Here is a 60948-nt window from a genome sequence, read left to right as displayed (position 1 = left end):
TTATTTTATATACATCTAAAAAAATTACTTTTCTCAAAATTTATTAGTTCTAAGAAGTTTTGGGATTATTTCAATGAAACCGATTGAAATGGAATCTTTAAATAAAAGATCTTTATTCTTTTCTCTAAAGGAAAATTCCTTATAAAAGCTAAATATAGGAATAAGCATGATCTTGATTGATTTAATTTTTTTTCAGTTGTAACCGCCAAGAAAAATTAAAGGAAATATTTTTAATACATTTTCGATTTACCTGACTTACCTCTGATCCAATTAGCGACATTTCTGTTGATTTCCTTAAATGAGAATGAATTAAATACTTCAGGTGTAGCGTCAAAAATTCTCCAGATAAATCCCACGTGCTGTCCATCATTTGAAACATCGTGCGAATGGGAATATTTGGCAAAAATATTCATCGAGAATATGTCTCTGCGGACCAAGTAAATCACGAAGGAATGAAAAATCGTGGTTTTCTCACAGTAAATTTATACAATTTATTGTCTGTCTTTTTTTCTATTTATCTTCAACTACAAAAATACACATTTTTTCAATTTTATTCATTTTTTTTTACAAACCACACAGGAAGATTTCTCCTGAATTTCTCAAAACTAACTAGGAAAAAATAATAATTCGTATATTCATTTTGCTTCTTGTACTGGCCATGAATGTCCGTCAACTAAATTCTTTTTTCTTTTTCTTAACCTCCATTACCAATGGGACATTCTGTGTGACTTAATTAAAAAAATATCTCACAATTTCTTTAACAATTTATACACTATTTTTTTTAATTTCTTTTTATGCCCTAAAACTGCAACATTATCACTATTTTTAAGAACAATATTTTTGCTTTCTACTCACTATAATTTTTTTCAGTGTCTTTTTTTTCATTTCTTTTTTTTAATACAACTATCTACAGAATATTTTGTGTCTCTGACTTTCTTTTTGTGTACCTGAAAGGGTTAGATTTTGGAGGGAATTTTTGATTGCAAAATATCACTGAAAAGGTTATTTTTAAAAGAAATTTAAGAAGGAATTAAGAAATTATGGAAAATTCTATTGAATTTTATTTTTCTTTTTTCATTCAAAATAGAATTTTTCATAAGTTCTATTCTCTTAAAAAGTGTCTTATATTAATCCAAATTTGTCCCGGATTTTTGTAAATTTTATTGACTTCAAAATTACCTAGAAAAATAAATTTCTCAACAAAAAATCTTAAAAGTTCTCGTAAGAAATTTAAAAATTATTCACTTAAACGAATTCATTGAATTTTTCGAGAGCAAATCTGGATTAAAAAATTCAAAAATATTTTTAACGACAAAAAATCCCTTCACAATCGTATCCTTAATGAAACAAAAAAATAGTCAGAGGTTCAATTAACACCTAAAGAGCTATTCACATTTTTTTTACCTACATTTTGACCTCATGATGCGTATAAGAAATCATTTAAAATTTATATAATCCACCCCCACAAAGGGTGGCTCAATTGAACTGTACACACACATTGAATAAATAGAATATTAGCTCAAGCTCCATTTTACATCTTGAGTTGGTTGTGATCCCTCATGCGGTCATGTCTTTGAGAAACTGGCCATTTTAGTGACAACACGACAAATTGTACAGAACATTGGGGTCATGGTAAAGTGAATTCGTTAATCGGTAATTTCCTTAAATTTACTATACTGGCTTCCATCGAGTTCACTGAGTGTCGGAAAGGTTTTTTCTTTCTTTTGCAATTCTTTGATAAAATTTCTTAAAGAATCTTTTTGTTCTTTTAATTCTTATTCAAGGAGAGAAACAAAATTTTCATGCATTTCACTTTGAACACAACTATTTTCCCACAGAAAGCATCTTGTGCGGAGAATAAGATGAAGAGCCTTTCTCTCGACAATTCCAACTGGTTTTCTCCACCTTCGCACCACAAATCTTCTAATCCACTTTAATTGATTTGCACAGCGCGCGCATTTTGTTCTTCTGTGTGCAACCACATCAGGTGAAGAATCCAACCTTCGTTAGACAGCTCTTGTGGATACATCTACGGATACCCCCGTGGGGTGAACTTGTCTGTCCAGATAGCATAATTCAATTTTATACGCCAAAAATGTGACGGTCTGACAATTGATTGCACATCATACATTTACATAGAAGCAACATCCACCCCCTTTTCACGCACAGCAAGACATCGTCAATTTTTTGTACACAAACACATTCTTCTTTTCTATCTAAAGCAATTTTCACCTGACTGCGAGAGCTTTTGCCTGATAAAAAAGAAAGTTTTACACTCACCCGGTGATTTATTTGCACTCAAAAGACCCCATTGATGTCTCTCTTGTCGCCCGGAATGGCAAAATAAAATTGTTAATTGGTAGATAAAAGAGAGTTTTTTTTGGCTATAAAAGTGATTATTGATTTGGTCGCGAGACAAGTTTCTTTATCTTTTATTTTTTTTTAATTTTATTTATTTGTTTGCCAATATTTCTCTTTTTAGTTGTAAATAAAATTGCAAGCTTTCATTTTCAAATCAATTGATTTTTTTTTAGCTTTAAATTAATTGAGTGGCGTTGTAAGTTAGGATTTAGTCGGAAAGTGAATTAATAAAGAGTACAAGGGGTGCCAATTGAACTGTAGAAACTTACATTGTTGGAAAAATTGATTTATATTGAATCGAGCAGTTTTAATTGCTTTTGAAAAGTCAAAAAGTGTTTTAAAAAAATATGTTATAAATTAAAATAATTCATAAAAATTATAGCGACAATAGAAAAACTATTCGCGACTATTTGAAAACTATTGATAATTTTCTATTCTTTTGTATATAATTCAAAACTGTCTCGATCAATTCAGTTTAGTCTTTTTTTTAAATCATCAAGATGAGTTACTTAACATATCGTTGAAAGGAGTCTATTCAGAATCCTGTAGGGAATCGAAAAAGGTTTAAAAAAAATCTCAAAAAACTCAATTTTTTTTCTGAAATTACATGAAAAAAAAGTCAGCAAAGATTTCATACAAAATGTCCCAAAATTGGCAGCCATTACCAATTTTGTCCTTTTAAATGCTTCAAAATATTCACAGAAATATTTCATAGCGACAAATTCATCGAAGAAACATTAATGCGAATGTTTTAAAACATTTAAAGGGAAAAATTGGTAATGGCTGGTGATTTTTGGGCATTTTGTTTGAAATCTTTGCTGACTTTTTTTTCTATGTGATTTAAATGGAAAATTGTAAGTTTTTTGTCCAATTTATTATCCTTTTTTTTTAATTATCTACAAGATCTTTCAGATTAAAATTGTTTTCTCTGTCAGAGGTAACTCTCATATATGACTGAATAGACTCCTTTACAAATGATCAACTTTCCCGCGCGCAACTTCTCTTTCAAAATTTCAAAGTAAACCGCATTTCAGCAGCAACAGCTAACCACTTGATTCATATAAGTACTCATTAGCGTCCCGAAGGAGAGCACGGCCGTCAATGGGCGAGGACTTACAATGACAGAGTGTCTGTGATATATGCAAATGAATGGGTGGTGGATACTTGAGGAGAGAAATAGAAGAAAAAAAAAGAATTCTTCTATAAAATAAAAAGAAATTGAGAACAGCTGCAATGAGGAGTGAGAAAGTCACCAAATTGCAATGCTCGTAGGGTTCGCGCATCTGACGATGCCTCCCACAGGAGTGGCACAATGAAATTCGCTCCGGTGCATTCATCCCACGATTCATCAGCAATCATCTTTTCACTCAATTTGACGAGTGATGTTCGCGCAGTTTCCACCATTCTAAGTCAGACGTGATATAATTAGATGACTCATATTTTTGATCGTGGAGTGTGTGCGCCCAAAAGGGAAGGAAGAGAGCAAAGTTGGAGGAATGATGCGTTGGTGTTGCACACGTCAATCATTCAACTAACTTTTTTTTCTTGGCTCTCTGCATGGCTCTTCATCTGCACCACTTGAGATCTATATGTGAGAGCATTTGGTGCACGCGGAGTGCCTTCGTTTTTTTTTCTTTCTTTTTTACCTCCTCAAAGAAGCGCGTCATCCACTCAAAGAGGTGCCCTTTTTGGGTGTTTGAGTACGCGCATCCAACGCATTTTGGGTCCAATCAATGACACAGAGTCACTCTGTCATTATCCACCACGTCTTCCTGCAATTAGAGCGTCTCGCGATCGGAAATGGGCGTGAGATGACTTGAGACAGATTTGCCTCATGCACCAGTCTATGCTGATGATCAATCTATACCGAGACATAGATTGCCCTAAATGGCGACCGTGAGAGACTTTTGAGGGTTGATTTTCAAAACTAATACCCGGAACTTTCTTAGAAATTTAAATTATGTTCTGCTTTACTTGTATAACAGTTTTGAATTTCTGTATAACAGTATTAAAATTGACTTTAATTTTTAAATCTTATACTTTTTTGAATTAGTAACTGTCGAAGTTTTTGTTATAAATGTGTTATACACACTTTTGATAAAGAATCTGCAGTTTCTAGTTATACTGTCAAAATATTGCTTTAACTGTTATAACTGATGTTAAGTTTGACAGCAATCTTTTAGTCCCTTTTTAATAGCCATTGATATAATCAATAACTTTGCAAATTCGTGTTATACAAAACTGTTATACTGACAAAGTTTTTCGTGTTTTTATAAATTTTCCATTTGAGATTTAAAATGGAAAAATGTTTTATAATTGACTTTATTTTTTTATTATTTTATATTCGAATTAGTTACTATCGAAGTTTTTGTTCTAAATGTGTTATAAACTCTTTTGATAAAGAATCTGCAGTTTGTTTCGTTATACTGTCAAAATATGGCTTTCACTGTTATAATGGATGTTCAGTTTGACAGCATTCTTTTAGTGCATTTTTAAATATTCACTGATATAATCAAAAATTTTGCAAAATTCATGTTATAAAAAACTGTTATATTGACAAAGTTTTCCGCGTTTTTATAAATTTATCATTTCTTCAATTGGAATTGTTCAAGACAATGGTTATACGATTGAATTCGGCATGTAAAAAAAAAACAAGTTATAACTTTTATAAAAAGATACAACCGATATAATATAAAAAAAAACATTATAACAAAATTCAAAACCTCAACCGTCGACACTCAGTGGATTTTCTTTGAAGGTGACAGATTCGTTGTACTGATTATTAGTCAGTTCTTGGCCCTGGCTAGACTTTTGTAGTGAGATCGAGTGGTGTGGTTCCTTGTGTTTTCATTCGCTTCACTTCACGTTCGTATTCTGTCTCCTCATCGAGATCACTCCCATTTGCAAGCCGCTTTTCATGCCCACCATCTTCGTGCTCTGATCCAACGTCACTAATTTCACTCGAGGCTCTTCTGTCGGCAGCTGATGTTGTACTGCTACCTGTTTTCATGCTAAGATCGATGGGATTCTCCTGCACGGTGGCTTCAGTGGCGGCTGAGGGAGATCTTGGGGGTGTGAGTGCCACAACATCTTCAGCATCAACGTCTTCGTCGTCACCGTCACTCTTTGTGGCACCATTGCTGGGTGATAGTTGGGATTTGAGCACAGCATCGAGGTAGAAGCGCTTCGTGAGCTCTTCGGCTGTTTTACTGTTGTGGTTTGGTGTGAAGCGGCTGTTGTTGTTGGCAGCTGCTGCAGCTGCGGCTGCCTGCTGACTCAGCAAATGCTGATGCTCGGCGGGCTTGAGGAGACCCTGATGGGGTGGATACAGAGCCGGATGGTAACCAGGGAAGAGGAGTGGTGACTGCGGCAGGAATCCCGGTGGTGGCATCATGGGCAGAGATGTGAGCCCGGCAAAGGGAAGAGGCAGGAAGAGTTGCTCTTTACTCAATGGTGGCGGATGATCGGGTACTTTGCGCAGTAGGGAATTTCGTCGATCACCAACTTCGACACTACTGTCGGAATTGTGGCTGTCTGGGGAGCTGACAGATGGCGAGGCGGATGGGTGTTTGCTGTAGTCCTCAATACCGAGCAGCATTAGCTCTTCCTTTGTACACGGTGGCCGCTGCAGTGGGTAGCCTGGTGGGTAGGGATGACCAAGCATTGCCAAACCCGGCGGTGGAGTCTTCCGATTCCCATGTGCCGCTGCTGCTGCCTGCTGTTGCTCCTGCAGCAAACAGTGAATTTTGAACCAATTCGATCGACGACCATACCGTGAGCCACTCTTTGACATCCCCACGAGTAGGCACTTCCGCAGTCGACATGCTTTGCAGGCTGTTCGATTCTTCTTGTTGATCACGCACTCTCCGTTGTTCTTGCACTCCGAAATGGATCCCAGGTTGTTGTATGAGCGCCCAAAGAAGGACTGCAAGAGACACCAACCCCCCGTACCGCGGATTAGTCACAATATTTTGCCGCCATGGGAACGTGCGGCTCCCCCAACACTCCTACTGATTTGTACCCTTCAAGATGCTCTCCGGAGTGAAATACAAGTTAATTAACACCGCGATCGCGTCACGCGAATGATTTATTGCATTCTTTGTCGTCGCAAGAGATGCTCAATTTTCTGCCTGTTCCACGATTTCTCTGTGCACACGTATGCGCACAGGGGGAAAAAAAGTGAAACTGATCCCGAAAATGAAAAGGCAGGTGAAAATCGACGACACAGCGTGATCAGTGGACCGTTTGAGACAAGATTGAAATTCATTTGGGTTTGGTTGCTGTATGAGACATGAATTTCCGTTTAGCCTATGCGACATTATGATGCACACACGGGGATCCCCTCGTGAGTGGGATGCAATTAAAGGTAGAGAGAGAGATTGAAGAAGTTTACTGGGCTACAGGGGATTGATATCTACATGTGAAGGGGCGTCTAAGTAATATGTTTAATGTAAAAAAAGAAGTAATTTGATCTTTTTTCACTCAATTTTCTTTGATTAAATAATTCCATTAATAAAATTTTTATAGAGTTATTTAAGAATAAAATTTAAATTGAAGAATAAAATTTAAAAAATTAAAGAGGATGCAAAAAAACGCCTTAAGGAAAATTTGAAAAATAAAAATGTCTTGTCAAACGTTAGGAATTTTCTAAAAACATCAAACGTTAAAACTGAGACTTCAAAGGAATTTGAAAATGAATGTTAAACGTTAAAGAAAGAAAGAACTAACTTCTGGAAATGTGATTTCCACGCGAAAAGAGTTAGTCCATCGCTTTTATTTTATTTTTAATTCTCAACCGTCATTGTATTTTATTAATGATCCACCTCTTTAGTACAAATTTCTGCAATCTCCGGTGCAACGGAAGGTAGCAAAAAAAAAATTATGGAGTGCAGTAGGTCGGAAATTGATGATTGCCCTTTCACAATGCCCTCCCCCCACCCATCCAGTTAAAAAAATGTTCTCAGCATGTGCTTTAATGTGAGGGTGGATTATATTTGAAATTTTGGCGGGTAGAGAAGGAACAAAAAAAAACTAATGCTGATGGAAAATTGTGTCTAAGAGTTGTTGCGAGACACACTGGTGTATTACTTAGCCGGCAATTTCCACCGAAAGCGTTCATTTTCCGCTACCTTGCGTTTGTGATTGAGTATATGTATGTACGAAAAGGTATTGCGCAACGACGGACAATTGTTCACTCCGGAGCTGCTCTTGGGGGCATATTATGCACACAGTATTTGGGTTTCTGTGTCAATTGACTCACCTTGCATCCTTCGCACGTGAAGGCCCCAAAGTGGAATCCTGCTGCGGGTTCCCCACACACCTTACACGTCTGATTCATCTGCAAGTACAAGAAGGAAAGAAAAAAACTTAAGAAAAATCTTAGAGAAGTGTGAGAAAATTCTCTTTGCAATTGCAAGAGCATAAGTTGTTGGGGCAATGCGAAAAATGAGAAATTATTATTTTTTCCCTCCAACACATTGACCTCTTTGTTGCCTGGGATGGATGTATATAGCGCAACATAGGCATGTGGACGTTTTATGACGCGCTCAGAGTTGATTTAAGATCAAAAACAACACCATATTGACGAGGAGGACGAAAAAGCAGAAGAATTGATTGTTGCCAGACAAAAGTGAACCGCATTTGTTCGTCAACGGTGTGCGCGTCCCTCCTGTGAACACCTCATTGTTGCAACATCAGGGGGGAGGCTGATGGGAAGATCCCATCGCTTTTGCATGCGGGGAATATAATTATCCTCGCGCGGACTCATCAAATTAATGCAGTGCATTCACATGGGGCATTTCGGGATGCAAAAGTGTTAAAGAATAGCAATATTTGTGGTGTTGGGGTGTAAAAGAAGAATTTTTCATAATAAACCCATAGGAACAATTCGTTTAGGCAAACGCAATATAACTCAGCAGTAATCGACATTTATTAGTTGTAATTCATTCCCTTTAGTCTCTCACATGGGATTCTTCGCGTCTTTTCTGCACTTTGGGAAGATTTCTTCTTACCTCTTTTTTTCCTTCTTTTCTTCTTATCCTATCTTCTCTCAAGACCAATTGCGGAGGTTTAAGGAGTTTTCAAGGAAAGAGTCCGGTTATGAAGAATTAATACGCTAATTTCTACTGGAACATTTTTTTTGTGAAGCATTTCTTGCATTTTGAAAGTGAATAAGAATTGTGGTTTGTGGTTACGCGAGGAAATTCTTCGAGTAATTGATGATTTAAAGTAAATCATTTTCATTTGAGAAATAATAAAATTTGAAGTTTAAAAGGTTAACAAAAATAGGGGAGAATCGTTTAAATGTGACCCCCAATAGGATTTTCATTTTCTGAAAATTGAGGAATAGTTTTGTTTCATCCAAATGATTTTTTAAAAATAATTTTAAATGATAAGAGAGAAAAGGGTATTCTGAAAAATTCTTTATCGTTAATATCGATGTATAATCGTTAAGAGAAAATTGTATTTTCTTTTAGTTTTTCATTTTTCTCTTTTATTTTTATTTTCCTTTTCTTATATTTTTGTTATTCTTTTTTTCGTACCTAATCAATTTAAAAAAAATTGCATAACTCACTTTATAATTGATTTAAATAAATTATATAAGAAAAAAACATTAAAAATCATAATATTTTAGGTATGTGTAAGTGACAAATTTTCCCCGTTTCGAGTACCGCGGAAAAGTCTCAATAGGATTTTACGAAGAATCACTGAATCAATTCTAAAAAAAATTGTCTTCACCAAAATGTTTAACGAAGATATTGAAAGAAGGAAAAATCTTTTACTTTCATTTTCAACATTTCAAGAAGTTCTTTTTTAAATATCTTTATACAAATTAATTAATTATCCAATAGGCAAACTTAACGAAATAATCCTTCACATTTCCATATAAATATATATCTCAATCTATTTAAAAAAAAATGTTATGCAAAAACCAATTTGTTAACTTGTCAAATGGACCTCAATCCCATAGCAATTTCTTACAACAAATTGGGAATAAACAGTGTGAGACAAGCTTGAGGATTCCTTTAGAAAGCAATTTTCATTTGAAAAATTTATATTAGTATTGTCTAATGCAGTCTATTGAAATTCAAATAAACGTCCATTTAAATGGTCATCGCGCGACAGTTGCTGAAATATATTTTTTTTTTCATTTTGTGTAAAAGGAGCGAAGAATCATTTTGAAAATATATAGATATGTATTTACCTCGGCACTATCAAACAGAATTGACCAATAATATGTATCGCGCATTGGATGGTTTTCAGAGTGCCCATAAAGCTCATCCGTATTTCATAATAATCTCCAAGATTATAATGTGCTATAATGATAGAGTCTAAATATTTAATAGCCTCTTATATACATAAATACAACTTGCCCATTTGCATATTCATTAATGAATTCTCAGCTTCATTTGCATAATAATATTTAACTGTGTTTCCGACTGCATAAAATCACACTTCACGCCATCTTCTGGCTGCCTTTTCTTTCCAAAACAACTCTGGGCCCAAGACGAATGATCCTCTCTTTGCTGCTACGATCATGTTGGAGGTACCTAACCACTAAATTCCTCCCAATGTTAGCCGCGAGGCGATAATCTATTGGGAGCGGGAGGTGTCACAGCTTGATTGTTGGTGGAATGATGTGAAGTGTTGAGTGGGAAAATAAAAAGAGTCACGATGGTGAGCAATGAGAAAAACGCGATCATGCAAGATTAGTATAATTTGCTACTTTATTTCGATTTACAATTTTTCCCTCCCATTTCATTATACCGGATATATTAGGAGTGATGTCACACACTGTCCTTGTATTTCCTAATACCCCACCGTCTAAGTCAGCGTGTGCACGCTTCACAGATTACTGAATCAAGAAAACCTGTGAGAGTTTCTTTTGCACGGGGAGGGCATCGCGCGCGATATTTCATACAAAACCCATCCAATTTTACATACACAACATGTGAATCATGGGCTAAGAGCAAGTGCACACAGAGGATCTGGAAAAGCTCTGAGGTGGAAAATTCTCTGAGGAAATTTGTTTTTGACTTGTTGAGCAATCTTTAGGTGGAGGGGCGCTGACAAGATCGCGAGGATCGCATGAGAAGCTATAGAATTGGGGTCAGAATTGAGAGAGAGAGAGAACTACATTTTTCATGGGTGGAAATGCACATTGCAATTGGCGACAGATCACCGCTGTGATTGCACCCGCGATCGCATGATCTTCCACCACGAAAGTGATCTTGAAGTGCGATCGTTTGCAAAGTAAAGAAAGAATGGAAAAATAAAACACATACACTACCAGATCACCGGATTGCGTGGATGTTTGGAAGAAGGAAAAATTTATTTAAAATTGCTTGATTTCCACATACGGAGGGGGGAGGCAGATCACAAACATTGGTGATCTTCATATTGCATTTGGGAAGATCACACGATCGCACAGATTGCGTGCCAATTTCATGACGATCATCTCGAATTACACGAAATTGTGCAAAACAATCCAAAAAGCGATTGAGACCCTATTTCAAAATCTCATGAAAAAAAAATCCTCCATACGATCGCTAAGACCTCGTCTATCGCGGGTGATTGTTGTTGGTGTGTACAAGATGGCACGAAAAAAAAGAGAAGAAGTGTGGCGAATGGAAGAGCCTTGAATGCAGCACAAAATATATACATAAATACTGATAAAGGCTGGTGCAGAAAATATTATCCCCAAAGAAGATCACATGCGATCACATCAATTTAATAACAACTTGGCAAAAACACTCTTAAAGAAAAACTCCCGTGGCTATAGTATGATCGAGTGCCTTTAATTTGTTCAATTCACAAAATGGCATACAAGTATGGAATAAATTTATTGTTGTGGATGCATCTTCATGTGAACTCCTATTCTTTGTGATATTCATATTAATTGGGTACTATCGTATATATCACTCATAAGAGTCACACATCACCAGCAATAGCCAATTTATTAACGAGTTCTTTCACAACCTAACACTTTGCAATACACAGGTGTGTGCAGAAAAAATAGTAGCACGTTTGCGGCAATTCTAAAATACTAAAACTATCTTGAAAATGCTTTTTTTTCTATTAAAATTTAATTTTAATTTTAATTTTATAGATAATAAATATTATTGCTTGCAAAGATCGTCATTTATTAAACATTATCTTTGAGAGAAAACTCAGGTTAAATTTCTGAGGTTAGAAACCTCGTTCCTCCAAGGGAATAATAATAGATTATTATTCTCATTACAAACAAAATGTTTTGGAATTATTTCTCTAATTAAATGAGAATATTATTCATTGCTTTGATGTTCATGAAAATTGATTTGTGAGTCACGATTTTGCATTTTTGTAATTAAAATAAAATCAATCAAAACTGCTATTTTTCTGAACACCTCTGTGAATTCAATTATTATTTTTCTTTTCCCGTAATTCACCCAATTTGCTTTTTTTCTGTTATTTCTCTTAAAATTATTTCTGATTTTGCCAAATTATTTCTCAATTTTTTTTAGTTAAAGCACAAATGGACAAATTGCACGATCATGTGATGGATCTTTAAGAGATTTTTTAAAAACATCTTAATGATTACTCACTGTGAATGTGGATATAAGTATAAGAAAAATCTCAGGTGCAATTTGCACTAAAGGTAAATGGAATGAAGAAAAGGCAAAAAGGCGATCAAGATCATGCAGCAAAGAGGCTGAAGAATAAAATTTTCGTTTAGATCGAGATGGTTTGTGAATTAAGTCGAACAATTTATAAGTAGCCTTGTTGGGGGCTCTCTCTCTCTCTCTGCCATATCCACACTTTCTATAGCATATAGCACTGAAACGATCAACAGATACTTAAACAAGTTGATCGCGCATAAATATGATATTTTAAGTATCGAATTACTAGGCGCACCGATCCTTAATTGATAATAAATAACTAATTTTGACATGAGATCACATCAAAATGCTCAGAGAATATTCAATTTAATCGAATAGGTTAGCTCTCCAGTGTTGATACCGTGACACGGTATGGATACTATGGGGCTATATATACTAAAGCACTATATAGAGGCGTCTACTCTTGTGAAAATAAGCTTCCTACAGTGCGTGTTTTATTGGGCTTTTTAGGATGCACAGCAAATCTCGTGTCTTTTCATACACCATGAGCTCTTTAGAATGTAATTAAAAGCAGTTTTATTGGCAATTTTTTTCTGCGCACAAGCACGGGGACATTTGGAGCACACGATCGCGGAATGTCTGCATGATCATATGAGTTGCGGAATCCCCCCTCAAGATCGCATGAGATCGTTAGGTCATCGTAGTTTATTCATGTGATCGTGCGGAATTACAGGGATCTTCGAAAGATCAATAAGGATCACGGGATTCTCACATGATCACATCGTAGAATCTTTACATGGTCGCTTAGGATCGTAGGATCCTCTCATGATCACACTGGATCGTAGAATTCTTAAATGATCGCACGGAATCTAAAGATCTTCAAAGAATTTTCACATTAACATAAGATCGTAGGATCTTTTCATATGATTAAATAGGATTTATGGATTTTCGTATGATCACATGAGATCGTAGAATCTTGGCAAAATCCTCACATGATCGTATACATAGAATTGTGGCATTAAATGATAGAAAATTTCTCGATTAATCTTCTCAAACTTGAGATAATTACATGAGATCGTTTGATCTTATTCTAATCGCGATCACATGCCATCGTAGAAAAATATTTAAAGAATTTTCTTCACTTTCAGCACCACAACAGTGGAAATTTGTCCAAAATAGAGCCTATACATGTGTAATCTGTGGCGCGGAAAAATTGCACCAATTTCAGGTAGTTTTGAAGTATTTTCTATGGCTCCCGCCGCCACCACGAGACTTCTTGTACAGCATAGACCCCAAGGTTGAAAAGTGAAACTGTTTTGTGTACCCAATTTCCATGTTATTTGGTTGTTTGTAGCATGAAGTTGGTGGCACGGTGGAGACATGGTATATAGAAAAAAAGCGCGCCACACAACAATAAGACGTGTGTTGGGTGTTTTATTGTGTCTCACTCGTTGTGGCGTGACAAAGTTGCCAAGAAGTTTAATGTTGTGCTGTTGTTGTGTATGTTTTGAGGCACCGCGAAGTCAAATTGTGTTGCCAAAGTTGCCAAGACGAAGGCAATACACGGAGCGTCGTAGAAAAGGGTATAATTTAGGTGCGAGACCTGCAAATCAAGTCATCCGAAGCGCGATCGCGCAGGTTGACAAATTAATGCTCCCCACACCCCCCTTCTTATGTTGCGATCAAAGAAAAATCGCATGACTTTACATCGGCGCAAGGAGCCCCATTTGAAGAAGTTTTGTGAGGAAATAGCATATTGTAAAATGTAGGATAGCGTATTGTTCACATGACCTACAAATCATCCCCAAATGGACATGAACAAATCTCCAGTTGAGGGAGTTTTTCGCAACATAATATCGACACAATTGATTGGGTATTGCGTTAATTTTTTATGTTTCCTGTTTTCTCAGCAGCAATCACTCTCAATCTCTTAGCTGGCTTTTTGTCTCATGGCCCGAGAATTAGCACAATCGGACTTTTTGCTCTACCTACCTGACTTTTTTTCTTACCTCTCCTTCAGTAAGCTGATTACTTTGAGGTGATATTTCACCAAAATACGTGTTTTCGTGCGATCTTCATTAGTTTTTTTTTTCATTCTCTTTTCATTTTCAGTATAAGTTTTTTTTGTGTCTCACAGCTCGCGATCTGTTTAGGAGTTTTGTATTCAAATGCCATTCTGGACGGGGCTTCATCATACTTTTAAAATAGATGCGTTTTCACAAGTTCAACTCTTTCTGCAAATTACTTTTCAAGTGATCTTCGGGTGATCTATGAATGATCTTTCGGTAATTGTCAGCGACATTGTTTTTTTTATTTAGTCGTTTCTTAATGAATTCCAAATGACTTTTAATATTTCCTTCAAGGTTTTGAGTAGTATTATATTGTACTTTTTTTTAAGTCTTTAAGTATTTATTTTTCTTTTCATTTTCAAAAATTAATTGATTTTTTTTTTGAAAATTTGATGCAAAATGTTGGGATTGAATGAATGTTAAAAGTTTTGAAGAATACAAAATTTTTATTTAAGAAAATTCTTGATATTTTTATGAATTAAATAATTTAAAGAAAATTTAAAGGAGTTTATTTACTCATGTATGGAAAAATTCCACATTTGAGAACAATTGGAACACGGTTCATTTTGTATGTAGATGATCATAAAAGAATAAAAAATCTACAAAATAACTTATTTTTCACATTTAAATCAGCTAAAAACTTTTTTTTATTTATATAAATGAAACATTAGCTCCCGTGTTTCATGAATTTTTTGCCTCTGATAGTGTTTCAGCACAATGATGCAGAAACATGTGTGATAATGTTTCACCTGTGAGATTTGACAAACTGAGTTTAAACCATTGCTGAAAACATTCTTATTTGGATCATTACGTTAGAAATACGTTAGAAAGTTATTTTCTGACAAGAAATTTTTTTTTCTCAAAAGAAAATTTTTTTCCTTTGCTTTCTTTCGACGATCTTGAAGTAATGGAACTTCCACAAACAAAGATAGGTATGTATAGTTCTTGGGCGGCTGGAAAAAGTCCAATTGGCCACTGTGGCCAGTAAAATCCTCTAAGGGTTTAATGTGAATTAATGATTTTTTTTTCAAATTATTTCTTTTAAGTATTTCTTCAATAAGAACACTAAAAAAGTTTCGAGATCTTCTCGAGTTTTTCTTCTTCATTGAAAGACATCCACGTAATTAATTCACCTTGTACACCTCATCAGTACAACTTTGAAGTCACTTTTACCGATGAGCATCGCATATAAGACAATCACACAGTTGCCATTCCTCTGCTTCTGGGCAGTTTTGATTTGAATCAAAAATGGTGACATGTTATTCAATTTGCTTGAATGCAGATAAAATGGGTTTACGGGGAATGAAGGAGGAAATCGTGTCTGTCCTTGCAGCGAGCAATTTGGTAAGATTGATCATATTGTGAGTGATTTATCGGAAAAATCTGTGGTAATTGCAGCCCTAAATAGATCATCTTGCAATTTATGAGCTTTACAAACCATTGGTAATTGGCAAAGATAAATTTATGCTTTTTCCATCTTGCCCATTGATTGTGCCCTAAATAACCAATTTTTGCCACGATTTTCTCACACAATTTTATTTAATTTTTTTGCCAAATAGTGGAATAAAATGATTTGGAAGGTGAGAAAAATTCATAAACGGAAGAATGAGAGTTTTGTTGCTTCCCTGGGAGGAAATAAAAAAAAATTTGTTCTCTCACAGTAGGAAATTTTTAAATATAAATAGCGACGGAGGCACGAAAATTTGACTTGTCATAACGTTTTGTCGCATGATTGATTGGAAAAAATGGTTGTGTATTTATCCTTTTAAAATCTCCTTTTGTCCTGGAAATACCCTCCTTGTCGCCATGGAATCCCATCCATCCTACTTTGCACCAATTCTCGTGCGATTGAGATTGTGCACGATCACTCGGATAATTTGCCCCGAAGACATCCATCAATCACCGCAAGATCGATCCAAAAGGCACGAATTTAATTCCTACAGAGGAGATAGGAAGCACACCCTCCGCACCCTTCCTGTGTACCCCCCAAAGGGGCCATGAGCAGTACAAGTAAAAGAAGAAAAAAAAAGGTGTCCCGAGTGGAAAAATATTGTAAAGTTGTAAATTAAATAGAGCGTGTACTTCGATAGTTACGAGATCGCACATCGTTACGCTGAAAGAATACAAAATGTCCATAAATTCTTGTGCCATTGTTAAATGTTGGCAAATATCGCCGAAGACGAAGAGGATGGAGAGAGACAAGAGAGTAACAAAAAAAAGCAACAAAGACACTTGCACTTCTTCGCGAATCACAGTGTTGTACACCAACAATTGAGAATGAAAATGAAATTGGCAACGAAAATTCAATTCAAATTCAATGAAAATCGCATTGGTGCTTTTTTGCATTTTTTATGTTGTTCCATTTGATCATATCAGTGTCAAATTGGTTTAAATAAATTGTTTCTCTTGAAACAACAATTAATGGGAATGTACGTTTAGGCTTCATTTTTTTTCTTTAATAAGGGACTTCACTCTAGAGCGTAAAAGTAAAGAGTAAGCGTAAGAAGGATACATTTTGCATAACCTCAATCTTTTCTTCCTGGTTCTGCAGCAATTCTGCAATTAAGATTTTTTTCTGACCGAAAGTATTCAATTATCGCATTTAAAATTACTTTATTTATTTTTTTCTTAAAGATGAATTAACGTCAAATTTCATAAAGGAGTTTAATCGCATTTACTTAGTCTTTTCTGATTTTTTTCTCGAATAGAGAATTTTCCCATACAACAGTGACTAAACTCCTTCACGAGAACTAGAAAGAAAATTAGCATTTTATAATATTAAATGTTGATTTTTTCTTATCCATTTAGAAACGAAAATATTTTTTAATATTCTTTGTACACTGTCATTCAAAATTTTAGTAACTGAAACGTAATGTTTTGCCTGAAATCATAACTAAATTTTTTGTTAACAGTACGAACATTTTTCATTTCGGGCAACTACTGAAATTTAATTAAATTCAAAGATCTTTCAGTGCCAATTGTAGTAGTAATTACGAAAATTTGAATGACAGTGTAGACAAAAATAAATTAAATTTTGAGAAAAAAACGTATAAAAATATATTGAGAAATATCCATAAGGTTTTGCCATTACCTTTGTGTGTACCTTTTAGCTGTGATTCTTTTACACTTATTTGTGTCCCAGTGATCGCGATCGTTGGAGAAAAAAAAGACAATCAATTGACAAAAGTGACTTTGCACAAATTTTCACTTTCATTGAATTTCTGCATCACTTCTTGTGACCCAAAGCGTAAGGTAGGAAGAAGAATGAAAAAAAAAACGAACATCGTCGCATTGTCCCAAGAGACGTTGCATGAAACATCGTCTGTGTGTGCCCTCCAAGCGGATAATCATTCGATCCGATTCGAATCATTTGTCATTCTTGAGCTCTGAGCTTCTCTTTTTTCTTCAAACTTCAACTCAACTTCATTCTCTCCATTGTAAAAACGAAGTGATTTAACAAAATTTTCATGTTCCCCAAAAACCCGAGCAGTTCTCTTTTCCCAACATATTTGTATGATCATCCACAATTCGTCAATGCGATTAACCATTTGATTTATTGTCTTTTTGGCAACACCGGCGCGCCAGAGGATTCACGGGAGATAAATTTAATTGTGACAAAACTACAGAAGATCATGAGCTAAAACTAAATTTATTCATAGCCTCTTAGTGTGAATTTCATCTCATATAGCGGATAGCGAATGACTTTTTCGAGAAAACATTTCTCACACGTTGTCTATATCTGAAATTTATGCATTTTCGAGTGATTCTCAGGAAATAATCTCATTGGAAAACCACAAAATGCTCTTTTCTCACAATTCGCGATCGAGATCAATCGCAAGGTGAGAAATGCATATTACTATTGGTTCTGAGAATTTATATTTACATACATATGTATATAGCATTCACTGAAAGTGGAGCATAAGGAAATCCTCGTGGAAATTGCGATAAAAAAAGAAGATCAGTTGTGATCGTGTGCGATCGCGTGCTTGATGACGGAGATCACAGGTAGAGATATTTTTTTGAGGAAATCTATGTGCAATTGTGTATTAATTTGCGATTAAGCTTTGATTGATGCGAATAAAATGCTCAAGATCGTGGAATTAAAGTGCGGAGATCGCAAACTGAATAAGTAATTCTAAAGAAGCTCGCAGAACTAAGGTACTGGTTAAAAATTAAACTAAACCTGATATAAAGGCTTAACTAGAATTGGTTCATTTAACAATGAAAGATTATTGAAATAGAAATATTTTGGCATGAGATCGCAAGAATTTTGCTTAAGATCGCAAAGTTTGTTAGTTGAAATGACAAAATGTTGTGATTGCAAGATCATACATAGTTAGACCACCTATGGTGTTTATTAAATCAGGCCATCTTGACGAAGTTTTGCTAAAGATCTAAATACCCGCTCGCTCTAAATTTTCAAAAATTGCAATAATTGATCCTGAAGGTCGTGATGATCAACAACAACCGAAACCGTGTGTGTACACCTTGTGCTGTGTGTGGATTTACCTGGGTGACACCTCCTCAATCGATTGAAAGAAGGCAAACACGGCATGCGGTTGATTTACAATTTATGCAGCGAAAAAAGACGATGCGCGAAGGGAGGAAAAGTCCGGGCAAATCAGCAAATGATCATCGCTACAGAGCCCCGGCAATCTTATCGTTTGTTTCTCATCTCGCACATGATAATTATACACTATGGGTGATCAATGGGAGCTCAGGCGAAAGAGATTTGTGCGCGGGAACACCATGGCAAAGGGGGACCACCATGTCTGATGGATGGTGACAATTAGTGAATTATTTATTTATTGTGTACAAGGTGTTGCTGCCGATCGTTTGTGGCGATGGCATATCACACTGCGCTATGCCACAATTGCAAATTGAGGCCAGACTGAGAGCGCATCTCTTGCAAATTTATAAGATGCCCCGCATGACGAAATGACGGCATCAGCGAGCGCGCGCGGGGGAAAATGGCGCACATGCCGAAAGGAGATCATCCGGAGCACAGGTGAAAATTGATTGATACAAGATGGGGCCACCAATGGGCACACCATATCGGGGTATGCTCTCGGACACGGGGGTCGATTGCCCAACAATCACCAATAGAGGTGCTTTGATTGTTCAGAAAATCAAACCGTAACGAATTCCGCGCGGTCGTTCTCGCGCACCGCTTGAGGTTACACTTCTTTTGCAGATGGGAATCGCGGGAAAAAACACACATAGAAGGAACGAGAGACTCCCCATCTCAAAAATCTGGTACTGAATTAATTAAACAAATACTGAAATGTGATTGACAACTGAATTATAACCCACTGTGTGGCATTCATCATGCGAAAATGAATAAATCACGCGGCGGGTTGCCGAAGAAGCGCATCTTCTTCAACCCAGACACTTCTTTCCCCGGGAAATTCCTCCATGGCCCAATTCACCGGTAACATCGCAAGATGAACTTGAATTGATGTATTTTGTCTATTTTGTAGTTTAAATATGTTTAAAAAAAAATAAAATAGATTTTTTTGAGATTTTTGGTATTCAGAGAAAAATCTTGTAAGATTTTGATATTTTATTTATTTCTTTAATCGGATTTTTGAAGGGAAATTACTTTTCCAGTCCTCTATAAAGATTTTTCTGATTATTTTACTGAACAACAAATTCTTTATTTTTAGATAAGATTTTAAAAACGCCATCTGCCAAAATCTTACAACAATTTTTAATTTTTAGAATAAAAAAGAAATGATTTTTTATCAGAATCGATCCCATTATTCTCATATTTTCTTTCGTTTAAAAAACAAAAAAATTGAAGAAAGAATTATTCAAAATCGACCTGTTAGACTGATCAAAAGTCCTTCTAAATCGAATTGGCAGATTTATAAAGAAAAAAAATGTTAAAAAACGAACTCTTACATTAAAAAAAAACTTTCCAACAAACCATAAAACCCTTAAATAATAATATAACCAATTTTTTATCTAATAAAATCTTCTTAAACACCTTGTTATGCAAGGTGAATTAATCTTGCGCGTGCTCCGTACAATTTGTTTTTAATTACTTTTCCCAACATCTTAAGCATAGCATCAGCATGAGCATATTTTTTTCCTTCTTCCCATCCATAAGTTCAAGGTTATGCACGAGATTGAGTCACTTTTTTTTTCCCATCAACACACCGCCAATTTACTCCCATTTGTGCCATCTATTATTCTCACATTTTACTACACATGTTTATAATATTTGTGTCTCTCGCGGGAGAGACATCCCCCCGCGGGTAAATCAACTCCTAACCAGCAAGTGTGGGAAAAAAGTGATACGAAAGAAAAAAAATTAAAAGAATTATTCCAACAGTATCAGAAAGTAAGAATCGTGGAAAAAGGCGCAATGTATGAGGCGGAAATTGATGGAATCGGACTTAATGTGTATTTAATTATTGATATTTACCTATGGTTCCCCGTCAAGCTCGCATATATCGTTTTTCTCGGCAATTGTTGTGCCGCATTGAAAGAGAATTTATTCATATTCACGATCACTTGCGGATTTAATGCGAATTTCTGGTGCAACATCTAACCCAGAGCTTTTACAGCTCTTAAGAAAATCCTAGATCCATAAAAAACATCTCATTGGCGACCCCACACATTGCGGGCAAAGACGTCTCCTTTTGTGACAAGATGTTTTCTAATGGGCAAGGGGAAGGGGGATAATGAATTAAATTAAAAAAAAATAAGTATAAAGACCCACAAGATCTCAAATTCTGATAATCCCGCCGGTGCTCGAGGCAATTCTATGAGTGAGAATTGATTTGATGCAATTAACAATAAAATGTGTTTGGGATGGTGGAATCTCGCGAGACACGCCATGTGCACGCCCGTGTACACAAAAAAGTGTCTTTGAGAATTAATTCTGGTTATTATTGTGAATTAAATTTGAAAAATTACCAAAGAGCTTTTAGCCATTTTATATGTGGCGTTAAGGAGAATTAGAATTATCGAAACTGATTTAACCGAAATTACATAAAATTAATTTAACCTTCGAAGCTCTTATGTGGTTCGAAATGTGAAATAAATTACATTACACACACCGCGAGTTTTTTTTTCCTTCCATCTTGACGAGAGAATCGTCTTTTGGGGCGAATGGAGTATTCTCATCTTGTCGATACAATCCGATTTTACTAATTCACATTTTTGTATGGAGAATCCGCCACATTGTGATTTCATGGACGATGGAACAAGTGAAGTTGCTTTTTTTCTGCTTCTCTCTGAGCAAGGTGTCTCAACGTAAACAATGTTATTTGTTTACTTCTTTTCACTTAAATCGCACAACGTACTACTAAAAGAAGTAGCGTCAAATTTTTTTTTCATGAAAATCTATCAATGGAATTTTTTTTGCGTGATGTGTAATAAAAAGTTACTATTTGTGTAGAAAATTACCCGACTGACCTAGTAGATTACTTACGTTTTTAGTACTTTCATTAAGAAAATATGAAAAAAATAGAAAGAGAAGGCAATGCTAGAAGGAGCCTTTTTCCTTAAACTCACTTTCATGTATTTTCTCTTTCTATTTTTCGTGTTTTCTTAATGAAAGTACTAAAAATGTAAGTGATCTGCTAGGTCGGTCGGGTAATTTTCTACACAAACTGTAATTTTTTATTACACATCACGAAACATTGTTTACGTTACGAATAATGATTAAAATAAAATAGAGTTTGACATTTCTTTCCTAACGTTTAACTTTTTTTTAATTCAAAATTTTTTCTAACGTTTCATTCAATTTTCGCATAATTTTTAGCTTGAAAATAAAATTCTGTCTGTTTTTTTTTTCTTTAAGTAAAAACAAACTTAATTTCCATCTCCAAACCACCTTGGAATTTAGGTAGATTTTTCGAGAGGGACTCTCTATTATCTTCACCATATTCCGGAAGACCTTCCCCACGTGAGAACCACAGTTTTTCGATGAAGAGCACCCAAATTGGTCAGAGCGGTAATTTCAATTTGCTTTGCTGCCTTTTTTTCCAACTAATTCCCTCTCAGAGCTGTCTTGTTCTTTTTATAAGCTTCTTCCCCGCAACATCTTTAGCAGTTGCGTATGTACATATGTATGTATGTGAAAAAAAACACTCTCATCAGAGAAAAAGTTCTTTCTTCATTCATCTAAATTGAGATGGTAGCAATGTGGACTTTGTTGGCAAACACTCAAACTGTTTTGGGACAAAAGCGCCAAGAGGCGCGTTTTAGGTGTAAAGATGGGAAAAATATTCAATTAAACGCACATAAATCGTTCAATGTTTTTTTTTTTCGACGTTGGTATACGCCGTGGATATTCACCATCGGCCAATCTCGAAAAGTCGTGCAGCCACTTTGACCATTATCACCCATCCGCGTGAGCCGCGGTGGAAGATTTACCGGAGGAACAGTTGTTCTGTGGAAGCGCATTAAATCAATTAAATTCCGATAAAAGCCACGCTATTCACCAATATACACTCTATTATTATTTATGTTGCCTCCGTGATTTATTTTTCAGTCTCTTTTTTACCTATATAAATGCCCCCTTTGCCATTCACGAGATTCACCCCGGGAATGCTTTTACTATTTTACCAAGAATTTCCACGTGAACGTAATTTTTTTTTGCATTTCTTTGGGAGAAATTTTAATTAATTCGGTTAAAATAAAATATTTGAATTTTCCCGCTAGAGGGATAATTAAAACAAGCAGACACCTATCGTTAAAACTCTTGCTTGAACAGAAGAAAAATAATTTAAACGAACTTATCAATTTTTGTGTTATCATTATAAATGTTAAAGTTCTTCTTTTCTCTTTGAGCTCTTTCAGAGATTATTTTAACACTAGATGTCTCTTGTTTTAATTATTCCTCTAGCGGAAAAATTCAAATCTTCAGACAATATTTTCTTTTGACAGAAACAATTAAAATTTGATCCATAAACATTTTTCCCGCTAGAGGGCCAATTACTTCAAGAAACATCTATCGTTAAAATTACTTTTGAGAGCAAATGAAATTTTTTTAACGAAATATTCATTTCAAAATATAGTTTAAAAAATATGCTCAAAGTGCAAATTAACAAAAATATCTATTAACATATTTCTTATATATAATATGCAAAAATTTTTGTATGTGTAATAATATTGAAGAAAACTAATTTTCCTCAGTTTGTTATTCATCAAAACTCCAAAACCCTAACCCCTTGACATTGACCTCCATCACCATTCATTCTCATCTCCAGCAGTTTTCTGAGATGCACTCTCACCGAGGTGTGCAGTATGTTGCAGAAATTAAGCATATGATGTAAATATTTGTAAGTGGTTCCCTTCTTCCACCACGACCTCGTATCCACTGTAGGTATATGTATAAAGGAGGTGGTGTACAAGAAGTGGAAGAGCCAGCAAAAGCGAACGACGGATTGAATTATCAGAAATTCACCATCAAGCTCAGAAGCATAAAACATGAGACGATAACAAATTGGTCAAATGATTTGTGTATTGCCTGATTGTTGGGCATGGAGCAAAAAGGTGCATCATACACCAAAAAAAGCAGCAGCAGCAGGAGAAGAAGAAAAGTTACCATGAGCGGGAGAAAATGTTCTAGGAGATGTCATCAATTGCAATTCCAAGAAGGTCACATCATCACTCCATTGGAATTCCATGGAAAATCGTGGTTCGTGGTCATTTTCCCATAAAAACCAGGAAGGGAGGATTGCCATATGTTGCGAGGGGCGCCCATTTTTTTCATTTTGAAAAATTACACCCAACGCAACCTCCTCACCCCCATTTCTCTCCTGAGCCGGGTGAAAATTATGCTTGCACAAGACATACCTACAATAGTACTCTATTGCATACCACGAGGGAACATAATAAAGTAACAGATACCAGAAGCAAAGCAAAAACACATTGGCAAAAAGGATTGTAAGTTGCAATTGTGACCGTTGTACATTGTAAATTATTCTCTTCATTCGCGAACCATAAAAGAGTGTCTCGCGAGAGACTTTCTACCACAGTGTCTGGGTATCTCTTCGCGCAGCAGAGGAGTCTATTGACATTCAATGTGACCGTACAAAAGTCAAATAAATTTGAACTCTGAACGAGATTCAACATGGTGGAGGTACACATATGTATATGAGGTTGACTCCACTCGCACTATTTGACTTTTAATATGTGCGCATGGGAGTGGTACATGATTCAAAATCTGCCACTGATGGCTCTCTTTGGTCAAATCACCAGCAACTATTTGTCTCCGTGACATGTTGGTGATCTTTATACACCACAAACGGTGATTTTTCTCAAGAAACTATGTGGAATTGGGAATAAAATCTGTGTGAGAAATGTTTTCTCCCTACAAGATATTTTGATACTTTCATTGTTTGAGCCAATGATTGATCAATAATTGAGCAACTATGCAGAGCTACATTAACTCAATGTTGAGCTCAATGATTGATGAATTATTGGTAAAATTTGTTTAGAATTGGGATTTTTTAAAAGTTTTTTTAATTTAATTTTCTTAAGAATTTCTCAAGTTTTTTTTTAAGAAAAACTAAAATTACTTAAGTTAGGATTACTAAAGTTTTTTAAAACGAAAGTTAAGATTTTTTTAAGAATATCAAGAGCTTTCATTAAAAAATACTTCAAATATTTTAAGTCTGGCTAAATGTATATTTTTCGAAGATTTTTACGAATTTTTATGTTGAGGGTGGTCAGGAAAAATCAGGAATGCGTCAATTTAACGTAATTCTCAACTTAAAAAATAATTCGGGTAATTTAAATTTGGGAAAATAAAATGATTCACATTTGACTCAGCGTTTTACCCACTGAATACGAAAGGCTTAACTAAGGGTTGTTTTTTCACAATAAAATTCAAAATTGTTCTGCGACAGAGGAAGTTTTTACATGGCCCGTGCATGAACTCCTTTTGCCCAATTTGTGAAATATTTCAAAATTCAAAAATTAAAATTTCAATTTTGAAAAATCAAAATGAGGCCATTGAAGAAACTCCCAAAAGAATGCCCCCAATGATGGCGGAAATAAATAATGTTGAAGTAAGGTCTAGCCTTGAATTCAGGGTCATAGTGCCATAATGTACGAAAGATTCACATGAGAAGAATCTGGGTGGAAAAGAGGTGCACATGGTGAATGACTTTTGAGACTTATTGATTGATTGTGGTACATTCTGACAAGAACCCCACGAGATGCTCACGAGATGTTGGGTGTACTCTGAGACTCTAAGGGGAACGGTGAACGTTGGGGGATCGCAAGAAAATGGTTTTGTGTGCCGTGAAATGAAAATTTTTGCATAATCTCCCATCGTATCGGCGAAGAAGCTCTCTATTTAGGTACACCAGCATAATGGGTGCGCGCAGAAGTTGGATGCCCGCGACAGCGTAGAGAGAGAGCCTCTGTGTGGGGCTCTGGCTATTTATCCACTTTGGTCTGACAATAAAGTAACGACACACAGTGAGACAAGTGGTATTTGATGATAGGTGAAATTTATTGATAGCTCGCCGATTTATCGTTTATAAATGGTAAACTCATTCCTTTTCTGGATGTCACCGTCTTGGCTCGAAAATAAGGCTATTGCGCCTCGAGGAGTCCAACAATTTCATGCGCGCATCTCGCGGCCGGCAGTAAGGCACCGCGAACGAGACTTTTTTCAAAGAAACTTAATTGCTACCATGGACCCTGTAATCGTTTCCACCATTAGCAACACCTCATTCGCGCGTGGAAACGCCCTGAGGGACGACTCTCCTATTTTATCCATGTCAGCCACTAGACCATTTTTCCCTCAATCTCTTGATTAATCACACCTTTCAGGCACTTTGTCAAAATGCAAACTTAAGCATTGAGGTGAAATATATGAAAATTTCATTAAATGTTAAATCATCCAATATAAAGAAATTGGAAAATTTCAACGGCTTGGACCTTCAGTGAAGATCAGTGTGAAGATGCAAGCCATCAGCAATCTAATCGAAACTTAACTTTATTCTTCACTTAATTCATCCCAAGTGAGAGTAAAAAATTCTGTTGCATTCTTCCAGTGAATTTTTGGAAATCTTTCCATGCACTAAATAAATCCAACAAACCCTACACAGTGCGAAGAGATGCAATCTCTGAGGATTTTTTTTTTTGAATCTTTCAACGAACTTTTCTAGCGCCATTTTTTGCCTTTGCAAAGATTTATCTCCCCAACTTAAGTACGTGAAGAAGGAGTTCCACGGGACACAGGAACAGCCTTAACCTCGTGGTACCGTGAGATTTCTGAATAATTTATCAATTTCAGCACAAGTTTGATGAATCAATTTATTTAACGCATGGCTCCGAGTCTGCATCGCACCAAAGGTTCTTCTGCCACAGAGAAAATTCCATGTTCCATCAAATAAATTGTGCAAATGATGAATCTTCTTCATCACTTGCCGAGCCATTTGAATTCCTCCAGCGCGAGATCTTTTTTTTTGTTCTTCATCTTAAACCGTACAGCTATGCACATAAGATTCCACGGTCAAGAAGACATCTCTATCTGTATGGGAAAAAGTCTTTTGGAGTTCTCTCCTGCAACAATCACGTTTCAAAAGCCGCCCCCTTTTCACAAATGATTGCTTTATTAATCATTTTACTCCAATTTATAACATTTCCGGGGCCATTTGGATGCTATATGTATGCTATGTGTGTATATATATGGGCGAACTTCATGTAATTGCAATTTCACGAAGTGATGATGGCTCAATTAGAATGGTAGAGTAGAGCATGCAGATTAATAGATTCTGCGATTTGTGGGGGCATCCCGAAAAGAAACCACGGAGTTTACCTCCTTCGGCACAATCTCTCACCTAAAACCACGATCATCGTGCACTTGCACAATTTATTCCACACTATCGTTCCGAGGAATTTTCTTCACGTTCACGTCGATGGAAGTGGGTTTGGCGGGTTGTCAGTATTCCCATATCTTTGATATTGTCAAGTGAAAAGTAACAGACTTTAACGGTTTTTGGCAGTTTTCCTTAGAAATTTTCAAATGAAAAATTATTTTAAGTTTCTTATTATTATTTTTAACCCTTTCGCGTACATATAGGATATTTCTTCTAGATCAAATGTGAAAAATTTCCCTGAATTTAAACTGATTTAATTATTTTCCGTAAAGAAATTTACTTTAGTGCCAAAGAAGATATTTTCTCTGAGAAATGTTTTTTGAAAGTACCCAAGGAACGATCGAAGTAATAAAAATATTAATTTTTAAGTTTTCACCAGGACGCGAAAGGGTTAAATTAAATAATTCGATTATATTTAAAGTCATATTTAAAAGAAACTAATTTTTAAAAGTTTCAAAAAGATTTAAATTATTGAATGAAATTATAATCTCATAAGAAATTACTAAATTGTTTAAATTTATTAAAATCGAGCTATCCGATTTCTTTTAAATTTAAATTTTAACAGTTGAAGGTACCTTTTTTGGAATTTCATTGAATAGATTTCTATACAAAAAAAGCTTTTCAAAGACATTTTTCTTTACAAAAATGTTTTGCAAAATATCTTTTCAAATCCTTCCTTTGCCTGATTTTTCCATTTGATCTGTATTTTTTTTACATTTGATTGTATAAAATAGAATAAAAATGTGAAAAATCAATCAAGATTTATTCCACAACTCATTCTCTCGTATTTAGTAGAGAGAGAAGCTCTTCCATCCACTCTTCTGATAGTACTTTTACCTGACCATTGCCTCGGCTCAATGATGAGCAATTTGTTTGATTCTCATCGCATCATCTTCATGCTACAACACCTAAATCATGCGCCTCATTGCACAATCATCGCAACTTTTTCGAGTTATTTTCGCCCATGAGATCACAAAAATAAACGCGCCGTCTCCCACCACCTTGAGGATTTTGCTCTATTCCAATTTTTCTCGGGCATAAATGCCAAAAAAGAGTTATAAGTGGTCATCTTTGCACGTGAAGTCCCGGCGGTGAAAAAAAGCCCTCACTGCAAGATAAACAAATTGGACCGTAAACGCAAATTCGTAATCATTTAATATAATAACATTCTCCATAAGAGCCGCCTGAAAGAGCAACCTGCAAATTATTGTTGCCCAATCATCATTATTCCTATTTTTGTGGCATAGAGTTCATCTCATATGACGTGTCTGTGTGCGGGAAAAAACGAGCCAAAGAGTCTTCATCGTTAATTGATTTCAAAATATTCAAACGTCCTCAATGGGGATCGGACTTGAAAGCAATATTGCATTGGAGGGTATTGCATTATGTGCGATTCTTCCTCTCCAATTACACATTTTTCACCAAATGAAACTAACAATTTTCTGATATGAAAGCCCATTGCGCGTGCTTTTTTGTGCTATATACACACAGACCCACCCCGATAAAAAAGTGAGAGAGAGACATTTCGCAAACTGACTCAATTCACCCAAAGAGAAGATTATTATTTAATCGTGGTATTGAGAATTCGTCTCGCATGATTTATCGCTACTGAAGTTGCAGCAAGTGGATGTGCGGTGGCATCATTCGCACACCCATTGAATTTGATCCGTGCGACCCAAGAGGAAGATCCAAGGAGATTGCATTTGCAAACAAATTAATTTGAGGAATACAGAAATGAGAAGAAGCCGAAAAGACCTTTCATTTCAAATCACGATAATAAGGCGCGTAACTATTGTACCTAATACGCAACGATCTACTGGGTTGTCCAATATTTATTCAGATTTCTAATCTAACAATGGGGATGAATGAGAGAGAAAATCAATATTGTACTGAATTTATGTGAATATCTTAGGTTGGGAATCCTTGTATATATTGGACAAACCAATAATAGAAATGTTTTTAATAAATTTTGTTAAATAATTTAAAAAAGAATTACAAATGGCGTCTTTTACAGCGCCATCTAGCTTTTTTTTCAAACGTAGGGTCTTTATTGCTAAGTTTGCCGCCAATTGCTATAAAGCTGACAAGCAGCGCCCTCACCTTTCGTAAATGCCTGTGTGGTGATTTCTAAAAGTTCTGCATTTTATAGCAACTGCTATAAAGTTCCAAGCTTCGAAATTTTGAATTAGAAATTAAACACAGAAAATGAGGGCGTTGATAGTTAATTTTATTGCAAATAAAGATTGTTAACACTTGAAGGACATGAATTTCTAACCTCAAACTTTGAGCTTAATTTTCTATTATAAAGAAAACGATTTTCCAGATTTTCTTTTGACGAATTTCTAGTATTAGAAGTCGTCTACACATAGATGTAGAATTTATCAAGATAAGTTGGATAAATTTAAGTCTATGGCGGTTTGAAGAAAAAGACGAATTGGCAGCGATTGCCAGTTTTGTCCTCCAGTGTAACATTGATTGTTTGATTTTCTTTTACAAAATTGCCATAAACCGGAAATTGGACGAAACAACAATAGATTGGCAAAAATAAATTGAAAAGGTTTAACAGATAATTTCTTAAAAAGAATTAAAGGTTAAAAATTAATTTAATAATAGCCGAAAATGTGATAAACTCAAGAAGTTCTAAACTAATGTGAAAAAATGCAGAAAAAAAAGAGAAGAAAATTATAGAAATTCATTAGAAAATGAATGATGAACAATATTGCATTATCTTCAGGGCAAATAGATTATTTTCAGCACAGTTGTCAACCCCTTGTGTTTGATTTTAAATTTCCTGTAGACATATTTTTTTTTACAAAAATTAACACAATTATCCAACCTCATTCGCAAACATGTGAAAATTCATGCAAAAATCAAGCGAAAAGGTGATTCATTTTAAAAATCCACCAAATGGAACAAATAAATGAGAACAATTTTTAACCTAATCTAATTGTAATCCCTCCAACAGTTGAAAAGCATGAAAAATGTGTTGCGGTGGCGAAACACACAAAAATTCACCTTATAAATTGACGAATCGCCTTGAAAGTCTGCGTAGCGACAGAAAAATTTGATGTCAAGCTACTTTGGGGGGGAATTACTAATTAATCCGATGGGGGATTCTGGGCAGAAAAAAAAACATCCATAATATAGCAGCTACTGTGTGCTGGAGGTGCTCCTATCGAGAAAAGCCGATTTCAATGATGATTTTAATCCCATTGATGAGCACGATCCGTGGGATTATTTGGGCAGGGATCGAAGAGTAAGAAGTCGACGAAAAAAATGTGGCAGAAAGCATAACAAATTGTCCACTCACTGTCCCAAAAATAGTCTTGAAATTCATTGTATGGAGATATGAGGGAAGAATGGGCAAAGGGATCGGGAGGTGATTTACTTTTCGCAGGCAAACGAGAAAAATTTTTTGAATGTGAGACAGACTCGAGTGTTGACAGAAAATTACCTGGAAATGTGTCTTAAGAGTGATATTCTCGACATGAGGGAGGTCTCTGCAACATATGTGGTCACCGTGGTCACGATGGATAAGTCTTGAGAGACGTTAGAGGGAAATATGTTCTGTCAAAAAAGTAATATTTAATTAAGCTTTTTTATTTGATTTTATTCTTAAGGTTTTAGTTAACATTAGACGCTTAAAATTAAGATTTAATTTAAATTTTAACGTTATAATACTACAACGGAAGTAAGAATCAGGACGAATTTCATTTAACTGGATAATTCCTGGTCTTTAAGGGGTTAAAAGAAAAATAGTTAAAAAGTAGAGTAGAGTGCGCATAGATATCTATAGAATATCCTCAATAAGAGAAATAGATGTAAAATTGCGATCACTAAGCGTACGATCATCGTGGTGATCCTCTCAGGATGAAAAGGCACACCACGAGATAGCGATCACGAAGCGAATTGTGCGCGGGGAATTTGAAATGGTCGATGCGGTCACGATCACGAGGTGGGGCTGATCTGAAAATCGTCTCGATCGAGCTAGTCGATCGCGGCGTGGGAACTAGATCATTAGAGCCCGTCGAGAGGCCTGTGAGAAGCACTTGGCATGGTGCGCCTCGCGATGGTTTCTCGCGCTAAGCAACAATTTTTGTTGATATAGAACAAGCGATCGAGTTATTAAACAACAAACACGCGGGGGAGTGAGAGTGCCCGAGACCGGGAGTGGAAAAGAGACACGATCATCGCACACGCGATGAAAAAGAGATTCTTGCAGCGCGAGGAAGTTTATTATATTGGAAGGAGAATGGGTATATATAAGAAAATGTGGAGTTGGAGGAGCGCATCAAGATTGATCGTACAATTTTGCGCACTTCGCACTGAATCGAATCTCACATGGTTTGATGTTTGAACATTTTGAAGATCATCGGAATGTGGAGGCGTAGATGGAGAGTTGAGATCTCTTGATTGTTTTCCTCAATACTTATGAGAAGGCTTTTTTTTTGTTGAAAAAGCATTTTCTTTTAAACTCTGGACAACTCCTTCGCTCTTTTAGCTCTATCACTCTTTCTTATTCATTAAATGTATTTTAGCTGTGTTTCTTTCAGACACAGCTTTTGTGTACCGAGCAAAATCGAAAGTCGTCAGATCGGGCTCAAACTTGGGATGAGCACGAATTAGGGTCCCTACATTCCAAAAAACGTATGCGCCAAAAAATTTTTTTTCCGGCCGGCCGTCCGTCCGTCCGGCCGTCCGGATTATAAACTTAAATTCCGAGAGAACGGTAATAGATAGAGACTTGCGGTAAACGGCAAAGTTTAAATATCGACCTGAAGAAATCCGATTATGAGGTCAAATCCACCCCCCCACCCCCCCGTCCGCCATTTTGAATAACCTCAAAATTTTGTTTTCGCTATATCTCAGCCCCTGTAATAGCTAAAAATCTGAAATTTTTATATGTTGTAGGGGCCATCAATACCTTTCCAACGATACCTCATTTTCGAAAATCGGTCAAGCCGTTTAGTCAATATGGCCGCCACAATTTTTTATCGAAAATCGACCATAACTCGAAAACGGTTTGACCGATTTTGATCAACCCGGGGTCAAATGAAAGATCTCAACAAACCCTACAACTCTCTAGAACATCCGAAGTTTCAAAAGTGACCGCTAGGAGGCCAAACATCAAAAACAAAATTTTCGATGAGTTTTCGATGAATATCTCGAAAACGACGACATAAATTTTTTTCATTTTTTTATATGTTGTAGCTGACCATATTATCTAGCTTCATGCCAAAAATGAAGAAAATCTATGGATCCGTTCACGAGATATAGCCTTCCAAAGTTAGCATGTCATATCTCAGGTTCTACAAGTCCGATCTTGATCAACTCAAGCGCAAATGAAAGGTTTCGAGAAACCCTACAAATGTCTAGAACATTGCAACTTCGAGAAATGACCGCAAGAGGCGCTAAAGTCAAAAACAAAGTTTTCGAAAATTTCGAACTCGAATTTTTCGAAAATGGATACATAAATTTTTTTCATTTTTCGATATGTTGTAGCTGACTTCAAGACCTTTCAAACAAAAAAAAATTTATGAAAATCTATGGATCCGTTCTCGAGATATGGTCTTCTAAAGATTTATTAGGGTATGACTTTGCACGTATTTAAATTAATTCGCGTTCTAGTTTGCTCTCACAAAATTGGTACACTGAAAGAAACACAGCTCCCGTAAGCTTGGTCAGCTTACCAGTACATTTTTTTAATTAGAATACTTAAACACCTTTTTAAGGTTAATAATCAAATAAAAAAGGCGAGAAAAAGGAAAAAAAAATAATCAATTCTGATACTTGAACCGGCGATTACTTGGTTACGAACTGAGCGCTCTAACCATCCCTCCACCAACTTTCAAGTTAAAGAGTTAACGATATATTATTTATTTATTCTTTCTCATAGTATTTTTTCAAACTTGACATTTTCAAATTATATAATTTCATTTTATTCAAAAATCATCATAAGTGCTTTTGCAAATCTTTGTTCAATTCCGTTAAGATCTTTTCAATTTTCTCCAAGATGGATTTTCGAAAGACCTTCGTCATACATAAGTAAATCCCCCCGCATGCCTTATGTAGCTCTCTTTCAAATCACCTCCACTCTCTGACCATTTTGATGGGTGAGAAACTCATCGCGCGCAAAACGCCTCATCGGGCAGAGAGTTGAGGCAAAAAACGGCCGCACAAGTGCAGGCAAATATTGGGGATCGTACAGACAGAGGAGGTTATATGCAGAAAAACATGTGAAATGCTGTGTTATTGCTGTGTAATTATTGACTGTTTGGTGCTATTGTATGAAATTTCTTTTGCAGCCTCAGCAAATTGTACAATTTTGCGTCTATTGAAGCGCAAACAGTCAAAATAATTGATGTGCCCCAGAAATTCCTCATTGAAGCTTTCTTACCGTGTAGATGCGCGCACAAGAAAAAAATCACCCCAAACTGTGGGAAAGAAGAGAAAAAAACTCTTGGCCAAGCTCACGAAAAATTTTGCCAAATTGTCACTCAATTTACATTCAAGACGCGCAAATGGAGTTGAAATTGAGAGTGAACCTATCAATTCTCATTGCAAGAATTTTAGCAACAAAAAAAAAAACATCCTACGTACCTAATTTGCAGGTGTGAGGAGGATTACCTGGGGCGGGAGGTGAGAAGAGCGTGGAATCTTACACAACGACCGCGCAGTGATGCCCTGAACGCGTTACATATTTCCTGACGTGCGTCAACTGCAAAAGACCACGATTTTCCACGGTTGGAATGCTTAAAGAAGCAGCGCCGTGGCGCACTTGCTGAATATTTATGTGGATTAATAGACAGATAAATATTCCGCAGCCTGCACCGGCTCATTGTCGCACCAGGAAGGTTCCAATTGTTCACATTTTGTGCAGCAGCAAAAAGGCAATCTCTCAGCGTATATACACGAAAAATGAACTCTCTTGGGAGGAAACGTGATTGAATGTCTCGCACACGCGTTCAGCAATCAATGCTCAGGTGACGGGCCTTTTTCTTATGTCCAGGTGTGTGCGCGCGCTTCTGATGACGCTCAAAAGGGGTCCCTACCCGAGACAATCCCGCGCACTGACAAAGAAGTCACGAGGAGCGAGGTTGTGTGTGTGTGGAGTCTTCGAAGGAAGTATTGTGCTATATATGCATACCAAGGTGAGCAAGTTTTAGCTTCCTTGTCAGAATCTTTCGCGTTTTATTGCACATCGCAGCACAACTTATCGCTTGTATTAGATTCTTACAGGGAGAATAATTCTTTTGACTATTGATAAGGAAATCATACAAAATTCTAGGGAAGAGAAATAACTAAAAAAAACACAGTTGAAAAATTAAGAGCTTTCCATTTAAACTTTGGAAGCTTTGACTCATCATTTTCAATGTCTTTAGCTGGAAGATAAAATAATTTTTTATACATATTAGAACCCAAAACCAAGACAATTTTTTTGGGGAAGTAAAATGGAGGCGCCTGGTACAACTTACCGCCTCCATTGCAACGTATTTTTGATTTTTTCTGAATCCACCAGGCGTCTCCATCTACATCAAAGAATAACTTTTTTTTAAGTTAATTCTCTACCTAATTTCATTATTTTCTCGCAAAGAATATTCAAATAAAAAAACTAATAGAATAATACAATTAATTTTTCAATTGTCTCACAATGATTCTGTTTTAATATTGTTTTTCTCCGTTTTTCATTCACCTCAATTTGCAAAATGCAATTGAAGTTGCTGTGTACCACGTCCCCCGCCGGCATGTCACGTGAAAATGTCGCACGGCTTTTCCAGGCGCCCCATGAGTGCAGTAGGTGCTGCACCTGCCCCCACAGGGGAAGCGGGAGCAGTGGGAAAAAGCGATTTCATGACCGTGGAAAATTCTATTGTGAGAGACAATGGAGACAATTGAGATGATTGTGTCTCCACTTGAGGTAGAAATTGGATGAAAAGTAGAGGTCAGGATGGGGATAGAGACAGAGAGAGAGCCAGAGAGCTCAGAATTGGATCTTATATGGGTTTGGTCGGTTGCTCAAATTAAATTAACATGGCAATTTGGATGGTTTTTTTCTCCCGTGTGTGCTCTGCCCAAAAAAAAAACCACGTAAGTGCGCGGCACTTTTTCACGCGAGGAGGACGAATGGGGGGCATTTAAAAAGAAATCTGTAGAGATGTGCTTCGGAAAACCTCAATGGGATGGATTTGATACAAAAAAGGGTCCAGCCGTACAACTTCCTGGCGTGAATGAATGCTGTAAATTAAAGCTCATTGATGGCTCATACAGGGTAAATCCCTCTTGAACGGAGACCTGGGCCGACAGATTATAAGAAGGCGGAAGATTTTAATTTTTAGGGAGAAATTAAAGAATGTTTTTGACCAAAAAATGTAGGAAATTTGAGTCGATTCTATCAAAAATTCTTTTATTTCTTGTAAATAGAAAATTGTAAAATTTTTGACTGTTCGAATTTTTGAATAGTTCTTTTTCCTTTAGAATGTCATTCAGACAGTTTTTTAAATGAAATAGAAAAGTATTTTTCCTTTTCGTCTAAGGAAAGAATCGAACTGTTAAATTTTGAAAGATTTTTCACAAAATACTTATTTATTAAAAAGATATCCTAAATCTCTATGAAAAAAAAAAAACGATTTTTATATAGAATCGACCCCTTGATTAGGAATAATTTAAAGATTTCTTTACGTAAATTCTCATTCAATCTTTGTGTTGAACCTGGTGTGAAACAATTTTCCTTGCTTTTCCGGTCATCGCCAGGAGTAGAAAATTTCGTCAAAAAAGAAAAACGTACGTCCCAAAGCTTTCAATCCTTATCCGGAAAGAAATTCACCCACTTTCAGCCACTGAGGAAAGCCCGGATAAGGGTTGAAAGCTTTGGGAAAAACGTCTTTCTTTTTGGACGAAATTTTTTTACTCTTGGCACTACCGGAAAAGCAAGGAAAATTCTCAGTCAATAGTAATTTAATCAATTCTTGATTATTCGTGATAAATTACCCCTTAAAATAATTTTATCCGCCGGCTAATGTAGTTCAGCTCACACCTCCTAAAATTTAAGGGGAAGAGATTCCAAATATTATTTTAATTAATCTAAAAACTCCATAATCATTGGACTAATCGTCTTCACACACAAACACCCCTTATTAAATACAATTACACCACCTTTTTTCTACACCATCCACCTTCTTGGCGACGGGATTTATTACACTCATTAAAATTTTTATACGTGTTGTACCTAATTGGTATGCACCGACACAAAGCTTTTTTTTCTTACCTCTGAAGGAGAGCGACCTTAGGTAGAAAAAATACGATAGACATTCAATGGATTATATTTATTTGCTACACTATACTAAATTTTATGGTGCGAAAAAAAGTTTTGAGATGGAATTTAAGCATTTTTTTTCCTTTACAATCAATAAGTTTCTTCCGCGGGATGGTTTTCAAGGGTTTGGCATATTAAAAGTTTTATTGTCTTTCGCACCCGATAAAAGCCGAGGGAATTACACTTTCGGGAGCTTCTCAAGCGCGAGAGTCTCTTAAACAGCGATTTACGCTGAGGTGTTAATTGAACCAAAAAAATCAAATGCTATTCGGAATATGATTATGCAAATTGATTTGCAGTTCCCCCGCGCGCCCAAGACAAAGGACTTCCCAAAAAAATAAAAATTCCTACAAAAGCATCAAAAAGCAATGAGGTCATCCACAATTGAAGATCAATTTGCACACGACGGTTGGGTATTTTTGTGTGTTGTCTTTGATTGCTCTTCAAAATATTCCACACTTAATTAACACATCTCGATCATTTTTCGATGGACTCAATCCGATGGCGTTTCAACAGAACTACGTCTCATCAATAAAAGCGCGACGCGAGATGGGTGTGAGGTGGATTAAAAAAAATTTGACGAGAACGTCAAAATTGCCACGGTGCTACCAATAAATCCACTGAGAAGGTGCTAACAGGCAATTGGAATCGAGATGATCTGTTAGAGTAAAAAATGAATTAAGATGCTCTTTAAAATTTTCAAGGAAATAATTAAATTTTATTTAATCTTGAAAATCTCTGAATTCTCGAAAATTTCGTGATTAATCTTCAAATTATCATAAAAATTTCTTAGTAATAATTAATTTCACAGGAGCCAGCAAGAAAAATGCTTTAAATTTTCAAATTTCTGGCATCCTTGAATAGAGAAATAAATATTCTTAAGATTAAGAACTTTCTTTATCGTTTAACAATATTGCGCTGTTGATACAAAGAAGAATTTAGAAAAGTTCATCTGCCATTAAATTAGTTGGCTTCACTAAAAAAGAGTAATGTGACCCCCTCTGTTTTTTAATAATTCTTACATTATTAATACAATTCAATTATTTTTATTTAACAAGTTAATTTTTTTTTAAATTAAGAATAAAATTTAACGTAATCAAGTTATTTCAATCAATATTAAATAAAACTTCTTTCAAAATGTCCGTTTTGTTCTGTCACTTTTTAGTATTGTCATTCTGACAGCTGTCAAAATTCAAATTGAATATTTAAATGGTAGTTAGTTTTTTTTCGACTTAGGCTTGAAGATTTTTAGATACTACTTTGAAAAATTTGTGTGACTATTAAAATAGGTGCACAAAATTAAAAAAAAAAACATCAGCAAGTGTCTGATTTTCACCATCTGTCATTCTGAAAGCTGTCAAATTTTCTAAAAGTAAACGTCAGATTTTTTTCGTTCAAACTAAATAAAAAAAAAGATTTTTAACGACAAAAACTTAGCAATTAAAACGTAATATGATAGTTAAACTTTATCTTATTTTCTTTTATTTTCATCAACAAGTACACTCGGCCACTTCTCACACATTTATCCAATTACTTAACCGCCCCTTGACATTGAGGTGTAATTGAAAAGCAATTCCATCCTGCAATTTTGCGTGTTGGTATCCCCAATACGCCAAACTCTTTACGCGGTTCAGTGGTTTGTACGGCAATTGTGAGTCTTGTGGGGCGCCACAGAGCGCAAAGAAAAAAAACTAATCCAGCGCGAGGATGTCGCCCAAATTGCGGTGAAGCAGAGCGAATTGAATTCCCTGTAATGACTTTCACGTACAGCGATCTTGCATCATTATTCAATTTGTATTTTTGGTACTTATACATGTTGTCAATGAGATTTTGCTATAATCCATAAGGAGCTACACATTGCCGCCACATGATTGCGTGCAATTAATTGTTTTCTTCTGGTTGCAATTAATTTTTTTTCTACATCTTAATAAATTGGGCATGAGAGATAGAATTTTAAGAGTTAGAACTTTCCCTGTGTTATGGCAAGAATTTTAACTAAAGAGGTGGTCTAGTTCTTGTAGACAGAGGAGAATGACTTCTTAATTTAGCAAGAGAGAATTTCCCCAAAAAGGCACTAATTAATGAGTCACATTTGGCAGTTAGAAGCTTATTTTTAACCCTTTCAGGTCCACATAAAATGTAAAGATTTTTTTTTTGAATTTCTTGGCTATTTTTCACGGGTTTTCCCAGCTTCAACAAACAGGGATCTTTTGAAATCCTCAATAGAAACACCTAACTGTGGTCACCCTGTGCAATTCCCATGAAACTTCGCCATGCAATTGCGGTGCAATTAAAATTGATTTTAATTACTCCAATATGACGATGCACAATCAATTGAAATCCATACTCAAAATGCAATAGTGGAACATTGTTACAAATATAATATTGCGAGTAAATTGATTCTGATATGTCATCCTCATGAAGAGGTAGCAAACACACCAAAGAGTCTCTCCGTGGATCGTTGTGAGAAATCATCCACTTGCACGGGATATTTTGCATGAGATCGGCGGTTGTGCGATGAATTTGAATTGAGTGGAGCTTTCCTATATATCTGCAAGAATTTCACTTTGCAATCATTGCCACAAAGAAGATGCACACCCAATAATCTTGGCTCTAAGAATGGGTCATATGTGTTGTGGCGCGAGATATATCGCCTCCCGGAGAGACGTGAGACTCAACAAGAGCTCCTGCTTGACTGACTAATAAATACCCATCGGTGGAAAGTGGTACAATTGACACTCCACTGATTGGGATGGCTATTGAGCTCTCTGTGTGCAGACAGCTCCAGAAGCTGCCACATTCGTGGGAAAGTAACCAGCCAGCCAGTAAAGGGGGAAAAAAAGAACGAAGACAGATAAACTTCCTTTTTGCAATTTCCCTTCAATCAATCCTCCTTTTGATGAAACAAAGGACATATAGACCTTCGTCGTCTAATCTCGTGCCATCTCTTCCGCCAGATAATCCATGGCACTTCCTCCGCAGCTAAGTGGTAGCGTGCGGAGACACAAAGTGCCCACTATAATGTACATAAGATGACTAAAAGCAGTCAAGAATTATGAATAATAGCAATTCTATTCATAATTTCTCAAGGAGCGCGTGTTAATGTCCTATAAGCCCTCTGTGTGCGTCTGACAAAGCATCAACGACACAATGCACAAGTGCATTAATTTATTGCCGTTTGGGGGAGAATAACAATTAAAAGTCGTTTTTGTTTTTCTTCGTCTTGTTTTTTTTCGGTGGCCGCTGGAAATGGAAAAGAAGTGCAATGCACGCAGATTTTTTATTCATGTACCTCGTTTAATGGTAATTACCGAGAGAGAATTGCTTTTTGTTCACCCGTGGAGGTCTTGTGAATTTCTGGCCAATTGTACATTATATGTAGTATCCCCCGCATGTTTTGCTGTTGCAATCCAATGGACCTTATCACACTTTTAGGCTGTTGTACACTCTGTTCACTGAACCCGGGTATAAATTAGAATGGATTTTATTTCTTAAAGGTTCTTTAAAGCATTTAAAAGGAATTCTTCATTGAGAATTTTTAACATTAACCCAAGATAAATTAAGCTCATGAAATTTTGGAAATTTTCGCGTCAAATTTATCTTAGAAAGGTCAAAAATTAAACCTTTTTATGTATTTTTTTAGTTGCCAAACTCTTCAAGTAAAATTCTCCGATAAAATCTAGATTAATAAAATTTTTTGTCTTCTTTTATGCAATGAAAATTTCTTAAAAAAAATGGTAAAGACAACTTTCTTAGATTGTCTGAAAAAAGTTGGCAATAGGTGTCGTTGGAATAGATTTTGGCCCTCTTGTGGGAAAATTTTTCACAGGATAAAATTTTTAATATTCACTTTGCTTTCTCTGGAAACTATTGTTGATCTTTAGAAAAAAAGAAACATTTAAAATTTTTTCATAAATCAGAATTTTTTAACTAGAAAAGTCAAAGAATTTTTTGATTTAAAAATGAGTACATACAAATTTCCTCTTCTAGAGTCAAAATTATCTTAAAAGCTTTATGTTTTCTATTATTTAAAAATAAGAAAATTTTAACTATTTTTTTTATTAAAAAAGAATGAAAAGAAATTTAAAAAGAATTCTATATCAACCTTTTAATGAAGATTAATTTATAAGCACACTAATTGAACAACTAAATGAACTGTTTAGATTTTTAATTCAATTAAAGGAAAAATAAAGATTTTATTAAGTTCTCATTTTACATTTTTTTTTAATTCATAATAAATAATGTGCTCTCATCAATTTCAAGAATATTTTCTTAAGACTTATTCCGTCGGATATTTCACAAATTATCCTGAAATTTCATTCAATTTGCAACATATTTTTGTTTAAAATATTCAATTTTTTATCTGATCATATTTTATTCTTTTATTTTAAATAAAATTCTGAGTGATACTTAAAAAAAAAAGAAATGTTTAAGAAAAAAAATCTATTTTATAGGCAGCCTACAAATTTCGTAAATAGAAGATCCCGATATGTGACTAAAGAAATTAATAATTAATTAATGCTCCTTGTATCTCATAAAATCTAACGTTTTAAATTCTTATCAAGAATGAAGCACCTGAGACGATACACCGTGTTTGCAAGGACAGACTTCTCAGTGCATAAATCTCTTTGCATTTCTCACAATGTTCGCGCTCTATATTTTCCTTTTGCTCCTTTTTTGTGGTACCTTTTTTCTTGCTCTGCATACGCATCCCGCATAGGTGGGTCACACTTCAGGAATTTCTCAATACACCGCACTGAGAGTACTTCCTTAGAGGTCTTTTGGAAGAGTCGTGCACGTAATTTATTCAATGACTTTGGCAAGTGGCACTCTTGTGTGGTATTTTTTGTACTTTTCTACCTCTTCCAATTTTATTTGTGTACAAATTCCCATGTATATGTCTCCTCCAAAATGTTGGTATTTAGGTGATTTATTCGGTAAAAAATAAATTTGTATGTAATGCTAAAGGTACTCAATTCAGGGTCCCCTCATATACGTTAAAAAAAACCTCCTCAAGCTAAAAAAAATCATCTTTTTCTTCCAAATCACTTTCACATCAATGCGCATCTTCTTTCACTTTAATCTGAGATAATTTGCTGCAAAAGTTGCCTTTTCAGCTGTACGGCTTTTAACTATATTTTCAAGTAAAATGCAAAATTTCTCTCTCTCTCTCTCTGTCTAATGGAAAATCGTCGCATTTGGCGCTTTGAATCTTTTCACGTGTAAACGTTGGGTTAATTAAATAGGCACATAGGGTTGCTCGGAGACCATGGAGAAATATGTAATTTTAAAAAAATCATAAAGTCCAATTACATAATCGGAAAAGTATTGCTTCGGTGTGGAATATTAATTTTTGGTGGTAATTTACAGAGAAAAAAACCGGGTTCGTCGCTTAATTAGCATGTTGATGTCTTTCGTTTCCCCCGTAGGGTAGAAGGGGGAGTGAGTGTGGAAATTTTTCAACAGGGTAGCTCGCACTCAACTTACCTTGTATAAGTCCTCAATTTTGAAGCTTGTTGCTTGAGATAACGTGGGATGGACACAAAATATCAATGAGAGAAGTCACTTCTAAAACGAACGTGATTTCAATATCTAAACTCCATCGCAATCGTGGTCACTTTTTAAGTCACTCCAAATCCTCTTCACACAAAACAAAGCACATAAATCTCAATGGACGATATTCTTTTCTATTTTTTTTTGTCTCTTTGAGAATCTCTAATGTTGTTTCTTTTGTTTTTTTTTAAAGAAAATTCCTTTGCACCTTCAAGCTCTAATTGGATGGTTGAAGTGAAGTAAGTTTGCGAGTTGATCCATTTGACACTTTTTTTCTTCGGCTTTTTACAACTCAAAGTCACTTGTAAAAGAATTTCTAGAGCACCTGGCCGCGGTTGTCCATACAACACGTTAATCACAGAGTCACTCCGTAGTGCATAAATTCACACGAAATTTATCTCTTTTAAGATGCGGTGATCTAATTGTTGGTGAATTTTTGTCATAAATTGGGTTACTCAAGTCCAATTAGCGATCAACTGCTAAATCCTCATAGTCCGATCTCTAAGCTGCGAGCATGATCGACTTTTGTGACTTATTAATTAACCATCTCAATTGATCACATTTATTTAGCGCAATCACGCGGAATGTAGCGATCTCCAGTGGCGATCCTCAATGCGATCTTCACAAAATTAATTCTCAAATATTGCTCCAGCGCACACAAAACAGCAAATTTTCCTTGTTTTTGTTTTTCTTTTTCAATTTTACAAAAAAAAGAACTTTGAATCACTTTTTTTTCTCAATTGTCACAAAGTCCTTGGTCCTTAGCACAGGTAAAACAAACAAAAAGAAAACATCCAAGATCACACGACACGGGGAAAAAATGAGAGAAATAAATTTTTAGAGAAAAAAATTCCAAACCACGATCACCGCGGAATGAAGAGCGCTGCAAGACAGGCACAAAAGTCAAGTGATCGTGAGCACGAACGAGAGCGAACTGAGCGCTAAAAGTCAACATTGGTGTGCTGTGCTGTTGGCCGAGGAGCGACGGTTCGGCTTGAGACTTCTTGCAAAACTGTTCGTGCTCGAGTCAACCTGGGTGAGATCACACGGGGTAGGGGAAACTGTAGCACCAATCCGTTGGTATTACACCTGTAAAAGGCGGAGTTGAGCGGATGTGAACTATTAGAAATCGGGAGGTCTCAAGATCCCACCAGCAGACGTCCCAGGTGTGTGTATGTTGTTTTTTTTATATTTTATTTCATTGCCTCCGCTTTGATTCGATTCCGGAGGTATAAGATCGCATTTCTGGCGTATCTCTTTGCGCTTTTGTTTACCTTTTCAACGTCACAAACGACATTTCGACATTTACAATTTTTTTCCGCTTCTTCTTAGCTCAATTCCTTAAATCATAATTCTCCCGGGAGAATTTTTCCGCGCATTTTCTCGTGTTTACAGGTTGTTTTCGAGTAATACATGTGGGAAAATTTTTACATAACACACAAGTTCACTTCCAGCAATATAATCATTGTAGATCACTTGTGGAAAAATATTTTTCTCTTCAAGATGTGTTGCTGTGGGATTTTTATTTTATCTTTCTCTCTACACGGAAAATACTTAAATGAAAATTCACGCGATCATGAAAAATCTATGAGGATCAATTTCATGATTATATGAAAATATTTTGTATATAAATTTTTTAAGCTTTGTGGTGCAAAAGGAATTCTTATGCTAAAAAGTTTTTTTTTATAACATTATTGTTTAATGTTTGAATTAAGACAAAAATCTCTTGAGAATTTTAAAAGAATTTTAAGCAATATGAATGGGATGTTAAGATCAAAAGAAAATAATATAAATTTAACGAATTTCTGACTTAAAAAAATTATTTAACTTAATATCGAGAATATAAAATATCTTCTAGTCTAGTGCCCGAATGGTCTTCAATTTCAAAGGGTTAAACATAAAAATAATTTGAAAATTTTAAAACAAAATTTTCATTAATATAATTTTATCTATTTTCTTAAAGTAATAAAACATTAAAAATGTTTTTATTTGCGGTTAAAGTACTTTTTGAAGAAATAAAAGAAAAACAAATTTCTGCAATAATGACTTTTTGTATGAGAATTCAGGGGCGTAGCGAGGGGGGGGTTTTGGGGGTTAAAACCCCCCCTCGAGTCAAATTAACTCAAGAACATATTGAACAAGTATCAGAAAAATCGCTAAAATTTTCGATTTTGGGATCGTTTTTTTCTCATTTTCTTCTATCCAAACATTCTAATTTAAATTTTTCTTAATGTCAATTTCAATGTCTAAAAGAAAAAACAAGAATTTAGAGTTTCCAAAAAATACTGTTATATAAAAATAACCACGAAAAATTTCCTTTTTTTACTTCCCTGATCAGAAAATTTCTCGAAAATTTTATTTCTTTCTTTAAAAACGTCACTCAAATTCCACATATTCACTTCGGATCGTCTTACAACCCCGCTTAACTATGAATATTGAAATCTCTGGCTTCTTTATAGTTAAATGGATCTAAAAAAAACTGCTTGTCATAGATTTTTTTAAAAACAAATTGGTTATTTTTCTTAAATTTTTTAAATTTTTTCAGAAAAAAAACTTAAGACTTTCAAAGTATTCGTAAGCGAAACTTAAGTTTTTTTTTATGTCAGGTTGAATCGGGCGAAATGCATGTTTTTCGATGTTTTTTTTCTAATTTAGATGCCCGAAAACCACCAGAAAAAATCTTTGAAAAAAAATGAATTTGAACCAATTCAGCCTGACTAAAGAAATTCTATAGTTTTGATTGTGAAAACTTAAGAAATTTTATAAATAAATAAATAAATAAATATTTTGGCGCTACATCCCATATAGGAACAGGGCCGGCCGCCCTTTATGATGTTGTTGTTCTCCTTGCGGAGAAGTAGGCCTTGCTAGATACTACCACGTGTGGGCCATTTTACGGATAGGAGTGTATCAATCGCCTGATCCAACCGGTCAACGTGATCTAATTGCACGTTGGCGGATGGGGCGCGTTGCCGGGTTCTGTATTCGAACCGGCGACCTTTGGATGCGCACTCAAGCGCTCTATCCATTGCACCCCAGGCCCACTAAGAAATTTTATATTTTCCTTAAAAAAAAACTTAAATTTTTCTTAAGAAAACTTTAGAAAATCTTAAGAAGTTTTTTGTAAGAAAATTTATGAAATTCTTAAGTGTTTTAGACAGATGACTAGTGAATTTCACCCAATGATCGCTACTGTGGGAACATTTTGTTCTTATAAAAAATGAAATCAAAAACTTGGTTTGAAACCATTTTATGGACCTTGAAGGAGTTCAAAAGCCGTACAATTAAAAAAACGAAGAAGAAGAAGAAATTTTTTCCAGCCCCCCCCCCCCTTCGTCGAACAAATTCAAAAGTGAAAACCCCCCCTAAAATTTGGTTCTGGCTACGCCCCTGTGAGAATTACTACATATTTTTCATGAGAAAGGTCAGCAGAAGTACAATCTAGGAGGATGCATGCCGTAAATTGAGTGACTTTTCAGTGAATGGTCTCAAGGGGGGTGAATGTTTAGGCCATCATTGGTTCTACCTGCTTTGCATAGAGAGAGTGGTCAAGGCGAAGACATGAGGATGCCATTTAAGCTCATTATTCGGTGTGTTACGGTTCTGACCATCCGTCCACGTTAACAGTATTGTCCATTCTAATACCACCGCGGGTGTCCTTAAGGGGTACAAGGAGCAGAAGTAGTGAGTTATTGCAGGGATGACCCAAAACCATTACGAGTTGACCACAGAAATGCAGACTGGGAGCATTCCTCCAGCCACTGTGAGTCCATAAATTTCCTTTTCCTCCAATCTTTTCTTAGACATTTCTTAAGGGAAAAAACAACGTGACAGCAATCAACCCTTCCCATGGCAACTTTAACTCTTTCACCCCTTTCTTTTACCCCTTTTACTGCATTTCTTTCTGTCCATTCTAATGCAAATGTCGCGGCGAACAAGTACTTTTCCTTGCAATTTTCTCTCTCATCCCTTTCTGGAATTTTTTTCTCTTCAAACCATCACACTGGCACTTCCGACGACCAATGAACATGTCACCTCTTTTGCCTTAAATTTTTTTTTGCTTCATTTCACGTTCATCCCCTTCTCCCTGAAGAAGTCCCTGAGCGAAGCAAATAAAATGCAACAGTGTGTTGATTTTTAGCATTTTTGCCAGGTAACGAAGGTCATAAAAAACTGCACAAATATTGTGAATTTCTAAAAAAAATATTTATGTTCCAAGAATTCGCCACCCTCATTCCCGAAGGTTGCCGTATAAACAACTAATAGAGGCACAAAGTCATTTTTTAGCATAAGAATTTCTGAAAGTAAAAAAAAAGAAATGGCAAATTCCCCGTTAACCCAAGAAGAATTTTTGCCAAAAACGACGGGCAAAAGATACTCAAAAATGGTTGCCAATAAATCCAAATGGATGTGAAGACAATTGTCCCTTCTTGTTGTTCTTTTATTGCCCCAATTTGCACTGCAAAGAATTTCAATGGTTTCTGTGCAAAATATTTTTGCAGAGAGACATGTTTTTTTTAAAGCAGGAGCAATAAAAAGAAAGTTCGTCTTTTTGCAACAAAATACATATATTGCAGGAAAGGACAAGGACGAAAAATATGGGAACAGTCCTCTTGAGAATATTAGTGTAAAGTGTTAAATATTAATTTCGAGGGGGGTCGAATTGGTTAATGTTGGCTGTTTTGTTTCTCATCCTATATTATAATTCCAATTAATTTTTGGGTATCAAACTGACCTATAAAGAATCATTACGAATTAATTCTTGAAACTGAAAGGATAATATTTTATTTTCTGATAAATTTTTAATTTTATTAAAATTGTAAAAAATATAATATTGAATTCTTTAGCATTTTTACAGCTGGAATTTATTACTTTTTCTTACTATGAATTTAGTACTTTTTCGGCTTGAAATTAGAACTTTTTAGCCTTAAAAGTACCTATGTTTTATAGGCTTAAAATCAGCAGTTTTTAGGCTTGACAGAGAATTTTTATGGTATTTTAGTACTTTATCGGATCGAATTTAGTACTTTTACGTTTTAAATTTTATTACTTTTTCTGCTCGATGTTAGAACTTTTTCTTGCTTAATTTAATACTTTTTAAACTTTAATTTTAACACCCCTTGTCTCCAACGAATGAGAAACCTGAAACACCTATTCGTCTCACAAAATGTTCCCAAAATGTGCAACATGTTCCTACCTTGAGTCGTGTGTTGGACATGAGACACATTATTTTTATTGCTTGCGCAAAAAGATGCTACAGTAACTTTTTTCTTCTCACTCATAGAAAAAAAAACTCCATATTTTGCAGAAATTTCATACTTTTACGATAGGCCGTTAGAGAAAGTTTTTTCGGTGCAATTTGCAAATGCCGACATTTTTTTTTAAACAAATTTGGTGCAGAAAAATTTTATTGATCACCTTTTTTGTCTAAGATATTTTGCGAGGAATATGGTTCTGTTACGAGACATTTTTGTTTGTTTGGTGTATACCATAAGAAATGTTGTAACGGATCCTCCGGGGTAAAATGCAAAGTATACACATATTTGCAAAGTAAAAGGTTTTTATGCAAAAAAGGTACAAAATAGTCTTTTAAATATTTTCTCTCAGCAATGAGGTGGGGGACAATAAAATAAAATCGGGTTCGTCGCCGTTGCATTGATGTCTTTCGTATGGCAAAGAAGTATGTTGCACATAGAAGAAAGAATATCAAGGGAGAGAAAATGTTATCATTGTAAGAGGAGAATGCGCATAAATGAGGCATCCACCAGCCATGTGTGTTTTTTGTGCTGTCCAACTCCTTCGAATGGCAAATTATGACAACTTGGGACGAGATGGAGCCTATGTATGGGGAAGACATGGCGTATAAAGTATATTTATGCAAAAATGGAGGCAATGGATACTGAGAAAAGACAACGATGATGTTCACATGATGCACATAAAAGTGTCTCTTGGTGTTTCCTTATCATGCAAATTTATTGTATAGCCATATACCGGAGTCCTCTTCTTTTACCCTTGTCCATGTCGATGTTTTCTCGTCCACGACACAAATATAGCCCGCGAGGAGCCCGCGCGCGGTCAATCGTGCTCACATCTCTCTCGCGACCAATTTCCCATAAGCCTTTCTCCTGATCTTGCACCCACCACCCGTCTTGCCCTCTATACTCTTGTAAATCACTCACAAAGCTCAAAACTTTTTTTTTTTCTTCCACCGAAGAAATTCCCAAGAAGCTAAAAGAAATCTTCCTTAGACGACAAAAAAAGGATCTCATAGAGCAATTTGTGGATGATTCATCCACAAAATGGGGGGAAGGGAATGAAAAACGATCCCTTCGTTGTACACACACAAACACACACCATGAAAGAGAATGGTTTATTGGGTGTCAGGAGGAATTGTGTGTGCTTTTTCACTTTTGCAATTTGCTCAAGTTCAACCCTCACCGTGGTGTTGTGGAATAAATCCAATTTGTCAGTTTCACACACTACAAATCGCTTGTTCGTCCGCCATGGCACGCCACCCCGCCGATATGTATAACATTTTAATCGGGGATTATTTATGCGATTCCGTGCACACGATATCCCATGCGGATTCCACTGGATAAAATGAAGAAAAATTACTTTTGCATGGAAATTCATCAATTTTTCTGGGCCACTAAAAGCAATGCCATGTGAGCAATTATTTTACGGGTTGTATGTACAAGACATAGGGGAAGCCCTCTGTATTTAAGGAAAAATAGTTTTTAAATTATTTTAGGGTCAAATATTCGATAAAAGTGAAGAAATTACCTAGAAATGTTGATTTATTTCTCAATTTATAGCATTTGTAAAGAATATTCTTATTGGTGTGATAAAATCAGATTAATAAATCAACATAAAGTTACACAGAAAAAGGGGAAATTTCCTATATTTCCCAGCGCTTTTCTGGGTAATTTCAACACTTTTCTTGAATTTTGATGAATGATTTAGTTTTTCTTAATCTTTGATGATTCTCTACAATAAGTTCAGGAATTTATTTTACATACTTACATACAGGGGACTTACTCTACGTCTTGTGCTCTCTGGAGAATCTTTTTTTTTGTCATTTTTCCCAACAAATTCAATTTGATTATTTTTTCTGAATATCCTGGGATGGCCTATGCGGATGAATTTCTTCTTTTTTTTGCAAAAAGTTTGAATCGTGAGGAAATACTATTCAGTAGGTTATAAATTCCGTTTTGCAATAAATAAAATATAAACGTATTGGCTCTATATATTTCTACCAACGAACGTGAATTTATTCCTTCCGGGGCTCATAGACATCCCACCACCCACTTTTTCGATACAATTTCCCATGTTTAACGTTCAAAAACAGACTCTTTGAGCTTCCTCTCGCATTTGGGATGCAGCATCCACGATCTCTCCTCATCCATACACCGCTGTGTCCAGTACACCAAGAGCCAAAAGATCTCTTTCTTCCATGTCCGCGTTGCAATAATAATAACAATAACAATAATGGCAATAATAGAAAGGGCTCACATTGTAGTTTGGCTCAATAGTCGACGCGGTGTGGAGAAGAGTTTGCTGAATCAGATCACATTAGGTCTGCACTGTGGGGCCCCTCTTCCACAGGGAGGGAAAACGGGGGCCCTGAATGAACTTCTGGGTGCTGTGATCTTCCTTGTAAATAGCAGCTTGTGAACTACTTGAGCGGCACGTACAGCACGATTTAGTGTCTATGCGGCTTTAGTTTTAATTTTATCACATTTCAATCGGATGTTATGTAAAATGTGGAATATAAAGAAATTAATTCAGGGAGATTTTCTTCTCATTTCATTCAATTCTCAGCTCGTCTTCGTTTCTCAAAAAAATCACACATTTCCCCCTTTTCTCAGGTGAATTTATTTATTTTCTTTAAAAAGTGGTTAATTTGTACTGAATTCAACTACAATTTAGCGGCTTTCTCATTATGATTTTGACGACATTCAATTCAAATCATTGATTTTTTTCTCGGGAGATGCTTCGTGCTGTGAGATTTGAGCCCTTGATGTGAAAAATTGGTGTCTCTTCAGAAAAGTGAAATCTATGAACAATTTTTGATGCAATTAAATACGCATAGATCAACTTTCTCCATCTGAGAGCCTCACACTTGACCCGATGACTTTTTTTCTGTTCAACTATTCGCAATCATCTTCACTGGTCATGGTACAAGTCTCGAGGACATGGAATAAGATGAGTACAAATTACTATTGAAATTCATTGTCATTGCATTTCGGTATCATAACAATTTTGCGAAGATCATAAAAGGAGTTTAGTCAGTTTTATATGAGAAAAGGAACACCAACTAATTTCAAATTATTTTCTTGAGAAAATTCCTCAATTTAGGAAATAAACGAGATGTTCTCAATATTTTCTCTTCATATATTGTAATGAATTTTGTTTATTAATTTTTCTTTTTTTTTCCTATATTTTGTAAGCTGAAAACAGATCTGTGAACTCTTAAATAATTTTGTATATTTAATGAATAAACATTTTATTATATAAACGAGATGTCCAAAGATTATGAATTATTCTCAAATATGGCAGGTAATGATGATGTCATTCATTGCATTTTTGAGCAAAATTTTGCCGATTTTTCAATAAGATCGCTAACAAAGGGAAAATAGGAAAGCTCTCTGGTGATTTCTTATTCTTCTTTTTTTTATTCTCCGCATGAAGCGTTGCTAATTGATTGCTCAAAGGGAGATTTCTCAATGGAAAGTGAGTAAACTCCTTTGAAATTCTTTAAAAAAAAAATTGATTCTGAAATTAAAATCAGTATAAATATTGAAAAAAATATTAATAATGAAAATTCAAACTAAAAAAAATCAAAGCTCAGAAGTTTTTCTTCTCAGTACAGAAATTAACGAATTTTAATTGTTAATTTTCTCATTTAAATCTTAAGTTTTTCTTTTAATGTTCTTACCTTATGAATATGAAAATTCATCTCATTAAATCTAAATTATTTAATATTTTTTTCATCCTTTGCCCTTTCCTCTTGTGCCAAATGTAAATGATGTTTACTTCTCCTCAGTCTCAAATTGGTCACATTTTAATTAGCACCACCAAACCTCTTTCAGGTAATAATTTCTTGCCAAAAGTGTTGGGCATGTTTTGGGGACGTGCTTGGGGGCAATTTGTCGCAGCTCACATTATCACGCACTGCCAAAAGTCAATTGTCTCGAAATGATGACGGTCGTTAACTCCAAAATTAGTCATTAGGCCGTTGGACAGTGTTGACGGGATTTTTATTTTTGGCTGTAGAAGGGCTCACCTGTGGGACATTTTAAATTGAACCCAAAATGCGGAACAAGTGTTTGGACTTAATTAAAAAATAAAACACCCCGAAGGTCGGTTGCATTTCATGATGGGTTTTTCATTGCAAAATTTTCTCTCTGCTTTCCGGTGTACGTGCGAACAACTTGTGGGGTTATTTTTCTTGCAAAATGACTTGAGGAAGGAACGAAGTTTGGTGTATAAAAGTATAAGAAGTGGAGGGAAGAAAAAAGTCAGGGTATTGTGACATAAAAGTAGTGGTACAGAAAACACATCTTTTGATGCAATTAATCAAAGAAAATGAACATACACGGTGGATTTCTTGTTCTCTCCAATGTTTTGCGGTGTGAAAAATGATCATCCATTATTAGTTGGTATACCACAATCGTGGCATACCAAGTATTGTAATCGTCGGAAAAACCGACCATCTCAGATCGGGCTCAAACTTGGTATGAGCACGTTTTAGACATCCCACATTACGAAAATGGTGGTGGAAAATTTTTGATCCGGCCGGCCGGCCGGCCGGCCTCTGCGCCAAACTTTACCTTATAACTCGAGAACAATAACAGATAGAGACTTCCGGTTTGAAGTTTTCTATAGAAATGTGGGTGTAAAATTTCATTTTTTTGCATTTTCAAAATCCAAGATGGCTGCCGTCCGCCATTTTGAACTACCGTTTACCACTTCCCTTATAGCTAGAAATCTGAAATTTTAGTATGTTGTAGAGCTCAGTGAGACGTTTTCATCAATAATTTATACTTGAAAATCGGTCAAGCGGTTTATCAAATATGGCGGCCTAATGCAAAAAGTGTTTTTTCGATATATCTCAAGAACGGCTTGACCTATTTGGACCATCTTGGTATCAAATGAAAGGTTTCAAGAAGCCCTACAATTATTTAGAACATTCCAAGTTCCAAAAACATCCGCAAGAGGCGCTAAAAACAAAAACAAAAATTGCCTAACTTTAAGGGGCAATATCTCCGAACATCTGTTATAGATTTCCTTTAAATTTTGATATATTGTAGCCTGACTCAATACCTATCATCAGTCCGAAAATGAAGAAAATCTATGTCTCCGTTTAGAAGATATAGCCATTTGAAAAATTCTTGAATTTGAAAAGTTCTAAGAGCCATATCTCTTGAACGGTCTGTCCGATTTTGCTCAATTTGGTATCAAATTAAAGGTTTTGCAAAACTCTATAACTTTCCGAAACATCAGAAACCTATAGAACCATTCCTTGTGGACAAAAAGTGCAAAAAACTGTTTTGGTAGAACAAAAATCCGCCATTTTGTGTTCTGGAGGTGACCTTGAAATGTATCGCAATATACATCAGATTATAGCTTATTTCAATAGCTTTCCATAACTAGTCAAGAAATTTCTGTAGGTCTAATAGAACTTAAGATATAAGCATTTTAATCTGACAAATTGCTAAATTTTACAAAAAATCGACTTTGCCTACTAATACTACTCACAAATTAAATTACAACGAATAGACTGACCCATCCGCGTTGTGGTATACCAACTCTAATAACTGGACGCGTTATGATTGACTTTTTAGACTTTTATATAGAATATTATGGTATGAGGCAGATACAAATCCAAATGAAGATTTGTCTTCCCGCATTTCCATGGTCAGCAGAAGATATGACAAAGATGGGGATTTGTCCACTCTCTTGAGAATTGGATGGTGTATGTGAAGTAACAAAAAAAGGAAGAAGAAAAAAAGCCTCAAGATGATCAATTTGGGTGCTCGCGACCACAACGGATTTCTCACATTTCTTCAAACGTAGGGGAGGTGGGAGGAGGAATCAATTGATCTCCGTGGACATTTTGGCTGGTGAGGCCGAGAAATAAAAGGCTGTCCAATAAAACAGAAGACAAATTTGTCACAAGATGCGGAGCTCTTCCATATTGAATCTCCGCGCACACCAAGTAATATTGCCCAAGCCACGCACATAGTACGTCTTCGGCATCAAATTTATTTATGGAATTTTGGGTCAACTTCAATTTTTGTAGGCTTGGCTCGCGCGGTGTTTGAGGAAATAAAGTGTGGCCACAGGTCACGGTACAAAAGGTCATGCCACGTTACTTTAGGCTGAAGAAAAAAAAACGAATCTCTCCGCGCGAGGCTCTCCGGAGGGACACAAAAAGCTTCTCTCAATGCGCTGAAATGGGAATTTGGATAAATATTTGAGGTGGAATTAATCAAATCACCATGAAGAAGACCTTCTTGGGAGATTTTTTTTATCATCTTCTCTCTCACCTCCAAACTATAGCTGTGGGTATTTAATTGTATTAATCGACAGCGTCCGGGGGCTTTTCCCACAAAACACCGCGCGCAATGAGATCCCCAAATTGGCGGCTCCATGAAGGGCACACCGTCAGGCTCAAAAAAGAATCTTGTTTTTGGATAAATAAGAAGAGCGCGCTCCTTTTTTTTCATCTTCTTCGCGTCTGTGGTGATTATGAAGATGTTGAATGTTCCGCACGAGATGCTACAATTAACGCCCCTTAGAAAAAAGAGATCCTTTGGGGGTTTTTTTTGAGCGGCTTCGTACAATCACATTGTTCCTGAGAATATTCAATTTTGCTGTACATTCCAATATTTATTTAACTCTTAACTAAATATTTTTATAAAATCATTACTATTCTAATTAAAAACTTTGTTTTTTGTTTCTTTTAGAAAGAGGATTTTAAGCATTTTTTTGTCTTTGAATATCGTACAATAAAGGACTTTACACTGCTAAATTGATAGAGTTTAGGAATTTCTTTCTGACATTCTAACGTTTGACATTCTTCTTCCATCATTTGATGTTTCTTTTCAAACGTTTAACGTTACTTTTACATCATTTGTCGTTTCTTCTTATGAATTTTAGGTCCCATTTCTGGACCAGAAAATTAGGATTTCGATAAAAAAAATACTCTGCTTTTGACCAGGAGAATGTTTCATTTTGGTCAGGAGAATATTCTTTTTGACCACAAGTAGAAATATTAACCAAAACCCTAATTTTCCGATCAAAAGATTCAATCCATTAATATAACGTTTCTATTTTATAACGTTTGGCATTCCTTTTCAACGTTGAACGCATTTTCCCATAATTCAAACTTTTTAATGTAATTTTTATGCATTGAAATATCTTTTTGCCTTGTAAAGGATAAAGAATAAAAAATTATTTAAATTCTTGAAAATATCTTGTTAATTAAGCTTAGGAAAATAAAGTTAAAAGATGAAAATTTCCATGTTATATAAGAAAGTAACTTTTGAATTGAAAACTCGTAAGACATTTTCAATGGTATTTAATGCTATCACAGCGTGGAATTTCCCAAGAAATCACCCTAAGATTCAAAAGGCAACGTGCCTAATTAAAAAGCATTGAAAATTCGCTTAATAATCACAATATTGGAGGAGATTAAACATTTGTATGGATCGCAAAATTCCACGGGGATCATGAGTCAGTTAGGTATATATAGGAGTGAAAATGGCATGATCCTCATGGTAAAGAATGGGTCTATTGGAGCGTTCTACAGTGATGTCACACACGATATTCCCCATTAATTAATTGTCTATTTATAATAATTGACGACATGACTCCATTCTTCCGTCAATTGTTGCTTAATTTATCGTCTCAGCGCATCTGGGCACGATAAGTCTTTTTTTTCCATCTTCTTAAATGTCCTTGTCATGATCGCGACTGCAGGACTTGATCTTTTGCCACTGTGAAATAAATCATAATGCTGGGTATTTTGTGAAACATTAACGATGAGCTCATCCGGAACTAGCTCGAGATTAGTTTATTTAATTTTTTATTCTATTTCAATGTATCACCTCCCATGTGGCATCCAATCAGCAGCTTTGGTGCAAAAATTCACGCGGAAAGCTCAGGCCAAGCCCAATGGCGCGCAAATTTTAATAAAAATCCATTCTGTGATGATTGCCAACAAGAAGTGGCAGCCTTGCGATTTTCTTCCGTGATATTTCAAGTGAAAAATTCTCCCGCCATAGCACGAGATCCTCTGACGAATCCGATCTTGGTGTGAATTTGACACCATATCGATCCCCACCCGCGAGATTTAGAGCCCCGTTTCTGCGCACAATTGCGCGAAGATGATCGTTTGGCAGCAGCAGCCACATAAAAAATCCACCTTCAGCACACCTTCGTGTCCGGAGATGAACGCGAAAGAAAAAAAATGAGTGAGACAAGAGTGCGCCTGAAATGTGTTAAATCTTCCAAACAAAAAGCCCCAACAATAGTGCCCAAGAATGACGTATTTCTTGGACAATGAGTGCGCGTGTTGAGAGGATAATTGGAGTGATTTTCGTCAAGGAGGTCGATACAATACACATTCCAATGTAATTTTATTAGAGAAGGAGAAAAAAAACTTTTTGACGTTCAGTGGATTCAAGCAAAATAGATTTTGCTGTCGAACCTGACAAAATGGTCCGTTCCGTGTAGAAAGTTATTTTATAGAGGTGAACTATTAAAGAACCTTTCAAAAATTTTGAGATCAATTTTACATTGAGATGTTGGAGTTCTCAAGACGCCATGGGTGCTTGAAAAATTTTAATAATGAATTAATTTTTGAGGGGCTTGAGAGTGGATCATGAAAGAGCTTTAGGAAAAGCACGAAAATTCACTATACCATAAAATAAATAATTTTCTTAAGACATATAATTTAGAAAAAAACCTAAAATAAGGGAACTTTCCACCCAGCATTAGGAGATGTTTTAGACATTAATTAATTCTCTTTGTCAATTACGTAACAAAAGTTACTAAAACTAGAAAATTCTAGTAAACTAGTAAAAGAAAATTCCCAAACGGTTATTTTTTATTTAAAAAATAAATTCATTTATTCTTTTTCAAGCTTATTATGTTGTTCGTGTATTATACAAATATTAAACGAAAAGAAATAAAAAACCATCTGCGATGAGATTAAATTTAAAGAAGAAGCAGCTCTTCTTCCAAATTGGTTAGTTAAGTATTTGAAAAATCCACAAAGCCACTGGTATTTTGACAAACACTTGGCAGCTCTGATCGACTTTATTAATAAAAGCGATGATCTCATTAGAGTCCAGTTCCCACAGGGTGCGGCCCCAAAGCGTCCGAGGCGCGATAAGGATGTCTACTTAAGAAATTAGACCCCATGTGATCCACACAAATCTCACAGCGATGTTTACTTTTCATCAGGGAAAGACGCTTCAATGTGTTTGGTGGAGGGAAGAGGGGGGTGGGGAGCTGAGGGGGAAAATGTGCGCTTCTCATCCAATATAATACCATCATCTTCGACGATATACGAAGCTGCCGTTTTGCAGCCGCGCTGGTATTCATCATTGGGCTATTGTACACACAATAATAAAGTAGAAGAAAACGGACCCCGGGAAGATGGTACGAGGAGAAGGTGGGTAAAAAAGAGACGCCGTAATTTGTTTATCCAACACAACACAAATTGTTGAGATTGAACAATTTTAGCGTTAAGACCCCGGCAAAGATGAGATGCGCGCACTATTAGAGGGCAATAATGGGCAAAATGTGGCGATGGGACTTTTGTGAAGTACAGATTAGATCTTTTTTTTTTCACGCCATCCTAACGACGACCTCTCCGTCCCATTCAGGTGATATATTGTTAGGAATTGCGGAAGATTTTGCGCGCGCTTAGATATCTTTTTAGGGGGTTCTTACAAATTGTGCTGCATTAGGAGGTTTACGTTAATTACTGGTACACAAGGGAAGGCAAATAGATAAATTGATGGTCATTACGCATTCGAGCTTTCACACGTATTACCTATGTTTCATTGCACTCACCATCCCTTCCAACAGGTGTCAAGAGATCACACTGCATTTGAGCATTTCAATGCACACAAAGTGATTGATCCATCATACAATGAGTGATAGAGACACTAAACAGATATTTTAAAGCTTTTATACGTTCAACAATGACTAAATTTATCCACAAGTAAATTTGTGTTATCCCAAAAGGAGTTTATTCAACAGTACTACAGAGGTCATGACCTCATTCGCGAGGAAAGATAAGAGTTATACGCATAGTTTTGTAGAGAATCAAAGAAATATTAAAAAATGCCAGAGATTTGGGAAAATCCTACAAAGACAAACTATTTTAATATAAATTAAATTTTTTTGATGAACTTTTATTTATTGAACTTTTTTGAGCTTCTGAATTTAATTTTTTTTTTAAATATTTGGGTCAATAAATTGTTAAAAATTAATATTTCTTAGACATTCATTACGCCATCACTAACAAGGCTCAAGTCTCTTTAACCTCTTTTAGAACTCAAAATGTGCCTCTCAAATCCTTATTTTTTTGCTTTTGATGGTTTTTTTTTCTTAAAAAGAAATTTTCAAAAGAATAAGACAAAACATTAACACGAAAAGTAGCAACATTTTGGCGGTTGAAGCCACGCGATGCTGCAGGTTCAAGAGAAGGTGTTGAGAGTCAATTGACAGGGTTAAGAAGCGGTGGTTGGCTTTTGTTTGGAGATCCAACATCACACTTCTTCTTTCATTTTCTCCCTTTTACACATCGATCACATTAAAATACAAAGATGACATCCACTTGATGCCCCAATGCTGCTGCTCAATGTGACTCTTTGTTCCACCACTCAATGTCCATTTGTGGCACATTTTTTTTTCTTATTGGATCGCTCCTCTTCTTCTCCCCGGAAAAAAAAGTTACCTTTTCACGTCAAATTCCACAACTTTGGGCACATTCTCGCGGAGTCTTTTTGTCTATCATTCACGGTGGTTATCTCGCGTAATAGGTCGTAGGCTCTCCATTGTGCACCCAACTCTGGGTGATGGACAATTTTAATGTGCCCCAGAAAGGCCTCAATATGCGACTTTACCACGTGTGCGGGGGCGAAGGTGTATCTTTTGACAGCACTCAAAAGCAATCCGTGTCTTTTCCTCACCTCTTTTTCTTCAAGTTCCAAATTTTTGCTACACTTTAGCAATGAAATTTTCTCAACATTTTTGGGTCGACGCGTTTTTGATGATGATGACGGGAAAATTGGTGCGCTAAGCGTGTATATATAGCTCGTGAAGACACCCACAAAGGGAAGAGCGCAGAGAATAGACGACCAACTGCCAAATTAGTGCCACATTCAATTTATTTTCAACCCGCGATCGTATTGATCTTAGAGCCAATGAAAGCGAACTAATTCACTTCTCGCGAGAAGAACTTTGTACAATATATATTGTACTGTTGAGACATCATTTTAAACATATCCATATATATTCTCATGACGGCCAACATGAACCACTTTGATGATCTCTCGATGGATGTATTTTGATTGATCTCCATTGACTTGCCACAATGTTGTCGATCGGTTTGGGCGAGAGGACGCGCACACCCGTACCATGCAAGAAGAAGAAGTAAAAAAAAGTATTTCACAACGTTGGAGAGATTATTAGAAAAATGTGGTATTGTTGAGAAAATTTCTCATCGTCAATCTGGACAACACTCAAAGCTCACACATATGGTGGTAGGTATAGTCAAAGTGTGAGGGGAAAGGTGCAAGAGGAGCACTCTGTTGGCCCCTTAGCTTGCCCATGAGAGCACACAGAGAGAATATTATTTGGAGCTGATGTTTAACTATCATTTATTACAACATGACCATATGAATGAGAATAATCACAGTGAAATGTAAAATAAGTATAAATAAGCAGTCAAATAATGGGTTAACATCTCTTCTCGGTCATTCTTTTCTTTCCTCGCTGTCTCTCATTTTTTTTCACTCCTCAAACACCTTCAGAAATCCTCGGAAATCCCGCGAGAGAAAACGTCTCAGGTGGTTGAAACTATATACATACATATATACTAGGTACAATGTGGTGACTGATAGCTAAACGATGTAACACAGATAAAAGCAGATAAGTTTACATTGAATGACAATCAGTGTCAAGACAGAACCATCAATAAGGAGATAAAAGAATTTTCTAAGCAAGTCTTTCCGCAATATTGTTCAAGACTATTTAAAATACCTTTTCTTCAAAGGACTTTATTCATTTTTTAGCTGTGATTCTTTCTTCATTTATACTGTTTAGATATACAAGACAAGAAAAATCTGTAAGATGTTTTCCTTTAAGAGGTATGTAGGTTTAATTAAATAATAAATTATTTAACTTTAGTGCTATGATTGATTTTTAAGCTAAACTTTTTTTTTTTTAATTAGGCCCTAGTTTTTCTTAGTCAGGCTCAACTATTACTATTCAGATTTTTATTTTTTAAGCTAGTTTTATGTTTTTTATTCTGTAGATCTAAATATCTAAAGTCAGATCAAAGTTTTTAATGTAAACTTTAGGGCTTTAGGCTGTTCTGATTTTTTTAAAAAGTCAGTCTTTGAAATTTTCAAGTTAGATCAGGCAAAATAAGGTCTGAATTCATTTTAAAAGCCTAACCACGCCCTATGCTACATGGTTAATTAGAGATTGTTAGTATTCTCACTGCTGAGCTCAATAAATGATCCTTCATGTGAGAAATACCCCCGAAAGACGCATCTCTGACCGAAGTAATGGTTGAGGGGCATTTATCCTCACACTACTGGACAAATATACTGGGTGCGTGAGAAAGAAGCAAAACGCGAGATAAACCGCGTCTCCGCGCGATCTTCGGTACGCTGGGTGAATGTTTGTCGATGGCGTGAAGAAGAACATACGGAACAATCGTATTTAAATTCGAAGATCCACTGTTTATTGACGGGTTTTGTGGTATGGTGAGCCTGAATGGAAAAAATGTCACCTCACCAATTATGGTGGCCCATCTAATTTGTGCTAATCATCACAACATTCCAGCCGTTTTTTTTTTAAATCCCTCCACGCCATACCATCTGAATAATGAATTTTCTCACACCCATCCGATGAGTGATGTACAAATTTCTGATTAAACAGACTCACACCGGGAGCTGTGAGGTGGGTGGGGGCCAACCAAAATGCACTCGAAGCTCATTTTGAGTATTTGTAAATTAAATTTGACAATTTTGTTGTACGTACCAGCCCCGAATTGATTATATGGACCTTGTTGACATATGCTAATGAGAATTTGCATAAAATATTTTGTTACCCTGTGCGTCTTACGCGCTATGTTGGTGTACAAAAAAAATTGCCATGTTTACCAAATTTTTTAACTAAACAATGTAAAGATACCTCTTGATGACTGTTTTTTTCCTTCACATTGTCTTTGCCATCTCTGACCTCATTTGGGTTGGTGGAAGATGTGCTCTCGTATATTTCTCTCATTCCTTAGACATGAATAATTATATTGTCATCATCGTTTGTGGTGGGCCCAGAGATCGGAAATGCCCCATAAAAATCAATTTTTTGGTTTGCTGTCGCACATGAGTATACCGTCTCTTTCGCAAGGGGACTATCATTGAGGGAGCGGTTGACTTAATTTAATTGTAACACTAGAGGACTCTTCTGCTTACTATAGCCCTCTGTTGGGACAAATTAAAGTTTATCTATTCAAACTTTTTTTTGCTGCATTACTAGTTCAAATCTACCACTAGATGTCACCTACAATTGCTAGCCCTCTGGTGTAATTATATATTTTTTTCAATTGTTTTTTTTACAAGAAAAAGTTAAATAAATTATTTAGTTACCAACTTATTTAGCGCTTAATTATTTCAAACTTTGCTATGAAACTTTAATTCTACCGCTAGAGGTCTCTATTGCTTAGTACAGCCCTCTAGCGGAGAAAAAAAATTTTGTATTTTATCTCCTGATTTTAATGACTTATTTTCAATACTTTAGATCGCCATTTAAAGTATTTAGCCCCCTAGTGGAGAAAATAAAGCAAGAAGTTCTTTTATTTTTTTTTTCTTTTTATTAAAATACAACAATATAACGTTTAAAATACACCGGAGAAGCACCTATAGACGAATCAGACAATTAAAACA

The 60948-nt window shown here is 35.7% G+C and overlaps 1 protein-coding gene across 1 annotated transcript; it reads right to left on the bottom strand.

Annotated features, from left to right (window-relative positions):
* Positions 1 to 466: 466 nt before the first annotated feature.
* On the bottom strand, positions 467 to 42745 carry LOC129795619 (knirps-related protein). The gene is made up of 3 exons (XM_055837060.1): positions 41684 to 42745; positions 7622 to 7699; positions 467 to 6286 (listed from the first exon to the last, which is right to left on the bottom strand). The coding sequence occupies exons 2-3, from the start codon at positions 7697 to 7699 to the stop codon at positions 5165 to 5167; spliced, it is 1200 nt and encodes a 399-aa protein (XP_055693035.1). The 5' UTR covers positions 41684 to 42745; the 3' UTR covers positions 467 to 5164.
* Positions 42746 to 60948: the final 18203 nt, after the last annotated feature.

The sequence above is a fragment of the Lutzomyia longipalpis genome, chromosome 4, assembly GCF_024334085.1.
Source record: "Lutzomyia longipalpis isolate SR_M1_2022 chromosome 4, ASM2433408v1".
In the NCBI taxonomy this organism is placed as follows: domain Eukaryota; kingdom Metazoa; phylum Arthropoda; class Insecta; order Diptera; family Psychodidae; genus Lutzomyia; species Lutzomyia longipalpis.
This window is presented reverse-complemented; position numbering and strand designations above follow the sequence as displayed.

Bases quoted from the DNA above. Each gene is read 5' to 3' on its own strand.
- LOC129795619 (XM_055837060.1), bottom strand. From the start codon at position 7,699: ATGAATCAGACGTGTAAGGTGTGTGGGGAACCCGCAGCAGGATTCCAC. The intron at 6,287-7,621 runs GTGAGTCAATTG...TGTCTCTTGCAG, and splicing joins TCACGTGCGAAGGATGCAAG to TCCTTCTTTGGGCGCTCATA.